The sequence below is a fragment of the Natrix helvetica genome (genome assembly GCF_964273705.1).
Source record: "Natrix helvetica genome assembly, chromosome: 2".
Classification (NCBI taxonomy): Eukaryota; Metazoa; Chordata; class Lepidosauria; order Squamata; family Natricidae; genus Natrix; species Natrix helvetica.
In genome coordinates this window covers 127,941,592-128,013,680 of record NC_138552.1, presented here as the reverse complement: position 1 = coordinate 128,013,680, position 72,089 = coordinate 127,941,592, and the positions used below count along the sequence as shown (strand labels likewise).

The 72,089-nt window shown below is 41.1% G+C and overlaps 2 protein-coding genes across 2 annotated transcripts in view; one reads left to right on the top strand and one right to left on the bottom strand.

Annotated features, from left to right (window-relative positions):
• Positions 1 to 1,250, top strand: part of LOC309385728 (motilin receptor-like) — a gene marked incomplete at both ends in the record, with an annotated part of 3,345 nt that extends 2,095 nt beyond the window's left edge. Inside the window, one exon of the mRNA XM_081940434.1 lies at positions 982 to 1,250. Coding sequence (XP_081796560.1) covers positions 982 to 1,250 — 269 coding nt within the window. The remainder of the gene's footprint in view (positions 1 to 981) is intronic.
• A 25,590-nt stretch (positions 1,251 to 26,840) lies between these two features.
• LGALSL (galectin like) lies at positions 26,841 to 37,817 on the bottom strand. Its single transcript, XM_081941165.1, has 5 exons — positions 37,323 to 37,817; positions 36,629 to 36,700; positions 36,419 to 36,507; positions 35,724 to 35,901; positions 26,841 to 27,792 (listed from the first exon to the last, which is right to left on the bottom strand). The coding sequence occupies exons 1-5, from the start codon at positions 37,353 to 37,355 to the stop codon at positions 27,649 to 27,651; spliced, it is 516 nt and encodes a 171-aa protein (XP_081797291.1). The 5' UTR covers positions 37,356 to 37,817; the 3' UTR covers positions 26,841 to 27,648.
• Positions 37,818 to 72,089: the final 34,272 nt, after the last annotated feature.

Below are 72,089 nucleotides of genomic sequence, written 5' to 3'. Positions count from 1 at the left end.
GTAGAAAGTCTAAATGTCAAGCTTCCAAGTAATATGTTCCTCGATTGAATAATCCAAGGCAACCATATTCCATCAGTCTTTTTATTCGGAACATATCAAATTGGCAAAGTCTTGGTGTAATTCCGGCTGTGACCAAACCCTGGAATTACACCCAATAAAAAGCAAAAGTTTGAAACCTCCCCCCAAAGTCACATTCACATTTTATGTATTGGAAGATCTCTAACAGTCGATGGCATGATTATCTTATTCCACCCTTAGACTGCCTGCTGTTGTTACCTGAGATCAACTTAGAAAGAGTTAGAAAGAACATGGAACCATGAGAGTGGTGTGGATTTATGGGTTCCAGATATTATTCTCCCTGTGGGTGTAATGATATGCTCATATATTCACATCACGTGGGTGTAATGAGAAATGACAAAATCTGCCTCTGGCACATGCATTTTCTCAATGTTCTCCAAGGGGACCCCTATGTACAGTTCATTACAGTGATCCAACTGGGAGGTGACTAAAGCATGAGTCACCTGAAGCAAGACCTCTTGGTCCAATAATGGGGACAATATGAGCCTCTGCACAAGCCCTCTTGAATCCAGGAGGACCTTCAAATCACACACCATCTCTGACTATATTCCCACACAGAGCTAAAGATGGAAAATCTTTGGAATCAAGGACCCCAAAATACCTTGCCAGGGTTCAGTTGAAGCCTCTTCTCCCCCATCTATTACCCAAATTAACATATTTTCTTTATATTAGCCGGGCTGAACAATAAAGAGTCAATGGTATGTTAATTTTATCAAGGCACATTGTTGAATACCTCAAATAATTTCTATTCAGATGAAAAACTGTTGCTTTCTGACTTACCTTATCTATATTTCAAAGTAAGTGTGAGTATCAATCCACTCCAAAAGCTCCTAATCATGCCTTAGGCTTAACTGCACCAAGTCAGCAGGTCATCTTATTTCCTTCTTTTCTACTCACTTGCAGTTATCCTGGTTCTGGCATTCCTCATTTGCTGGTTGCCCTTCCATGTTGGCCGGATCATGTACATCAACTCAAAGACTTTCAAGATGATGCTCTTCTCTCAGTATTTTAATGTTTTTGCATTGCAGTTTTTCTACTTGAGTGCTGCTATCAACCCAATCCTTTACAATCTTGTCTCAAAGAAATACAGGGCAGCATTGTTCAAGTTGCTGGTAACCAAAAAGCAACCAGAACGGGCTTCAACTATTACTAGAGAGACGCTGGTTACCTAGAGATTACTGGATAATTTAAAAAGCAGATGATTCCTAGGACCCTTTCTCTCACTGCTTTCACTGATTGCTTTTTGGCAGATGTGTGAAATGAAGGGCAGATCATAGTTAATGATTCCAGGCATAGCTCTTTCAAATGTAAGACTGGGCTAGTGTTGGTGAAACCAAATTATTACTAGGGCTATTTAGACAAGCAGAGAAAGATACTCTCTCCTTCCTATGTATAGTATAATTACCACCTGGTCTTTCCCGCAAACTAATGCTTGTAAACCAGTATTAGAAGCCACACACTGATTTTGATTGGCAGGCAAGGTCTTTCCTACAGTATAGATTGACAGCTCTGAAAAAATGGCAGCTTGAGTTTAGCCACCAGTGAAGAAGGCAGGCTTGAGATCATTTAAAAGCTTTGTTAGCTTAGCAACACTATGGGATAGCCCATCGTTTGACATATCCTGTTTTCCCCGAAAATAAGACCTCCCTGGATAATAAGCCCAATTGGGCTTTTGAGCGCATGTGCTAAAATAAGTCCTCCCCTGAAAATAAGACCTCCCCAAAAATATTGCAACAAGCCACCTCCTGAGTAAGACCTTCCCAAAAATAAGGCCAAGCGTTTATTTGGGGGGGGGGGTCAAAAGAAAATAAGACCCTGTCTTATTTTCGAAGAAACACAGTATGAGATACAAAAGTTCCAATTTTCAAGTCTTTACCACAGTTCTAGCAAAATAATTTTAAAAGATTCATCTCTGGAGGGTTACTGGACTGCAGGTGGGACTAGAGATCTATAAGCTGGAAAAAAAACCTGATTGTAAAAGTAGCAGCCTATATTTTTGTTTAACAGCTATAGCAGGTCATCATGGTGGCATTATGTGACGTACTCGGTCTTTTCCCCCCTTTGTTAAACTGGGCATGGCTGTGGCCAGCACATGACGCATCCAGCCCATGGAGTTTGACCTATAGTATGTTTATAAATTAGACTAGGCAGTACTGTAATGCTTTTGGTTTATCTGTTTTGCCAGTGTCAGAATTATTCAGTACTTTGTAGCTGGGTTTTCAATTTGTCACAGCTCAAAGACAAGACCTAATTATCTGGACTAGATAGACTAACAAAAATAATAAAACAAATATGGAATGGAAGATAGGGAATAAAATTAAATCAGACTATTTTGGTTTAGTTCTCCATTTGCTTCCATAACATCGACACCAACCAGCTGATATAATTTTAATTGCAATTCTGTCTGACTAGGGGAATTATAAGAAAACCTGGTGGAATTGCCTGTAGTAGTAGTAGTAGCTCTACATCAATAGGGAAAAAATTGAACATGCATGTCAAATTGTTTTTCTATTCTCTTTGTTGAGAGTTTAATTGCAGATGGGAATTCATGCATGTAATACTACAAAATGTGTTGGTGATTCTTGGTTTAAATGACATGATTAAAAGTTCTTCAGCAATCCTGATCTCGAAATAATAATAATAATAATAATAATAATAATAATAATAATAATAATAATAACAACAACAACAACAACAACAACAATAACAACAACAACAACAACAGATCAATTTGGTAATTTCAGAAAAAGTACATCACATACTGAACAAAGAACAAACATGCCATGATTCTTTCGTGTGAGGTATCATCTTTCTGAATAAAACTGGCTACTGGCATTATTAAATAAAATCATAATATAATTGCTCCTGTATTTTCCACGAGGGTCACTGCTATTATTTTAATATTATTTATAGTTTTATTATAAAAGGTAAAATAGAAAACAGACAAACAAAACAAAACAAAAACATACATTAAACACTAGCAACAACAAAAAAGAAAAAATAGTGTGTCATTAGATTATATATATGTATGTATGTATGTATGTATGTATGTATGTATGTATATGCGTTAAATGTTAAATTTATTTGATCACTTTTTCTTCTTTTTTTTAACCACTTCTATTTTTAACCATTACATAAAGAATGAAGCAACTGGTTTCATATTTAATAGAGAACTAGCATATTCAGTTCAGAAAATTTTCAATACATGCATTAGAATGGGAAATTGATAGGCAGGAATGTCTCACCCAATGCAGTATTTCTTACTAAAATGAAAGATTAGAAATTATTAAAAATGATAACAATGAATCTGTTTTCTTTTAGATACGGAAAAGAAATCAAGGAAATAAAATCAGCTTTGTACAAACCACAAAGAAAAGTGCATTAGCTATTATAAAGAGATAAGCGCTGCTGTTTCTCTTGTCAAATGATCAGGTTTTCAGTAATTGCAGTCAGAGCTCTCCAAAGTATAGAAATAGGTATTTTGCTTAAGATAAGACTGTCATCTGTACAACCATATAGAAGAATTTCCTTATATGATGTTTTCCTTTCCTATTTTTAATGCCATTGTCAAATTGAGAGAATATTTCTTAGGACAATTTTATCTATAAGCGGGGCAAAAAATCTTTGGCTGTCTTTGGTAAATATCCCAAACTGGAAGATATTGAGAGGGAGGGGGAAAATCTAAAAAAAAAAAAATCTGAGTCATTATGATGTCTGTCATCTGAAGCAAATATTGCATACTGTATTCTGTAATCCAATGGTAATTCATTGCTACATTGCCACATGTGAATTATTGTAAAAATCATATGAAATGTGTTAAATTTGCTTAATCGTTTTAATAAACACTCTTCAATGTCTTCAAGTACCTTACCATACATCAATTATTCAGCTTCTGCTTCTGTTGAATAATGAAAGTGAAGTCTTGAGAAGATTTTCTTAGCTAGCTCTTTTTTCTTAGACGCTCAATTAACATTCATAAACTTTAACTTTCATCTAGAAACTCCAGATGGTGTTATTGAAAAATAGCTTTCCTTTGATCCAGCTGATATATCTGTTCAGTTATCAATTTAGCTTCTGGCTTTGTTCATTTGTAATGGCTGATAGTGAATTTGGAAATAATACTAAGCTAAGTCTTTACAAAAGCATTTTGTTACTACACAACTCTTCAACAATCAGATTAGCACCACCAATATTTCCATTTGTGATATTGACTCTAACATAATATCTACAAGCACAAAAAATGAGTAGTATGAACAAAGTACAAAAAGGAATAGATTAAGATTCAGATTGAGTCAAAATTAAAATAGAGTCACTGAAATCAAAGGGATTTAGATTAGCCATGCATAAGACTGATTTTGAATATGGATCGGTCCCATATTTTGAAGCTACTAAAATTCTGCAAGGTAATACAATGCAAGGTAATACAAAGCTAATTCTAGTTTCAGCTAAGAAAATGTTTTAAATGTGATGACTTAAAGTAAGCTCTCCCCTGCTGAAAAGAAGCATTCAGAATTATTAACATAGGTTATCTTTGTATATTACTCCTGAATTTGTAATCAGATTAAAAACTAATTTTAGTAATGTATTGAAATGGACTATATGAAATAATAGTATAAAATGTGCCTAATTGTCTCAACATGCTACAGCCAGCAAATATTTGTGTATGATATGTTAATATGTTCATTGTTTCAAATCTCTATCTATTCTTTGCATAAACGTAAGACTGACCTACAGAAAATAAACAAGGTATTCAAAACATAATATAAAATGTAAACATCAGAGTGGGGTTTTTTTCATTGCTATTGATTATTTCCCTTTGTGGGATCTCAATAATTTCTATGCCTTAACCTGTCATAGCAAATGAATTTGGAATGGGGCATGCTATTTGCCCTAAGGAAGGCGTGCTTAATGTTTTCTTCAAATAGACTTATCTGGACAGCTAACAGCCAGTGTTATCTGGCTGCTTTGCTAAAAAAAATCATCCATTACTTCTGTGTACATTTCAACAAGTTGCTTAATACAACAAATATGTCGCTTTGTGTTTCAAGGCTTGTCTAGTTTCCTGCCAGCTGGTCTGCTATTGTAATTGGTCAAAATACTTGAAGGGATTAAAACTCATAAGCTATTTGTCATTTCCTTGACTAATTTGCTCATTACTCCTGTCCAGAGTGTACTATTTTTTTATCCATGTTTTATTATTTCCATGGTCTTATCTAAAAGAAAAATCTCCAGAAAGAAAAAAAATATGATATAGATGTTTTAAAGTGACTGTAAATAAAACATTACATCTTCTACAGTGAGAAGAATCCTATTGTCTCTGTTCTTACTTTCTATCAAATTATGGAGTCCTAATTTTCAGTGTGGAGGGCACCTTAACCAAAATGACTGGCCAATTCCCTGACTTTGTTGCTCTTCCTCCTTCTGGATGTCATTATTTGATGGGAAACCATCTGTCCATCAAGATGGTGATATGAGATGGGGCTTGGGGAGACGGTGAATTTAAATAGGTAGCTGACCCATTTAAACGGCTCTACCACATGCAGATTGTAGAAGAGAGGACCTGTCATAATCCATCACCTGAAAATGAAGTAGCTCATTTTAATAATAAAAATGTGCTTGTGGACCATATAATAAGGAAAAGTTTCAGCAACAGCATGGAAACTACCATTAGGGACATTCTGATAGCACAATACAACTGGAGTTGGCTTTTGTCCACTTTGTGGTCACTGACTAGGGTTGCCAGGTCTGCTTCCCAAAAATAGTGGACAAGCCGGGGGGGGGGAAGTTAAGTAATAAAAAAATAAAAAAATAATTTTACAATTAAATTATATATTTTCTTACAAACATTTTAACACGTATTAAAATAATCACTTCAAAACTCTACTTAAAATTCAAAACATCAAATATATAATCATGTAAAATATTAAATTACATTTTACTTTGCCGTCATGTGTATTTTTTATTGACTGCGCAGCTTTGATCAATTCTTTGTGTTTAAGGAATAATTCTTTAATTTCAGTACAACGTTGAGAAATATTAAAAAGTATACAAAGTTCACTTCGAACTGATGGTACAAGCAGTCGGTTACGTTCATCAGTCCACAAATTTCCCATGACGCTGAAAATTCGTTCAACGTTTGCATTTGATACCGGAATTGATGCACAATACTGGAACAGTTTCAGTAAACTCGGAGCTCAAGGGATGAATCGCCCTGCAGATGAACATAAACTTCTTCTAAGGCAGAAATTTCATCGAAGAGAGTGTTGGGTGGACGTTTTTCTCGCCATGGTGATAATAACCAGATGTTCGTCATTTCTTCTAAAGTTGGAGGATTATTGCGATCAATTAGATTGAAACAACTTAGCGTCTCAAATACTGAATCGGTGAAATTATACCACTTTTCTAGGTACGCAATGGCTCTTTGATACACATTGATGGCTTCTTTCTTGAACTTTTGCACGGCATTCTCAGGCAAATGTTTTTTACGTAAGGCAAATAAAACTTTCATTCCAAAAAACTGCTCATCGTATTTTTTTTTGCAAAGAATCACGCAGCTTACACATGATAATGTGAAGATCACATGCAAGAAAAAACTTCAGCAGGGTGTCTTGCATTATTGACATGAAGAAGTGCGTGAAATATAAATACAATTCTGAAATTGTTGGTTCATCGTCCTTTGCGAGTTCATTTTCCTGATCCGAAATAAGGTTCCAGATAACCTTATGGCACTCATCAGATCCAAGAGAAATGAAATACGATTTTAGAGGTATCCAGTTTAAAAGAAGTCTTTCAACTGCTTTAAACAAACTTAACCAACATGTTGGAACATGGCGCAAAACTTCATGGAATTCTGACTTGCAAAACTCAAAAAATGATTTCAACTCTTCTCGTTTCTTCGCAGAATTCAAAAATTCGGCAAAAACCTTCAGCACTACATTTTCGATATCAAAAGATAACTGCTTTACTGCATTTTTTGCGCTGTTGTGTAAAATGTGATTATTGCAATGAGCAGCTACAATATTGTCATTTTCCAGCAAATATTATTTATATGGTGATTTAAAATAGTATTTACATAAAAACAATGATTAACTTTTATGTTTATAATGCTTCAACAAAATCTTTGGTTTGACAAATTCGCGCTCTACATATTGAGGCTAGTACTCATTGAACCTCAAATGATGATACATTATTGAGTGTTCCAAAACATACCTATCCAACTAAGAAAAAACTATAATATAAAAATAATAGGTAAATGCGAGTTAAGAAAAATAGTATGCAAATAATTTTATATACTTTAATTAAATGTCTTGTGAAACAATTGAGTATGATTAATAATTCTTTGGGAGAATCGAGTTCAATGGATATTCGATCTTTGTCTCGTTCTAACTTATGAAAAAAAAGACAAAATGTGATTCTCCTATCCTTATTCTCTTAGACTGTACAGCTTTAGATTACATACCATTTCATCATAAAGCTTTTGAATAAAAAAATGGCAACTATTTTGGGAAAAAAAATAGTGAGCATAATGTGAAAAAAGCGGACTGTCCGCTCAAATAGTGAACACCTGGCAACCTTATCACTGACACCTGATCTCTTTGTAAGTATGATTTAATTGCCATTTCTACAATCCCATCCTGACTGGAGAACTGGGCTTCTGAAGGAACTAACTCTGCGTCTTTAAGTGCTATCTCTCCTGGTCTGTATGTGATGAGATGACTGTATGTGCTAGGAGAGATGGTGGATAATTGATGGTGGGAAAGTTTCCAAACTTTCTTCCTCTAGATTTGCTTATTTCTGAGCTAGAAAAGATCAGGGGGAAGGAGAAGAGAAAGAATAAAAGAGGGAGAAGAGAAAATGTATCAATAAGTGGCCAAGAAGTGCTGCTGGGCTGATCCTGAGTGCAAGAGTCATCTGACTTCACCATTATTAGAATGCTAGGTAACGGGCATGGGATTATTCCCACCTAAAAATGTGAGCTGCTTAAGAAGCAACACTACTGTTATACCAATATAACTAAAAGCAGAGACAGAGCAGGAAAAAAGAGGATGCTGAGAAGAAGAGCCTTTTCCGTGTTTTCTCTGAAATATATATTTCTCCACCACACACATATTCTTGGGTTTTCGATGGCATTACTTGGATGTTATTCTCTAATCTAGATGTAACTCCCTAGGAACAGCTGAAAGAGTTTCTCAAATTGATGCACTCCAGATTTCTTGGATTACAGCTCTTGATCAAAAAAACTGACTTTGGCATCCACATATAAAACTAAACCATAATGTGGTTTGTTTTCACTTTACATGGACATTAAGATCTGGAGAATACCATGTTAAACCAGCTGACTGGAGAAGGAAAGAATACAATATTGTATGGTTAATTCGTAGGGCCTGCCTAGATGATTCCAGCAAAGTAATTGCCATTTCCCATTGGATCAGACTTTAATCTCTACTTTCTGATTTAATGGGAAAATGACACTAGCCTTTGGCCTTTCAACTACTCCTCGGGACAACTTTGCTTAATTTTGAGGAGTAAATTGCACCCCTGCCCTGCAAAATCTCAGCTATTTGTTACACTGACTGTTCATCAAAGCATGTAAACATTTGATTTTGAAGACAGATGAATATTTGGCATTGTTACTTAGTCAGTTGTCTTCAACCAAACAACCAAGCTCAGAGAGCACCAAGGACTCCACGGTTCAATCTTGAGCTACCAATATTCTCTTTTATTGGAGATTAACATCCTTCAGATTCTCCCATTAAAACACACTCAGTTTGCCTGAGTATCAGTCTAAAATGCCTTAGCTCCATTTCTTTCTATCTTTTTCCCACTCTCCCTATATGATAAGGGGGAAGGGGAGGGAGAGGTTCTAAAGAAGTCCTGTTCCACATAGTCTCTGTATGTTTATTCCGTGCTGAAACCAGGAAGGGGAGGTTATCCCTGCAGTAAAAAATTACAATGAGGAATTTGTTTAATGTTGTGCAAACAAAATATATGTCATGCCTATACGAGTTGTCTTTTATGTTTTCCCCAAATACAAATTTTCCTCCAATAATTACATTTTCTCTGCTCATATTACATGATATATAATTGCATAGCATATTGCACTCAAATAGACAATTTCCATGCCTATAAAACAATTTCTGAACAGGCCCATGTATAAGGGGATGTAGACATTTACATGTCTATCGCCTTTCAAAGATATCCATCTTCTCTATATTTCAAGAAATAATCAGTTGTACTCAGACTCTTAAATTCTGTGAAAAGGTCCTCAGCAGAATTCCCAGCATAGACTGGGCAGTTTTCAGGCCTATACATAAAGATACACACAGACACACATTTTGCCAAGAGCTACTTTGCGTAAACAAGCTGTCAAGAAATATGCTGTAGATTAATACTAGGTTATGTATTTAACACTAGGTTATGAGGTAAAAAACCTGAAGGTCACGGAGAAGAGAAGAGAGCCAGTTTGGTCTAATGGTAAAATCTCCATGCTAGAAATCAGGAAGCTATGAGTTCTAGTTCTGCCTTAGCCATGAATACTAGCTGGGTGACCTTGGCCCAGACACTCTCTTATCCCAACACACATCACAAGGATGTTGTTGCGAGGAAAATAGGAGGAGGAAGAAGCATATATGTTTTCTGCCTTGAGTTGCTTCTAAAGTAATAAAGATGGGATAAAAAAAACTAATTAATAAAATAAAATATAAAACAAAATAAAGATTCTCAAATGCTGAAATGTGTTTGCAGTTACAAAGATCAGAATGACACAAGTCATGGTATTTCCTGTGATACTCTGGGGAAGCAATAATTGGACTTTGAAGAAACAGGAAAATATCGATGCCTTTGAACTTGGTGTTGGAGAAGACACCTGAGAATATGGTGGACAATCAAGCAAACAATCTAATGCGTCATCAAACAAATCAACCCAGAATTCTCATTTGAGGCATAAATGACCAGATGGCCAAACAAATTATCCTACTTGGACACATTATGCAAAGATCCAGTTCTCTGGAAAAGGCTTTAATGTTGGGAAAGGTAGAAGGAAAGAGAAGAAGAGGTCAGTTACAGAGGCGATGAGTGTACCATTGGGAGATTTGAGGACAGATTATCATGGAGACTATGTGGTTTCTAAGAATTGAAAATGAATTGATGGCACATAATCATAATCACTCTGTGTAGATAATGAGCAGGATCTGCATAGTATTTCATTTCTCTCTCAACTTGGTATTTCCTATCCTTTGCCCCAGATAGGCACCTATCTAAATCAGAGGTGGGTTGCTGCCGATTCAGCCCAGATCGGGCAAACCGGTAGTAGCGGGGAGGGAGGCTCCGCCCACCTGCCCAGATGCTTCTGTGCATGTTCAGAAACATCACGCGTGCACGCAAGCGTGTGCGTGTCTATGAACGAACTAGTAGTAAAAATAATAGAAACCCACCACTGATCTAAATGATGTCAAAGAAGATATTATTTGGGAATATGAAGGGGTGTGAATACAGCACCACTTAAAACCACCATGCCTTTTTAAAAGTCTTCTGTGAAAAGACTGAGAAAAGTTGCGGCTCAGCTGACTTGTTAATGCAGCCCTATATTTAATGTGACTAATTGTAACATCTTTGCCCTATCTGACAACTAGACTCTAGTCCACAAAAGATTTGGCCATAGTGATTTTTTGTGTGTGTGTGTGATACCAGGATTCCCTGGTACTTCTGATAATACAACTAAAACTACAGAAATGTTCTTTTGGTTTCATTAAATGATGTGGGGAGAGCATTATCATGCCGCCTGATCACATTCACTCCCCTGCAAGGTCTGCTATTATTATTAATGTGCAATACATACGTTGATGCTAATATAAGTGAGAATTTCAGCCAATTGTCACAGTGGCTCAATGAATGGCTAACATGCAAGAATCCGTTGCATTCTAGACAATATGAAAATATGTTCATAATTTCTGACATAGGATTCAAGAGCTGTAAATCAACTCAGGGAGCCTTGCAAGTGACCTATTTCAGAAAACAATCAATTCACACAACAGGAAAACCCAGTAACCTGAAACTACATAAATAGGTAGTGAGATTGCCATATATTATACTGTAACTGCTGAGACACGTCTTTAAATTTCAGAACTATATTCACTTACTAAAAAAACTTTTAAGGACAAGACGATATTTTCAAAGTACAATCAGAACCCCTCAAAGTCCAAGATAGTCTAACTTAGTTATCAACTCTCAAATACATTAATATTATATGACGTCTAAATTGTCACAGGGCATGTTTTTTTCTTTTAGTACATTAATTTTGCATACTGGTATTTACTTTGGTCAATTTAAAAATGTTACTTATGTCCTTGTCTGACTTTCCTTGATGAAAATGGATAATATTTCTATGGAAACTGGCCCCAAACATCTTGTAAATCCCAAATTACTTTCACAAATCTATTTGAATATAATATTGTCACTTTCAGAAGGTTGAAATAACTGTTCATTATCATGGTAAGGTTCTTATCTTTACATTAATGAGAGCAGTGGGGGATTGATAGCATTCTATCCAGCAGTGTTTATTCTTGGCTGGCTACAATAGATTCAGTTACTGGCCTGTGTAAGGCAGTTTATTCTTTGAGTATCTGGGGAAACACTCAAATGCTTATACCCCTTATCTGATTGATCAATAAGCTCCATGGACATCACGAGAACCCAAGAATAGGAGGGGAAATTGTGGCTTGATGTATCCTTTGGTACCTCCTTCTCCTCACTAATCACGTCAGGCTCATGACAAAATTTAGGTCATAAGGATACTCCAATACTATAGCTTAAAAGCATATGTACCATGCTATTCCCTTTCTGATAAGCAATATTAAACAAAGCACAGAAAGAAAATAATAATAAGCTAAAGAAATTAACAGCTTATTTACATGAAATGATAAGCATATCTAGCAAATTGAGTTATCATCATTATTACATTTTTATCTCACCTTCCAAATACTTCGATCAACTCAAGGCAGTGAACAGACCTAATATTCCTGACACCTATTTTCCCCTGAACAACAACCCTGTGAGGTGCCTTGAACTGAGGAAAAGTGATAGGCCCAAATTCACACAACTGGTTTTCATGCTTAAGGGAGACCTAGAACTTGCCATCTCCTGGTTTCTGGGCCACCACCTTCATCACTACACCAAACAGGTTCTCATAATTTAGCGAAGTATCGTTGTTTTCATCATGTTTGTATCCAACTTCATTCATTGCCTTTTCTTATTTAAATTTCTTACCTTTTTTTCTTTTTGAGGATCTCACCAACTCCATTCTATTTGACCTTCTTCATCTTCACATTCCTTATAAATCCATCCACATTTCTTTCATATATTTTTTCTATGAATCAGACCAGTAAGTAAATGGCATGATGGATTGGATTCTATACTGGTTGTTTGTTTTTTAAAAAGAAAATGCACCTAGTTTTAGGGGCCAATAAAATATGGAAAACTGCACAGCTATACATCCTTTAGCTGATAACTTTTCAAAATTGATAGCTTGCAGACCAGTTTATGAGTGTGGGGTAGGGGAGAAGGAGGAGAAGCAAACAAGCTGCAACGCCTTTGGTGAGAACTGAGACAAAGGGATAATTGGATTCAGTATGTGAATAAGAAGGGCATAGGATTCAGGAAAGAGGGCAAAAATGTATGAGACATCACAAAAATTTTAAAGAGAGATATGTGTAGATATAGCTGCTTTAATGCAGCAGAGACAGGAAAAGGTGACTTTAAAAGTTATGTCTAGAAATCCAATAATATGAAGTACTTCCTAGCTTGACCAAAAGAAATATATTTCTCTTTCCATGTTCATTTATTATACAGGATTGGCGGGAAGCCATAGGATTCTTTGCATTCCATTTTAAAAAAATATTTTACCATGCAAACATTTAATAATTGAATTTACATAGTTTTTATAAAGCCCTACGTAATTTAGGCTGGGTTGCTAAGTCATGTACTTACGGCCAAATGAATTTCCCAGACGAAGATGCCAATAACAAAAGGAAAAAACAAGGCTAGGGACTGAAAACAGAAACAGATTTAATCCAGTTGAAACAGGTTACCTTATAACCAGGTACAGTGGTACCTCGGTACTTGTTAATTGGTTCTGGGAGGTGCAACAAGTGCCAAAATGACAAATACCAGAAAACATTTTCCCCATAAGGAATAATGTAAATAAATTTAATGCGTTCCCAAACCAAAGACCCATGATGAGATTTAAAAAGGCACAAAAATACACAAAATGACCATAGAAGTTAAGATAGAGACCGCAAGGGGATATGCACAGGACAAGAGCTACCACGTGACTAATGCATGATCCTTTGTTTTGGCTGGAAAGGGTAGCGAATCACGAGGCAATTGACACTGATAGCTTGTGTGTTGAGTACCAAATAAACAATCACTACCGGGATAAAATGTTCATGTCAAAATGAGTCAAGTACCAAATTTGATGAGTTTCAGAATAACAAGATAAGACTGTACTATAAATTTCCTACAAGGGGATAATGTTTCCATTGGGTCTTAAACTCCAAGGTAAGCTTTACTTGAAAAACAAGGATCTACGTTCCCTAGGTTTAGATCCTCTTAAACAGGACCTCTCTTGCCAACCAGACAAGAACCAATAACAGAACATCTCCAAAAAGAAGAAGAGCATTTTCCTCACTACAAGTAGGTTGTAGCTCCCTTACTGTCCCATTATGCTAAATGCACAGGATGACTCTGGGACCGCTACTCTCAGCCCGACCTACATCACTGGGTTGTTCTTCCTGAGAAAAATTGGATGGCTTCAATCAGCAATTTGTTGCATGCTGCATAAGATCATAAGCATGTGATTATGTGCTGGGTTTTTTTTTGTACATCATAGATGTACAGAACAAATACGTAGTATTGCTGAAATGAAGCTCGAAGATGAATCTTTGTCTATGTACATTTAAAACGACAGCAATTTACCTCTTGATCTTCTTGCCACTATTCTATCAATAGAGGACATAGTGCTGCATGTTGGAACATGGTGACAATGAGATTATACATGTGCTTTTACCTTTTTGAATTGCCCATTGAGGGATTACCCAAGCAAACCCATATACATCCATCCATACCCTCTTTTTGCATAGGATTAGATGTTCGAGGTGCCTTTAGGGGGCTCAAGTGTTTTAGGGATTGTCTTCAGAACTTAGGGACATGGACAGTTTTTGAGAGTATTTCCTAAACTGACAGATCTCCTCTAATGTGTATTTTATAAGAGATGGAGAAAAGCACTGTCTTCCTGACAGTAAGCTGGCCAATCCTCACCAATGTGGGATTCAGAAACTGTTTTTCACCTTTCATCATGTTAAGGCAGTTATCTGCACTGGGAAATCATTGAAGAACAAAGCTTTCTTACCTCCTGTCTATATTTACCCGTGATATATTGATATCTCTTAGTTGGACTTATCAGTAAAGGTCCCATCAATCAAAACCCTATCAATGCTTTGAGAATATTTACCTTTCCATCAACCTAAATTTAAACTGGTCTGGGTATAAAACTACACAATGGTCATACAAGACCTGACTACCTCTATCATCAAAATTCACCATAAATCATAAACTCTGCTGCTTACAGCTACAATTCACTTCCCTCTTTTTTCCCAGGCTCAAAATACCCAGCCAGGGGCTTGAAATCAGACATTTCTCAAATTCCAATATCTATCAAATGAATATATATAAGCTCTTTATTTATTTATTTATCAGCACAAATACAACACAAATATAAAAAGGCAACATTAAAAATAAAAATATGGTTTTCTGCCTGCATGGTCTTCTGTAATGAGCCGAAGGACAGAAAGGGGGAGTAGTGAGCTCCCTCCCATATTTGGGCATACCAGGGGTTGTAACATAAATACATATATATATATATCTCCAAAACAGAACACCTCAACAAGAGAATAATTATGGAAGCCATCGAAATAGAGAAACACCCCCACAACATGAATAAACGTGATGATACCTCCCGCCTACCAAACATCTGGAAACCAGCCCTAGTCAACAAACACCACCCACCACTCAGGCCATTACAATACAAAACAACAATGCACACACAGCCAGCACCAATCAGCACCAATCTACCAATCATGATACAACCACACAACCAATCATTCCAGTTACTGAAACAAAGCCAGCACCCCATCCCCTCCCACCAAGATTTACAGAAAGATGGCAGCTCCAATCACATTTTAAGCCAAAGACAGCAGCCTGAAGATGGCAAGTGAGATCTTGCCGAAACGTTGCCAAGACAATCTCAATCTTACACGGGAAAAGGCCTGAATACAACAAAACCAGCATACCTACACCTGTGAAAATCTATGAATATAGATAGATAGATAGATAGATAGATAGATAGATAGATAGATAGATAGATGATAGATAGATGATAGATAGATAGATAGATAGATAGATAGATAGATAGATAGATAGATAGATAGATGATAGATAGATAGATAGATAGATAGATAGATAGATAGATAGATAGATAGATAGATAGATAGATAGATAGACCATCCTGTCCTGGGTGTACTCCTCTGTCCCGGCTAAAACCACTGATACCTATCAGCGACAATCTTAGCTTAGTGACCTTTTCTTTCAGGTAGTATGTAATAGCTACATGTTTATTTTCAAAAAGCCACCAGACTATAACAGCAGCTAAAAATATAAACAATAGTGTTGCAATAATGCAAATGTAAGAACTAATCTGCAGCTGATCTTAATGACAACTGTGTTGGCTCTGAAAACCACTCTGACCTATTAAACAACAGGGATTGTACACCTGTACATTTTCTATTTCTAATGAGAAATATGGCATAATCCATCAGTAATGGCATAATCCATTGGTAATCCATCTACCACACTTTATGCCGCATAACCTGGTCAATCTCTGCAAAAGAATAAATGGATACAAGTCTGATATTAATAATGGCAAACAGAAACATCTCATCTTCCCAGGGCATTCTGACAGTAATTTTAGAATATTTGTCCTAGTGCAAAGCACATATAAAGACTGCTTACTAAATCAGTTAAGTTAAAATACTGTATATCAGGAGATTTAATACCATGGGTGCTTCTTCTATCTGTTTGTATCTTTGTCCATTATGGATGAAGTATGTGTTGGTTAGGCAGTGGTTGGTCAGGTCCAGGATGTGTTTAGTTTCGATGTCATATCCCTCTTCACCCAAGTGCCTATAAAAGAAGCCTTGACAGCTATCCAGAACAAACACAACCCCCCTAAACACAGATTTAATACCATTTTTTATAGTTTAAAGACAAATCAACTCAGGCATGCTAAGCACATAATCTACGCAAGAATATTTTCCCCTGTCCCACTAAACTGAACACTATATTTTGTGTAAAAAGTTAGCTGACTATGTGGCATATACAATAGATTGCTTGATACCGTATAATTCTGAAAGTTTTGCCCAACACGAACCTTCCATTTAGGTATGTTGATTGTAGATTGTAGTCCAGTGCATCTGGGAGATCTCATAGAAACTGGCACAACTATTCCATCTTAAGTCAGTGCTTCTTACCATGTTCTCACAAGAAATGTAAAGGTAAACTGTACATGACATTTCAGCAATACAGTATTTCAGTGTACTCCTTGCTTATTTTAATTAGTTTTTCCCAACTATCCCATTTCAAAATTAATAGACAAGTTCTATGGTATTTTTTTTTCAAGTGGTCAAAAAAATACATATGCTCTGAATCTGACGAAGCCGGATTTCCTCAGTTGACCCACAGAATTTGCTCTGACTTATAAAACCCTGAAGCCTTTTCTGTACACCAGATAAATCAGCCTTTGTCATGTGGCCTTTCCTACCAGCATCAATAGATGACCAGTGAAGAGAGAAGATTATGAATGAATGAATTTTCCTCGCTGTGTATTTAATATAAGCATTTATAGCGTGCCAGTTACACTCAAAGTCTCAATTTCTAAGACTGTTTCTGTTTGCTATCTTTTAACAATTTAACAAGCAGAAAGGGTTCCATTTCTTAGTTACCACCGGTACATTGGATAAAAGAAAACAATAAAGCTGATAACACAATGATTAAAAAAAATACAGTAAACATAGACTTGCACTGTTCCTTTCTTCAGAATTTTGTACAAAGTACTGATAATCAAATACCTGATTTGCTGAACAGGTACATATTTCAGTTCACGGAAATGACAGACAGTCATACTACTGGGTGATTTAATTCAAGGTAAGGAGAAAAAACAATTTATGGAGTAATTGTTGATATACCTATGAAGAGAGATTCAATACATTTTTAGACAGCCTAAGGTGGGAAGATCAATTCAATCACCACCATAGTAGTTTTGAGGGGAAAATTCAAAGATGTTAAATGTTTATCTTTTTATACATCTGTTGTTATGTGAGCACAGTTACTACCAAATTTTGTATGTAGGGAAGAGTTCATCAAGACATGAAGGGAATTGTTGTCATCTAATGTCTTTGTACTTACAGCTATAGAAGTACACACAAATCTGGAAGAAGCCCTGGGGTTGTGTTACAGATCAAGACAAGTCCTATTTATGGTTGCATATGGTATTTCTTGGCTACCACAATTGCCCAGGGATGAAAGGGTATAGGAGAGATCCAGGTGAAAAGTCTGAATTTTGTACAATCACTCCAAAAGAAGTGTGTGTGAGAGAGAGAGAGGGGGGGGGGAAACAATGTTCAGCTGTCCTTCACTTTATGGATTTAGTTTTTGTCTTTTAAGACAATTTATTAGTCAGGAAAGGTGCAACCAGATTTCTTTTAGCGCAGGTTGTCATTCTAAACCTTTACATAGATATAACATTGTGAACACAGCAAGTTCATCAAACAAACGTCCCCGCTTGTTTTCCTCTGGAGAGCAGCAGAAATAAAGTGTAGGAGGTAACCAGGTTGCTCAGCACCCTAAAGGCCTGATATAAAGTTTAAACCAGTAGTTACTTTTAGATTAATGAAACAGTTAAAGAGTTGGTCTTTGAAACTTACTTCATATTCATTCCTTAATTTAGCATCTCATGGTACAGGGTCTTCTTCTCGAGCAAGAATTGGATTAGAAGACCTTCAAGCTCCCTTCCAACCCTGTTATTCTATGTTCTGTGTTCATCTGTGACTGTTCTTTGACATCATTCCTGTAATGAAGTTCAGTGTCCTGTAACAGCTCTGAATATGAACCCAGGGGTGGGCTTCAAAAATTGCAGCAAGGGGTTGGCTGCCCTGTTGCTGGTTGGGCATGGCCATGGTGGGCGTGGTGTAGATGGCCTCCTGCACCATGGTGGTGGTGGGGGACATTTTTCACCCTGGCCAGGCTCTGGAGGCTTTTCTCGAGCCTCCCGGAAGGCGAAAACTGCTTCTCCTGGGCTCCAGATGCCATCCGGTGGCTGGAAACAGGGCTGTTTCCAGAATTCTGGAACCCCTGATAGGTCCGTTTCCCCCCCTCCCCGAGCCTTCATGTGGGCCCTGCACTTACCTGGCATGATGAACGGCCCACGTGGAGACTTCTGGGATGGAAGGGGCGGGGCTCAGGGGTGGGCGGGGCCAGTCAGGGGTGGCATTTGGGGGTTCACTGAACTGGGCAGAATCCTAGCTAGATTCACTGCTTATTATCTTTAAAGGCAATTCTGAATTGCCTTTTTGTGTGCGCGCGCGTGTGTGTGTGTGGTGAAAATTGCCATACTCACCAGGAACACAACTGAAGTTATGGAGATAGAAAGTACATAAAGTACCACAGATAGGAAAGTGATTTTGGCAAGTTTACGCTTAGGAGTATGGTCCCTGATGTCATGAGCCTTCAACTTTCATTCAAGGATCTCCTAAGATGACACTATTTAACTATCAGTTCAGATTTTTGCAACAGCAAAATCTTGCCATTCTGCTGATCTTTAAATGAGACAAATTTTGTCTGGGCTGCATAATTATTGTTTTCAGCGCAAGTTTTAATTTATTAACTATTGAATTACATCCATTTCAATTTATTGCAGTAAAACAGCTTTCTCCCAACCTGTGCCCTCGTGATGACTAAAAAACCTATCACTAACAGCTAGCAAGCCTGTAGCGATGGGAACTGTAATCCAACACATTTAAAGGCATTTGGGGAAGGTTGCAATAAGCACGTAATACAAAAACCCCATTTTTTCTACCTTGAAAAGGTAGCTGTTAATAAGATTTTTGTGCAACTTTCAAAATCTGTAATGAGTGATGTAGCAATAGAAACTTCAGAAGACATGCAGCCGAATGAGAGTTCATGATATTGTTTTGCACATATTGCTAACTTTGACATGAGATATACTTTATTACTTTAATTGTATGCTTCATCAAGAGCTATAAGACAATAAAGCATGTAAGGCACCTTGCTTTTACTTTTTTGCTTTTGGTTCAATTAATTTTAACTAAAACCTCTGAGGCATTTTCTTAACAGATGAAAGTTCATTAACAATCCAATCTATCTTCAGCTACATTCATCTAAATGTGACATCATAAAAATGAGGTAAAGCTAAATATGATGAATATATATTTTCCAATAACCAAAAAATGCCTTCAATTTCTTTAGTCTAAAGCAGTGATGGCGGATCTATGGCATGCATGCCAGAGGTGGCACACAGAGCCCTCTCTGGGGGCACGTGCACCATCACCAGCTGCACTTCTGGGTTCTGTTACGTGCATGCGTGCCAACCAGCTAGTCCAGCACACATAAATGCACGGCCAGCCGCTCTCTTCTGGGTTCCATTGCGCACATGCACGAAGACTACGCATGACAGAACCCGGAAGAGAGCCATTGGCTGCTGCACATATGTGAACTGGCCAGCCACAGGTTTCGGTGCTCCGGCGCGTGCACTAACACACAGGCTCCTTTTTCGGCACTCTACACCAAAAAGGTTAACCACCACTGGTCTAAAGGAATCCAATTTATACTATGTAAGAAGCAAAGATCTCCAGTCAAAGTCCCACAGAAGAAGACAAGGCCAAAACTGAATGAAACTCTTTGGACAAACACACACATATGCAAACCAAACACTTTTCAGTTTCATAACTCAAAACTTCCAGGAATTTTTAAATTAAGAAATCTTCTGAAGAATCCTTATACATTATGGCACATTCTACAGCAGACTTTTGATTCATGTAAAACTATCTTTCCCAGCCAATGACCAAGCTGGTGAGAGTGATATAATCCAAAACACCTGGAGATCATCAGATTCAAGAAAGGCTCTCCAAACCATCCTATTCAGCCTATATATTTCAGGGAAAGACCAACAAAACTTTTTCTCCGGGAATTCCTTGATTGGATCCTGGGAAGTCCCATAAATATCAGGAAAAGCAATCTGAAAATCACAGCAAAAGGTGGACACTACAATTCAAAATGACTATTCCAGAAGTACCTGGTTTAAATTATATCAAAATGACTAAAATTATATTAATAAAAACCTTTGCTAATATATATTGGTTAAATCACAGAACCAAATCTTAGGCAGTTATATAGTTTTTTAATGTAGAGAATGGGAGGGGGGGGAATCAATGATTATGAAGTATTATGAAAATAACCCTAGCTGCCTTGAGCAAAAAGAATATTGGTCACAAAGGTGAAAAAAAATCACCTATATGAAGTGAGCACCATGATTTTGATAGCACAACTGTATTGTTATTTTTGTTATTTTTATTTGTTTTTATCTCTCCTTTATTATTATTTTTACAGATAACTTAATACTCTCTCCTCCTCCTCCTTCCCCCCCCCCACAACACTAACACTGTGAGATGGTTGGGCAGAGAGGGAGTAACTGATTTGGCTTTCATGCCTAAGGCAGGAATAGAACTCACATATCATTAATTATAGTAAGGCACAAAAGGTATTCCAAATATCTGAGGTTTATTAGCAAGAAATGCTAAAGTTGAACTTTTCTAATATCCCATGCAGGTTAATGAATGAAAAGGACAGTAATTTAGAAGTATGTCTTTTTACAGGTAATGTTGAGTTATGATAACAATTGGAAGCAGTTATGATAACAATTGGAGCCATTATGTCTCCCCCCCCATTAGGTGCCAATTGGAAGACTACTGCTCGTACAGGCAACTGCTCTTAAGTTTGCATCTTCCAGCACTCAGCATTATACAAATAGGGAACCAGCATCCTTATTACTGAACTAAAGGGTAAAATGCCTCTCTCTACAAGTGCTGGCCAAGAACTCTCATAATTCATGGGGTGATGTACTGTAATTCCCTTGGTGGAGACACTGTCCTAAAGGAAAGAAAATCACTCACAACTGAAATTGCATTATGCAAGCTTATACTTATGTCCTTTTGCATCCTGAGAACGCTGATTTCCATATACATGCCTTTTCCTTGAAAGAGAGCAATCATAGTGTCTCTCCGTGGGTTATTAAAAGCTTAGAATTAATATTCCGTGGTTTCTAGATCCATTAATTTTGAAATTAAGTTAGCCTCACATACACCTTCAGTTACAATAGGTTACGAATGATTATAAATTACTATTGATTGCTGCTAGAAAATTATTCAGTACTTTTAGACATACCCAAGTGTTGGTTTTGTTCTTGATTCAACAGCAAGATTAACTAAGTGAAAGAGGGTTACCTAAGCTAATGCTAATAGATTTTGTGACTGAACAAATCCAATAATCCTCCTTTTCTTATTCTCGGCCTCTACTTTTTATATCCCAGACAGGTTTCTTGATGATGTACTTTCGTAAAATATGAAAATTACATAACTACTACAAGCCAAGATAGAAACTCATTAACAAGCTGAAACAAATATTTAAAATCAGGGAGGATAGACAATTAGCAAAGAGTTGTGGGAAAATGTTTTTTATATATAATTGTTAGGAGATTATTATATGCACAAAAATGGAAACATTCTGAAATACCCACAAAGGAGGAATGGCTGGTGAAGGTGACAGAATTGGAAGTGACAGATGGTAAAATTGACTTGATTAGCAAAAAGATAATAACTATACTTATTAGTGACTGGGAAAACTTTATGGGCCTTTTCTGAAAAAACGAAACAAAGAATGAACTTGTGATTTGTGGATTTTATTATTAGAAAGGATAGACTATGGAAAGAAGGACATTATATTTCAACCTGGGGGGGTGGTGGTGTAACTGCTGTTAAGACTGGAAGTTGCCTTTATTTTCCTTTTTAAAAAAAATCAATTTCCTATTACTTTCTTGCACTTTTTTTCAATTATTACTCATGTATATGCATATGCACTGTATATGTATATACTTAAGAAGAGTACTTGGCCAGACCTTGCAAGTGAGAATGGAATCATTCTACTGCAATGCATCCCTCTGTGAGCCCAGCTTCAGAAAAAAAAATCATCAGGAAAAATTCATAGTATTTACCCTAGCGCACAGTCAAGCTGGATTGGAGCTTCTATTGTACAGTACATATATATAGCAGCTGTGCTCTCTCCACAATTCAGTGTTGTATATGGGACTGCAATTCCTTGGAGAACCAGTAGATGTCAACAGAGATACAGAAAGTCCCAGTCTGCCACCAGGTTGGGGCTGATGTACGCAGCCCAGGTATTATACTGTATAGCAGTCATATATTTACTGTACATGGATGTTACAGCCGTAGCAGCAGGAACTGAATAGTATAATTTTGTTTACTTTTTCAATCTATGTATATTATGCAAACCAAACCCATTTGACTAGTCTATGGGGCAAACTCAGAAGACAGGTTAACATAGTGCCTGATAGAGTATATTGTGAAAACTCAACCACCATGATACAAAGTGTTAAGCCCCAACCTCTTTCAACTGCATCTATGTTGAAAGGAAATAGTCAATCTTACCTGAGAAATACTTCAGTATCCGTGTACCATTAGATACTGAAGCTTTATTTTGTTCCCTGTGCTGCATGGAAAACTAACTGAAAAACTGACCTCTTACATATAATCGGAGGTGGTATTCAGCAGGTTCTCTCCAGTTCAGGCGGACCGGTAGCGGTGGCTGCGGGAGGCTCCACCCACACACCCCAGCATAATGAACAAGCACTGCGCATGGAAAGAAGGCAGCGCACGCTCTCACATTTGTGATATAAGGAAGATACGTTAACTTGGTTAAACAAATATTGTGATTATCATTATTATTAATATAATTGATATTAACACAAGGAATATTGTTGTGAACACTTTAATTATTATTTCCTAAAATGACTTGTACCCAGACAACACACTGTTCAATTGAAATTGGAATTTTTGTATGCTGTAAAATGAAATAAAAGCTTAGTACAAAAAAAGAAAGAAAACCACCAACTTTAGAGAGCACCAAGGACCCCTCAAATGAATACCGCAGTCCTCTTTCAGAGGGATCAGCATGTCTTCTAAAACGAAAAGCAGCATGCTACAGAAAGGGGTGTTTGGTGTATTCTCTTTGGCTCAGTCAGGGATATCATGACCAATCACCATATAGCATAACCAGATACAAAAGAATCTCATGCACATTGGAAAAGATACTTAAGGATTTAAATTGATTAGTTAAGCCAGGCCAAATTCATAAGTAGCCAAGAGCTGCCAAAATAAAAACCCGGATAGAACAACCAACCCCTCAGGTTGTAAGATACATAGATCTTTCTGTTATCACCAAAACTCAAATTTCCCGTGTTTTAAGTCAACTTGATACTTCGTCAGTATCCTCTTCAGAAGGATTCACCACTAGTGAATTGAGAAATCTATTGTATCATGGAACTGAGCAAATAATCATATGCATATCCAATCAGACAATGCTCTCAGTTGATTCTATAGGGCTTGGTCCAGGTATGTACAGAATTGCAGCTCTACTTATGGAGTAGTTTTATGTATCTTAATTCAGTATTAAACTCCATGATGTACAACAAAGCTCAATCCCTAGAAAATATGTTCAAGACTGATGCTTAAAGCAGAAAATTACATCATTATAGTATACGTTCTTAGTTTTTAACATTCTAATTGTAGATAGAAATTATGCAGAAATGATTATAGCTAAATTATAAGTTACAGATAGCACAGCTAAGATGCTGAAAATTAGTTCAGCAACATCTAGAAAGCTAGAGATCCCCAATTCTTTGCTGTAAAGTGATAAAATTAAAAGTTTCCATATATTTCACATGCAAAAAATTATGGCATTTTATCGCCATAATCTAAGGATTTAGTTGAAATCAGAAAAAGTAAATCCAATCTTAAAACCTTAGAGAGCAATCAGTCAAGAGTTCATTAGCCTGTCTGCATATTGATATATGGTAGAAAAAAAATAATCCAAACATATAAATAAAATAATTTCCTCTGTTGGCTTTTATTTTCAAGAATATCTTTCTTGTTTGTTCTCTTTTGTATTATATAGAAATATTATTGGATTTCTTAAGACATTAAGAATGGCATATTTTATAGATAGATAGATGATAGATAGATAGATAGATAGATAGATAGATAGATAGATAGATAGATAGATAGATAGATAGATAGATAGATAGATAGATAGATAGATAGATAGATAGATAGATGGCATAAATTCTGGTAAAAATCCCACACAGAATCTAATAGAAATACAAAGAGAACATGACACATAAATTGACTCAAAAGAAGTTATTGGGAAGCAGTAGTGGAAACTGTAACCTGAAAAGTAATCAGTCTTTCCCAACTTAGACCCCCAATGTGTCAGACTACACCTCCCCAAATAACTCATCAAAGAAAATTTGGAAATGTCAATTGAGGGCATATTACTTTGGAATAAGGGTAAATCAAGGTATTCAAAGTTAAACTTCTTCCAGTAGTACATATCAGTGTAGCTGTATTTAATGAATCTTCAAAGGCCTAACTATGGTGGCAAAACAATCTTTCAAAAACTCGGGATGTCAATTATTTTCATAGATGGATTTTTGAGGGACAAATAACCAAGAATAACTAGCAGAGACCAGAAATAAAAGCATACCTAGCATAGGAAAGTAGAATGTGAAAATTTCTGGAAAATCTACACAGAGAAGTGGGATTCTAGTGTATGATCCGATCATTTATTTCAAAGTGAAAATTTGCATACTTAAAACTGTGATTAGTTTCACGCAGCTTCAGGAATTCTGACTTGTAAACCAGTTTGCAGACTGGGCTGTTCATCATGTTCCTGGACCCGATAGTAGCTTGAGTCAGCACAAAAGATCTATGTATGAATATGACTGAAACTTGTCATATTCTGCTTTTATTTAAGATTATTTGGGAATTACTTTCACGTCTAATTGACCTGCCCAAATAAATGTGCCTAAGGTAGTCTTATGGCATGACTGCTAAGTATATTTTTTGTAGAAATAAATCCTACATCCATCAGTGAATGAATTTTAGTGTGTTTCACAACAAATTTTAACAACAATAATTTCATTGATATTAAGCAAAATTAACTCCCCAGTAAATTGGTGAAGACCCCGTGGCTTTAGTTACTTTGTAGTACTTCCTTTGGCTGCAGTGAATCCTGAAGGAATCTTTTGGAATCCTTTTCCACCTCTTAAAGACAAGGCAGCAACTGTTCCCCACTTTCTCAAGCAATTTTTCATCAGCTATAGCTATTTTGTGCCAGAGTGCCAAAAAGTTCTGTTACTCCTTTTAGAGGACCATGCAGATAGACTGGGGGGTGGGGGTGATGCAGTTCCAGTTTTTCCTAAACTTCAAACCATGTTTATTCTACAGACTTCTAGATAAAGAGACAAATTAATGCCTCCACTTCATTAACTGTGTTATAGACGTGAACTCAAAGATCAGATAGGATGAATTGATGCACAATAAAGCTATTGTAGATAATCTTAAATAAGAAGATTCTCGCTCTGATTGATGGAAACAGACCTTCTTTATGATTCAAGCATAAATTATTTTGTTCCTTTTTTTTGCCTTTAAAAAAAGTTATACTACAAAAGTCTCCATAATAAATGTCTTTAAAAGTCCCTATAATACAAATTCTAAAAATAATGCAAATACACCTTTTTCTTCACACTGTAATACTCAAATAAACCCTTTGTTGTTCACTGTGTTTATGGTCCCATGTGTGTAAATTGCACTGATTACTAAAGTACCAAAGGGAGGAGGGGGGAGAATCACTGTGTTCCACTCATTCTGTAGTATAATTATAATAACACAGTTATTCTCTTCGAAGACTATTTGTGAACATCCAATATTCCTGTATTAGGAAAATTAGATTAAATTATAAATTGGGCCATTTATAAGGGCTAAATTTTTGTCCTTAGATGAGCGGAGAATTTCATCCTCTTCCTCAACCAGGACAGCAGCCACCAAGGGCATTGGTTTGCAAAAAATGCATGGTATTCTCAAACTCAAACAGTGCTTTCTTATAATGTTTACTTAGAAATCAATTTCATTGCCCAGAAGGGTGCTTACTCCTGGATAATGAGTGTAATAGGACTGCAGTGTATGCATATCCCAATCAAATTAGAAATCCTTATTAGCTGAGGGAAGGAGTGAATTCTGAGTACCATTTACAGCAAAAATACAACATACTGAAAGCAATTTCTGGTGAAAACATGACAATAATCTTTTGTGACATTGTGAGGGCACCACAAAAATATCCCCGACCACCTTAAGATAAAACAGCAAGTATTTCCAAAATGATATGTTACTATAACATTGTATATTGAGAATGCTTATACTTTACCCCTCTAAAGCTTCAATAATATTGTTTGATTTTTTTTTCTGTTAATACATTAACACAATGAGCACCAATAAATAAACTAGAGGAAAGCTCTTAAAAGATTGTATTAATATTACATTGTGCAAAACATGTAATGACCTACATTCTATACACATACCCTGACTAAAATATGCAGGCTAAATTCAGAAGCCATTACTCAGTTTCTACTTTTTCCTTGGCAATTCAAGTGGTCACAATCCTGTAATTAGGTGTACCATCTTCCCTTGATTCTGTGGGATGAAGGAGATAAGCATGTGCTAGACCACTGCCACAGTGTCCAGCCAAGACTGCACTGTTAACATCTGTGGATCCTCTTGGTTTGAATAAAATCAACTATAGGCGTTGAATAATGGCTTCCATATTTGGCCTGATTTTGTGATTGGTGTTACACTTACATTAATCCCCTTAAGTGCAGGAGAACTTTTTTATGATGATGAGGATGATGATTTGCAAAAAGAAAAGTCACCGTTGTAATCGATTTAGCAGTTGACTTCCAAACCTGCCCTCTTATTGTGAAGATGGATAACTTATATAGTTTAGACAATGAAGTAACTCTTTCAAGATCCATTATGTGATTATCCAGCAGGGGTAGGCTTTTTGTTCCATAAAAGAAGGAGGGCTCAGTATCTATTTATCATTAAGTGCTTTCTTCATTCAAATAAACAATAGCTCAATTCATCAACAAGTCTTTTGCTGCTGAGAAGACAATAATGATCTCTGTCTGGTAGCTGGGTGTCCCAAATGAAATTCTCATTGCTTCTTCAGACAGAGGCTAACAGAACCCGAGCCAATTTGGAATCTAAAATTTTGGTTATCTTTTTTTTTCTTTTTTAATAATAACTTGAAAAACCTAGGTCAACCAAGTTTAGTAATCTGGAGGTCTCCATTTATCTTTATTGTATCAATAGCTGATAACTTGTCAACGCGATGGTAAAAATCAAAAAGCTGATGTCCGTCCACGAATATTCTAAAACGAGGGTGTTCACACAATATTTCAACCTGTAAGAAATAAAGTATGGATGAGGACTACAAGTTTAATTGGAAGGAACATTTTAAGAACTCACAAGTAGTGTTGATATAATAAATTCTACCTATCTTACATAGCTTTGACCACCTTTGTGGTTTGGACTAGATCACTCACAGAGTGATCTCTTTTGCAATCCAAGTAAACAGATACAATGATCTATGCAGAACTGAAAGGTTATTTGCAGCTGAGGAAAGAAAACCTTCTCACAGAATCTTTGATGGACGTCACTAAAGCCCCCAAGTCAAATTCAGTTTCATATTTGTAGTCAGAGAATAAGTATAGTTTCCCAGTTATTAACTCAAGTAGTAATTAACCAAAGCGAATGGAAAAGTAAAATGAACATAATCAAAGTACTGATGGGTTAAAATTGCATCATTGGGTGCATGGTGTAGATGAAGATGAAAAGGCAGTATGGTACAATAACAATGCAGATCATGCAATATAAATACAACAGAATAGCTGAGGTATCTTCTTTAGCATGTTAATTATGAATCTCATAGATAATATTCTGGCCTTTTTTTTCTAATGCAAGGATAAGTGTGCACAGGTCTAATACTTAAATGCCTCCCATAACAAGATGGAAAAAGCATATCCACAACTTAGATTTTGCAGAATTATTCCATCAGCAACACTATATATATTTTCAGAATACTTAAAGGAAATCTGTGGTGTGAATATAAATCTTTCTCTGATTTAGTATTTAAGAGACAGGATCTAATAGCTAATTGATGCAAATAAAGGATTGCATCCAACCTCATGCAAGTCATCTTCTACAGGTGTGGTTGGACTTTCCCATGGTCTCCTTAAACGGAGTTAATTTGTGTAGATCTTGTAATTTGTGCTGAAAGGCACAGAGGAAAAAAGGATAGCTTTATTTGCCAATTGTATCATTTTGCTACTAGTTGAACACAGTTGAAGATTTGTTAAATTAATATCCTGCATTCTTCCAGGGACTGAAAGCAGTATATCTAACTTAGGATTTTTACCCGGTTTCACTCCACAATATCACCACTGCTACACTGAGAGAGAAAATACCCAGCACCTGATCCTCCCTCAAGCTTTCGTGTCTAAAGGTAGATTTGTTCTCCACAAGCCTAGTGCAAAACCTTAAGTGCTCTGTTGTACTAACTTTCTTTTACTTGTACAACCCAATGAAGCAATAACTACAATTTTAAAGTTTCATGCCAACTATTTCAAATTCAAACCTATGTATATGAGAACTTAGTAACTATAGAAGCAATTATTAATGTCCTTTGTGAGATCTTAGGGTGTGTAAACATGATTTTTTTTAAAAAAAATGGACCCAAATCTTGAATGATAACGTGGGGATTTTATACCTTCCAAAAATACTGGCTGCTACCAGGACAGAAATAAAACTTTTTATTTTGCCTCTATTTAATAAAAATTAAGCATATTGATATATCTATAGTTACTATATGTGGTTAATAATCTCGCTTTATTGTAACATTAACTATTACAATTTGTAATACGTTTTTGCTGTCTATTTCTTGGGACTTTGCACCGCCCTGAAGGTTTAGGACATTCACTTCTGGTATCAGTGAATAAAAAGAAAGAGAGCACTCAGTGATGATGGGCGTAATCAATCAAAACCAAGCCCTTTTAAACCATGATAATTTTGAATGGAAGACGATAGCAAAATTTCATTTAGAGTCTTTAAAAAAAAATTAAAGCTCTCCAAATACCCATAAATAATGTTCTGGTCTCATCTTCATTATTCATATATAGTTACTTAAAAGCAAATATTTGCCATACAAAAGAAAAAAAAATCCTGAATTGCACCTAACTCGTAAATTTCTTCTCAACCCCTACAAAATTTAGAAGCTGGAACAGTGTTCAAGATGATTCCCCAAATTTTCTTACTGACAAATGAGTTTTCCTCGTCTGGTTGTCAATGAATATCTCTAGGATTCCAAATGAAGTACAATTGAGCAGACCACCAATGATTTAACATGCTGGAGTAGTTTACCAATGATCACACTGTTGGGGATTACAGCAACTATCATCCAGTAGATCTGGAAGATGCCTATATTAGTGATGGCAAACCTTTTCGGCACTGAGAGCAGAAAAGATTGCGCGGAAACATTGCACGTGCCACAGTCATCGGGGCTGCGCTCCAGAAAAGTTGAACTTCTGGGTTCTACCTCGCATGCATGCCCAACGATCAGCTGATTGGTGTGCAGACCAGTTTTCAGTACTGCTGCGTGTGCGAAGAGATCACGCTCCGGAAAAGCCGAACTTCCAGGTTTTAGCGTGCATGCCCACCAAACTATCAGCTGGCTGGCGCGCATGCACACACTGGTTTTCAGCACTGCCTCATGTCCGAAGGACAGCTGATTATCGCAGGTGCACGCATGCCAGAAACCCAGAAGACAAACAAGCAAGGCCGTGTGCCACAGGTTCGCCATCAAGGCCCTATATTATACCCTATAATTGGGGAAGCCCATTGAAAAGAATAAATCACTTGCTGAAAACATCATCACTGATCATTGCCGGGAGCGTTATGATTCACAGAATACTATGCCAAACACATACAAGGAATTATATTCATTTCTACCATTATAAGACAACAAAATCCAGTTCTCAAACCCAAATGATATTTTGCCTACATTAGTGGTTCTTAAGGTGTGGCCCGGGCTCCCTAAGATCCCTTCAGGGGGTTCACAAAGTTAAATAGTATTTTTAAATTACTCAGTTTTCCAATATAGTAAACATCAAGATATCATAGGTGTAAACCAAAGTTCTCTGTGATTCTCAATCATTTTTAAGAATTAAAGGAGTCCTGAGACCAACATGTTTGAGAACCACTGGCTTAGATTATAAAAAGTGTGCTCTTTATAGGGCTACCCTTGAAGGTTGTTTAACAGCTTATTATAACAAGATTATTCAATGGCCCATGTAATAGGGTTCACTGGGCTACTTTTCAAATAGCTACAATGTTTACTCCCAGCAAATCAAATTGAATACGCTACCGTAGTTTTAAGCTACAAATCTTTATGACCAGGGAACCAAAGGAACTGCCTTCTTAGATGGTGATCTAATCCAGTGTTTCTCAAACTTGGCAACTTGAAGTCCTGTGGACTTCAACTCCCAGAATCCCCCAGCTAGCATAGCTGGCTGGGGAATTCTGGGAGTTGAAGTCCACAGGACTTAAAGTCGCCAAGTTTGAGAAACACTGATCTAATCCATGGATGGCCACTGGGATCAGCATCAAAGGCTTTGTGGCAGGGTCTGATGACAACTGATAAAATGATTGATAAAATGAACAAATGGACATATTTTTAAAAATAATAACACACTAATTCCACTTTAGGGACCTTTTCCCAACGGTCTTGCTTGTCCACTTGAGCTAATTCTTTGCCTTTTTAATGTTGGATTTGGTAGCTTTTGGCAATGTTTCAGATTTACGCTTGCTGGCTGTGATTGGATTTCTTGATTCTATTTGTTTGGGCTCCTTGTCATTCCAGCTCCTTTGACTGACCAATGCCAAATGATTCCCTCCTTTGCTCTTGACTCCTTAAACAATATATTGTGTTCATGTCCTAAAACCAGTGTTGCAAAGCAAATGTAATGTGGCTCTTAGGATAACGGTGACATTATTGGAGAAGTCCATACAACCATTGGAAACTAATGCAGGACTTGTTTGGTTCTGATAGCTATTCCGAGCTAATTTCAAATCTGTGCATACCACTTTCCCTATACTTTTTCTTCCTCACATTTTTTAAAAAGTATAAAACAGCAATAAACAATACTGAAATCTATCATTAAATTGTTGGTTTCTGAAGTTTCCACTGAGTACTTATTAAGAACAAAGCAATGCATTTTATATATAAATTGATCTAAATGACCTCCACCAACAGACAAGGAATCACATAATCCCAAAATGCACTATTCACAAAGGAATTAAAGTCCAGTTTGCAAAGTATAAACTTTTAATAGCACGGGTTTCTGTTTTTCAGTGCTGTTCCTTATATGGCACTGTTTCTCATCATTGTCCTACAGAGCAGAGTCCCCCAGGGGAAGACTGTAAAATAAATATATGAGATACATAAGAAAACTTTAAAAAGTTTTTAAAAAACACCATTATTTTTTCTCTTCTCATTCCAGCCCAGTAAGTCATCTAGGAATGAATGTCCTTCCAGTCAGCGGAGGGGAGAGATCAGTATGCGATCACCATTGAGATATAAGATCAATGCTGTTGAATAACTATGTGAAGTTTTTGAAGAGATGAGCACAGAGTGAGGCATCATCAATACGCAGATGATATCCAGTTAAATATTCCATCACAACAAGCCCAGTACTTAGAGGCTGTCAGCATCTGGATGAGAAAACCAGGCTAACATTGAACCCTCAGTAAGACAAAGTGACTATGGATCAAAAATCTGATTGAGATTGGATGTAGTCTATCTTTGGCTCTGTGTGGGATTGTGTTTACACCCTGGAGTTCCTTTTATACTAGCAGTCCATGTTTGAACAGCAGGTAGATAACACGACAAAGTTGGGCTTTGTTATGTGAGTCCTCTTTTGCAACCTTCTGACAAGTAAAGTCAATGAGGAAGCCAGATTCACTTAACAACTATGTTCTTAACTTAACAACTGCAGTAATTCACTTAACAATTATGGCAAGAAAGGTTGTAAAATGGGGGGAAATTCACTTAACTGTCTCATTTAGAAACAGAAATTTTGGGCTCAGTGGTGGTCGTAAGGCGAGGCCTACCTAAGAGCCTCGGTGGCGCAGTGGTTAGAGTGCAGTACTGCAGTCTACTTCTGCTGATTGCCAGCTGCCTGCAATTTGTCAGTTCAAATCCCACCAGGCTCAAGGTTGACTCAGCCTTCCATCCTTTCAAGGTGGGTAAAATGAGGACCCAGATTGTTGGAGGCAATATGCTCACTCTGTAAAACCACTTAGAGAGGGATATAAAGCACTGTAAAGTGGTATATAAGTCTAAGTGCTATTGCTATTGCTACCTGTATAGGAATGTTACTGGTCCAACCACATATAAGGAAACATATAGTCAAATTTTCTCAGTGATAACCTTGTGTGGCATATGGTTCTTAGTGGTCGGCTATGGCTGCTGTTGTATTGGTGAGAGTCAACAAATGAAGAAAGAAAAAGGGAGAAGCTCAATTCTTAAGAGGTAGCTGTGATGTCACAAGGGCTGATGAGCTGACCTGTGGGGAGATGCAGAGACTGCAGTTCCATTGGCCCAGCCTGGTATATACTTTTGGGGACTAGAGTCCTAGAGGGACATCTGCCTCCTCAGTTGCTGGGGGACATTCCATTTTGTTCTGACCCAAAATTGGAGAAAGAGAGGAGAGAAAAAAAAGATGCAAAATATGGGAGTTGCTGGAGAGAAAAGGTGAAGTGTGAAGTTATATAAGCACACAGAACACTTCTCCATCCAGTAAGAGAGAAGAGAAATCCATGGTGGAGGAAGGGAAGAGAAGTCCCGGGGAGATGACATCTTCAACCAAGAAGCAGGGAACCAACTACTGTTGGAAAAGTTCTGATCTACGGGGAAGGCCTGGGCAGAAAATCCTGAAGGTGGTTCTTCCCCCAAGAGGGGAGAAGGTGACCAGCCAGATGGATCCAGAAGGATTTGAGCCCATTCTTTTCTTTTCACTTTCTGTAATAAGCCCAGAAATGAGAGGGAGATAGAATGAAGAGGAAAGAAGTGAAGCAGTTAGCAGGAGAATTAGAGAATAGTCTCTGGGAGACAGATTAGGATTTGATAACCAGCAAAAGCCAGGATTGTGTTGTACGTACCTGTTATATGTTTACTATGTAAATAGTTTCACTATACATAGTAAAAGAAAGCATAGACCTTGCCACTGTCTTTTTCTCTGTCAATTGCCATCCTTCCAAACCTAAATACGCCTCGAGTTTAAAAGAATCCAGTCCCACTATGACACCTTCCTTTGGAAAACTCTACCTCCTGATATCTGAACCACACTGTCCTTATTTTGGAATAGCTGTGAAAATATGAGGGCTTTGGGGGACAAATAAGACCTTTAAATCACAGGTGTCAAACTTGCAGTGTCACATTGCCATCATGTGACATTTCGTGATGTTTTTCCCATTTGCAGAACTGAGTGGGCGTGGCCTTTGCGTGACGCATCTGACCCGTGGGCCGCCAGTTTAACACCCCTGTTTTAAATGATGGCTCATCAGATTGTTTGCAAATTGTAATAAATTGAATTTATTACAAGTTTTTAACCCTCCCCAACAATATCTTTATAAGTCATTCAGGATCTTCAGAAATAAACTAGGGTAAGTAAATAAATTAAGTAAATAAGTAAAGTAAGTAAGTAATCAAATTGCATGTTTCATTAAATGAAGTTTTAATTTATGATCCCTATAAGGGGGCAGTTTATTTTATGAAAATTAAATGCAAACATTTTCAGAGACAAAAAAACAGAGGAACCACTGCAGATGGTCTTGATTATTTCCCAACCTTCTCATGTACCACCTGAATGTAATATTTTGAAGTGTCATCTGAGGAATCCAATGCTCTTCCTCCTAGTCTTGCATGGGTATCTTCAATGAATGTATATGGAGTCAAAAGAGGAGACGAATCTAGTAATCCATGACCTCACACAATCATGAATATGGGATTTTTTTCCTGCTATTTATTAAAGGTATTTATTATTTCCATTTTTCAGGCTTCTGTGTGAGCCTGAAAAAAAGTAGCTGATTTAATGAGTCAAATTATTTTCACAATGCATCTTTAATGCTGCTCTTACATCAAAAGCATTTTTTTTCCTAAGGCCTGAATGAATAATGGAGAATGTTTTTTAAAGTACAGGCAGCTCTAAAATCTATCTTTCCATTTGAATGTAATGCTATGACAGCATAGTTTGTTTTGTTGATTATCTCTACGTCAAGAGTCTAAGAGTGCTTTTCATTTGAATGTGCATCCAATTATATAGGTAGTCTTCAACTTACAATAATTCAGCTAGTGACCATTCAAAGTTACAACAGCACTGAAAAAAGTGACTTATAACCATTTTTCACACTTACAATCTTTGTAACAGCCCCAGGATCATGTGACTCAAATTCAGATGCTTTTGCAACTGGTTCATACTTATGACTTTTTGCTGTGTCCCAAAGTCATGTGATCCCCTTTTGCAACCTTTTGAAACGCAAAATCAATGTGGAAGCCAGATTCACTCAACAACATGGTACTAACTTATCAACTGCAGTGATTCACTTAACAACTGTAGGCAAGAAATGTCGTAAAATGGGGCAAAACTCACTTAACAAATGTCTCACTTAACAACAGAGATTTTGGGCTCAATTGTAGTCTTAAGTCGAGGACTACCTGTATTACATCCCTTTTCTCTTATTATAATGAGATGATGTAAAAGAACAGAATAAGACCCAAATACATTAAGCGTGCTTTAAAAAAAACACTATTGCTATAACTGTTATAGATATAAGAAGCTAAACTCACTCCAGGAGAGTGAGTAGCAATATATGAAAAGCACTTCAACCTAGAATAGGGAGACCTACCCAATAAAACAAAAAGCCATGGAGACAATACCAATGAGTATAGAAATCATATGGCAACCACTTCAAATAATGGCATGACATAGAGTGTTTTTAATTTATGTTTATAATAACCATGCCAAGAAAGTTTCCTGTGCTTCTAAATATTGCCATCTTTTATTTGTTGTCATGTTCCTCTATCTGGATTGAATAAATTGCCATTAGAATGAATGTATTCTTGGTCTTTGCCTAATATTACATTCCTACAGATAAAGTATATATACAGTGTTATTTAGAGGGCAAAAATTAGCACTGAAACACACCCAGAACAAAACCATCAAAGTTACATCAGTGTCAACAGTGTCAGTGGTTAGTCAATAAACTCTCAGTACTCACCCTGAAGGGCTGGTCAGGGATAAATGGGAAATATGGAAGGGATGACTGTTCTTCTCCCCATTCTCCAGATATGCAGGAATTCCTGAGGAACTGTTTATCTGAAAATATGGCTTTCAGTTCGATTGCTATATCCGCAGGAGGGTCTTCTGAATCTCCACATGTAAGACTGATGTCAAAACTGTGAAAAGCAAGAATATCTCCTCACTCAACCAAAAGAAGCAATGAAATCCAAGATGCAGCTTATGGCTAAACAAATGTCTTTCTAGCTAGCATTGCCAACAATAATTATAGTTGGTGTTGTTTAGGTTTCAAGTACACCACTTGTATCTTCTGTACTGCCATTTCTCAACATACTTAGTTCCTTCACCCCTACCAAGGAGACACTCTCTACCCAGAGACCACGTGTGAAGCATCCCTCCTTGTGCCCATTTATAAGAAGTCTTCCCTTAAAAATAAATATTACATCTATATCTGCCTCCTCCCTATAGGTCAAATAAGAAACCAACATTCTATATTTACAACTACAGATAAAAATAACTGTCCTCGGGAATGATGGATGTTGGGCAGATACATTCTTCTTGTGGGAACACAGTTTTTTCTCTCTCTCGTGGTTCTTGGAGAGAGAAGGAATGCATGGACAGGGATGGAAAAGCCCTGCCGGGAGAAGAAAGCAGGGTGGGCCTGTGTCTTGTTACCTCTCTGGGTTGAGATCCACGATGCCCATTACCACGACTTTCTTGCCCGGCCTCATTCCTCCTTTGATGTGCCCACAGAAAGGGACAATCTGGAAAAGGATTGCAGGGAGTCAAAATGAGTAGCCTCTGATTACCGAGTGGAAGGAGAAGGGGGCCAGATCAGGCCAGATTATAATAAAGAGAGGGAGAGAGGGAAAGCAAATCCTTTACCAGTCGTGGAAAATACACTTCGGCTTGAACTGGGGATCCCAAGGAGTTGTTTAAAAGTCTGTCATCTATTTTCTAAAAGCAAAAACAAAACAACACATTCAGACACAGAAGGCGCCCTTTGTGTTCAGCCCAGGGACATGGAAAGAGGAAGAAAGGGGTGGAGGTGGGGGGGAGGCTGAGCAACAGAGCGCCAATTTCATTTTAAGTCTTGAAGAGAGAATCCATCTTTTTCCTCCAGCCCTTTCGCAAAACAAAGGGTGTTGCCTCCCAATTCCCCAGCAAAGTCTTCCAGGTACAATTCATGTCTGACTGCTCAGATCCACGTACCCCTCCCCCGCTCCCCATCTGGGCATCTCACACACCTGATCAGCCAGGTACAAAAACGCAAAATAGGTTTATCTCCACCATCACCCCTCAACACACAAACACACACCGGCAGGGAGAAGGAATAAGAAATCCAGCCCTCCCCACCGCCTTTCAGTCCCCGAGGCGTTTTTCTTGACGCCGCTGCAAACAGGTCCCCCTCCTTCTCTCCAGATCCCAATCCGCAGCTCCCCTCTCCCAGCTCGAATCCGTCGCTAGGCGGGATCGCGGCGAGAGGCCACAAGAACCAGGAGCCACCGACCCACCTGAAACGCCCGGCTCTCACCTTGCCGCCCGGGAGCCGAGAAGAAATTAGGAAAGGGCCACTTACCACCGCGTCCCTCTCTGCCACCGACCCCGCCATCTTGTTCAGACGGTGCAGCGAGCTAAGCCTCGATCGGCTGGAGGAGGAAGAGGGGGAGCTGCAGGAGGGCAAAACCCGGCTTAGACGTGCCTGCCGAGCGCTGGCCAAGGCGCATCCGGAGCTGAAGTGGCAGGGAAGCGGAGAGAGGGAGGGAACCAGAGGGGGAGGGACGGGGGCGGGAGCTAATCTCGGCTGTCCCGAGCCCGGGATCCGGGAGGCATTCTCCGTAACTCCCCCCCCCCTCCCCAAGCCGGCCACGCCGCGCGGAGTTGGGGATGCAGCAGGAGCAAGCAACGGCGCAGTGGAAGATGGAAGGCGCAGAGCCGGCCGGCTGCTCGACCACCCTGGCACTTTAGAGAGCCCTGGCCCGGATTTCAGGGCATAAGGCTGAAAGGAGCCGGGCGGGGTCGGCAGTAGCTCAGGCTGTTGCAGCTTCTTCCGTTCGTACTTTGCCTCTGAACTGTTTTGCTGCGGGAAAGCAGGAAGAGAAGGGAAAGCCGCCGGCTCTGGAAGGGGGCACAATGCAGCCCGGCCGGCCTCGGGAGGTGGCAGCGGTGGCGGCGGTTGTAAATAGACCTGGTTAAAAAAGGGAGCCGGCTTGGCTGGGAGGTGGAGCGGGCGGGGCACAGTTTGGGCTCCGCCGTTGGTAGAACGGGATGGGCCTGCCTGCAAGACGCACTGGGATGATCGCTGTGAAATGCCTAGTCAATCTACACCACCCCCCTTACAGCTTCTACATACACTATAATAAAGAATACTAATTAGAACAATGACTGGATCAATACATTTTTTACAGTGTTGACAATAACAATACAATAACATACACATAGATTTTATCTTCCAACTTCTAAATTTAATATGCTTATTATAATTATAACATATTCTTTTATATATCAATATATATATAATACTATTTTCCCAATTTGTACTTATCCCCCCCTTGCTGGAATTTAATTTTTCTTTGTTGATAACGCAGTCATTAGCCATTTAATTATCTCAGCTCATTAAAAAAAGTATGTGTACTCCTTGATAGCATTATTCACAGTAGCTTCATATGGGAAATTCTTTGTCTTTTTTCTAAAATCATATCCTTTTCTCTTCAAATATTAAAAACCTTTACAAATCCTTTTGGTTAACTTTCATTCAAGAAGACAGACTGGAACAAACTTTCTGCCTGCTGCCTTTGGCAAACATTTGGAAACTACCGTAAAAATAATGATACTGCCACCCGGTGCTGACTGGGGCCTGTACTCAAAGCAGGTTATTCTTGCATTAGTGTGTGCCTTGACTGTGCAATTTAAAGGGCTCCATCATTTTGTATAGCTCAGCAACAGGATATGTAAAGGGCTTCAACCTCACTGTCTAGTGAGACCTTTGGGAAAAACTACATGGGGAGGCAACTCAGTGACCACAGATACCTGCCAACCTCCCTGCCCACCTGAATTTAAAAAAAAACCAAAATGAGACACTGGAATGTTCCAGTGTGCCAGGCTGTGGTATTGACTTTATTTACTGAGGCCCACACAGACTGAATAGGCAAAATTAAAGGTAGTAGTGGTTGTAGCCCAGTGCTTTGGAAGTGTGCCTGTTTGTCTAGCAGAAAGTCACAAATAAATTGGGGTAAATAGACAACCTTCTGAAACGCTAGAAGTGATGATAGATCAATTGATATAGCAAGATATAGATGATTTAAAATGTTTTAAATCATTAATGAACCTCATAACATTGGCTCATAAAAAACTGATAGTTGGCCATGCTTATGGTGCTAGATATTTTGGGGAGAACATTTGGGATTTGTTTCCAATATTTCAGGTGTGGCCATTGGCCTCAAAAGATTGCTAATCCCTCCACAACTCCATGTCTGAGAAGTTCGCCTATGGCAACGGGCCTGTTCTGTGTCTTATTGAGAACTTTAAAATATTTTAATCTGAGACGTTTTTACAGCTACTATTTATTAATTTCTAAAAGATCTACATTATAAGGATCAACAAAAAAGTTCCACTTGGGTATCTTCATTACTGTAGTTTTGGAGGTCTTTTGAGTTGGAACTTCTAACATTGTTCCAGTACAATTTGCAACAACTGTTCAACTATTACTATGAACATAATTAAGAAAGAAAAAGAAAACATCTATTCTAAGATCAATGGATGAAGATTTGAATCAATAAACCTTGATTTAGACTTTAAATAAATAATGCAACTTTGTTTTGCATCTGTTCTCACTTTTTTTAAATTAAGATAGCCCATATGAAGAGTTACCAGTATATAGTCCTCTAAGAAATATTCCTGTTAATGTTGGGAAGAGCATCCAATGAAGTGGAGTATAAAATTCATCCATCCATCAAATGTATATGCTGCTCATTTCATTGTCAAAGTGACTGAGCAGCTTACAACAGAATAAAAGCAAATAAGTGCAGAGAAGAAATGCAAAGTGCAGAGAAGAGCAACGAAAATAATTAGGGGACTGGGGACTAAAATATATGATGAACAGTTGCAGGAACTGGGTATATGTAGTCTAATGAAGAGAAGGACCAGGGTGATACAATAGCAGTGTTCCAATATCTCAGGGGCTGCCATACAGAAGGAGTCAGACATCCTATTCTACAAAGCACCTAAGGAAGACAAGAATTAACAGATGGAAACTTACCAAGTAGAGATCCAACCTAGAACTAAGAAGAAATTTTCTGATAGTGAGAATAATTAGTGGAATTGCTTGCCCTCAGAAGTTGCCATTTGTCTGGAATGGTATACGGCCGTGATGGTGAACTTGTGGCACATGTGCCACAGGTGGCACATGGAGCCATATTTACTGGCACGGCAGCCTTCAGCTGATTTTCGGCCTTCTGGAGGGCCGGAGGAAGTCATTTTTGCCTTCTCCAGGCTTCAGGAAAGCCTCTGTAGCCTGGGGAGAGCAAAAAACAGGTTCACTTCCGGTTGGGCCATTTTTCGCCATCCCCAGGTTCAGGAAACCCCATGGGGGTTGTGCGTGCATGCATGGTGGGGTCGTGTGTGGATGCACAGGTGGGGGTAGTTATGCACATATGCGCAGGTGGGTGGGCACTTGTGTGCACGCAATAGCGCATGCATGTGCAATTTTGGCACACCTTTAGAAAAAGGTTAGCCATCACTGGTATAAGGTCTCCTGCTTGAGCAGCGGGTTGGACTAAATTTCCAAGGTTCCTTTCAATTTCTTTTCTATTCAAAATTAAAAGCGTTATAAGCATTCATTTGATTCATAAAAAATACATAATAATATTTTTTAAAAAATCATGTTGCCTTTGCTTTAAGAAATAGCACCAAATCTACGTATTCCTCTGGATCCCATTATTGAGTCATTATTGGCATTGTGAATGTTCTTTCATGAAAGCTGAGATTTGGCCAAATAGGTCATAAACATCCATCCTATCTGGTCCCTCAAGATTCATAGTGGGCTGTCTCCTGGCCTGTCTGGTTTTACTATTTAAAAGAGAAATGTTCTCTCTAGTCAGTCATGATCCTGCATCAGGATGAGCCATGAATTTGTATATTGTGAAAGAATAGGAATCTGGGGGAGTGTGGCTTGGAGTTTGTGTTGATTGCCCCTATACACACAGAGACACACGTGCCACAATGAAAATCTAAAGGATATTTCCAAATTGTAAAGAAGGAAAATTCAGTCACATCCATAAATATCTATACTTAGTCACAGATAAATTTGTCTACTGACAAGACATTTGTTTTATTTTTTAACTTGTCCACAATCTCAGACAAAAACAGCTAAAAAGGATCTATAGGACTGCTGAACAGGAGTTGACAAGAGCAGGCAACTAATTATAACGATGCTGTTTGGTGATGCTCTGAACTTCATATATTCTCTAAAAAAGTATATTTCTACTAATTTCAAAGATCTACCTATGATTATTGAAAGGCCTACAAAGATAGGTTTTTACAAAATCTTCATATAAAAGTGTTATCTAGTCAGTTTGGTCTAGTAGTTGGTAAAAAAAGCAACAGGTTTTTAAAAATATTTTTTACATATTAAGAGCTAAATGAAAATGTTACATTTTTCTTGCTCTGACCATTCCAGGATATTCAGGCATAGAGGGAAAGTAAGCCTGGAATGGATTTGACAGGATTGGGTTTTCATGCACAGGTAAACTAAGTATGATCTTTTCTCCAGGTTTTCCAGTATCCTGGATTTCCTAGATTTTGGCTTAGCATTAATTATTTTGAAAATACTGGGACCACAGCATCTACGAAAACATTTTATTATTGATTTTTCCATGCAAATCTGTCTTTATTTTTATTTTGTATTTTTATATGTACATACAGATAGTCCTCAACGTATGACCACAATTGAGCAGGGAAAAAAATTATGTTGCCCAGTGGGACATTTGTTAAGTGAGTTTTACCCCATTTTACGCACTTTCTCTCCACAGATTGGATTAGATTGGATTTATTGGATTTATATGCCGCCTTTCTCCCAAGGACTCCCAAGGACTCGCTCAGATTAAGTGAATCACTGCAGTTGTTAAGTGGGCAACACAGTTGTTAAATGAATCTGGCTTCTCCATTGACTTTGCTTGTCAGAAGATTGCAAAAGGAGGTCTAGTGGTTAGGGCATCAGGCTAGAAAGCGGGAGACCATGAGTTCAAGTCCCACCTTAGCCATGAAATCCAGCTGGATGACCATTAGACTAATCACTCTGTTAGGTCAGCTCACCTCACAGGACTGCTGTGGGGAAAATAGGAAGGGGATGTTGTGTGGGATATGTTTGTTACCTTGAGTTATTTGTAAAAATAATAAAGGCGGGATATAAGTAAGTAAATAAATAAATAAATAATACATACATACATACATACATACATACATACATACATACATACATATCCTTATTCCATATCGGTGGTGTTCAAACATAAAGTGCTTCCTTTCCTTCTCTCCATCTGGTAATATAGAATGGCAGCTTGTTCATACCCATGGCTTCCAATGGGCTTTTAAGCACTATAGAATGACAGCCTGCACAGAAGTAGCATCCCCTCCAAGCACTCTTCCAGCCACGTTCACGCATGTACAGAAAATGTGAGTGGGGGAAAGGACTTTAGACATGCTTGTTATTTTAAAATAATTAAATATTAATATTTAATGCTAGAACATTGTTTCTAGTGAGATTATTATGATTTGGAGAAGGAGCTGTAGAAGCTCCACAGTTAGGAGCAAATAATTTAATTGCTGTCTTATTGATCAACACTAGTTGTAGGACAAGCAGAGGCAGAATCAAGAGAGGATTGGATCTAGAATTGTTATGTTCCTGCAAGTGCTTCAAGTCCAACCCCTCTTGAGTCCTGTTAACTCTTATCCAGCACCAATTTAGTGTTGAGTCTTAGTTGATTCTTGTGTATAGGCATGAGCAATGCATCGGCTTAATTGGAACTTCATGTGCAGTCCTGATTCTTTGTGCTTGACATTGATCTTCAAAAAGCTGAATGGGGTTGAATCTCATTATTACTTGGATAGAATATTCCCAGGAAATATAAGGAATATGAACTGGACTGGGCAGTTGGAAAAACATCCTGTAAGATAGTGGCAAGTCACTTCTGTAGTGCTATGAAGAAAGTAACATGGATGTTTTCATGAAGCCCCAGGAGCCACGCTCCCTGTGAATATCCACTAGAACCAAGCTATCTCTTTAGACAACACTTCTTCTCTCTTATCCTATGCTTGAAAATAAGAGAGCTTTTTCTAAGTACTCCAGATAAGATGGCCCCAAAAGGGAAGCAAAACAGATTTGAAGTACTCCCAAAGGGTTGCTATGTGGTAGCACTAAATAAGTCTTGCCAGATCGCAAACAGATAGGAACAAATTTTCTACCATCCATTAGTAGAGTCGAAGTTGTATGTAGACTGTATAAGCAGCCTACTACCACTTCCACATCCAAACTACCAAAGTGCTTGCATGGTGAAAGGATCAGTTGGTTACATCACCATTGGCCAGGGGATGCCCAGTTGGAGGCTCCTTTCATGTCCGTTAATGAGACCACCAAAGTGCTACTCAATTATCTACTCATGTTTGTATGCTTTCAAACTGTTAAGTCAGCAGGAGCTGGAGCAAATGATGGGAGTTCACCCCAACATGCAGCAGCATTCGGGCTTCAAATGCAGGATTGCCAATTGTCAATCCAGCATCCTAACCATGTGAGCCACTGTACTCTCTTATAAGCAGGTTTATTAGTGAGAAACTTGGGAGACTGAGTTCTTGTTGTGCATTAGGCACAAAGCCAGCTAGGTGATTGCAGGCTCTAGGGGCCCTCAGCCCCAAGGAAGATGCAATGGCAAAACACTTCTGAAATCATACTAGGAAAACTGCAAAGACTTGTTGAGTAGTTGCCAGGAGTCAACCCTGAGTCAAAGGCTCCAAGCCCTCCCCTCCACCCGACTCACATTGCCCTGAAGAAAGGGCTTTATAGCAAGGTCGGGTAAAATCAACTGGAGACCAGCCAAAATAAAATGTTCTGAGAAAGGCCACATGGAAGGAACTTCTATTTATAGGCTCCCTTCCAAGTGAATATCACTGAAAACATAATAGAGCAACCAATGGGCTGATAGATGATTTTAAGCCCATAATTAAACATTACTAACCAAACTTGTCTCTACTCTGACCAGTTCTGATTGAAGCCTAAGTGCAGACATGCTGGATTCCTGGTACAGAACCAATGAATTTATACTGAATAGATTATACCAGATTTAAGATAGACTATAAATCACTAGGTGCTCCAAATAATTGTACTTAAGTCCTTACTTGATAAAAATCCTAATGGCTACAGGTAAGTTCCTCTAGCCTTAGAAAAATAGGGATGGAAGATACCTTGAAGGTCTTCTAGTCTAGAGCAGTGTTTTTCAACTACTATTCCGCGGCACACTAGTGTGCCGCGAGATGTTGCCTGGTGTGCCGTGGGAAAATCTTGAATCTTGAAGGGAAGAGGGAAGAGGGAAGCCACCGGGGAAACTACAAATCCCAGCATGCCGCGGCCTCCCCCCCCCAGCCTGCCTGGCCGTCTTGGCACAGGGGAGCGATCCAGCAGCAGCGGGGAGAGGGGGGCGTCAGGGCAGCGGGAGGGGCAGGGAGGGACCGCGGCCAAGCGCCTCCGCCTTCTCGTCCGGGCAAGAGGCTTGCGGGGCTGACGACGGGAGGCGGGATCTGGAGGCTGGGCTGCCACCACCCCGGGGGCTGCTGTGGACGGAGCTCTGGTAAGCCGAGGCAGGCCCGCGACCGCGCCTGAGGACGCCTTCGCTGTGGGCTGGAGCGCCCCACGGGGGCTGGGGGCGGCGCTGCTCCGTGGCGGTGGAGGGAGCCAGCGGCGGTCGAGCGGCCCGGAGCCCCCGCCGGAGCTGGGCGACCGATAAGCAGGTGAGCCCAGCACCAGGCAAACCGCACCCCCCCACGCGCCCAGGTAACTGTCCCTGGCCGCCCCCCCCCCGTTTTGTATATATAGACTTTATATATAGTCAATATAGGCACAGAGTTAATTTTTTTAACATTTTCTAATGGTGGTGTGCCTCGTGATTTTTTTCATGAAACAAGTGTGCCTTTGCCCAAAAAAGGTTGAAAAACACTGGTCTAGAGATCCACAACTTTTGTGTCTTGGTGGCCTGGCTGGGGGGGAGTGGGAGGGGAGTGGGGGGAAGGGGAACCAGGTGGAGTGAGTGGTTCATGCCCAGGTCCACTCTCACGAGAGAAGAGAAGCCTTTGGGGCATGATTTCTCACTCCTTCAGGCTTCTCTACGGCAAAAACTTTTGCAAAGGGATGGAAGGCCTGAAGCAGCCCAAAATTGCTCCCTCGAAGCCTTTTGTCATGGAAAAGAGAAACCTTTGGGGCAGGGGTGGGTTCCTGCTAGTTCTAACCTCTTGTATAGAAGAGGTTCCACAAATCTACAGTGCCGTTTAGAACTGGTTCCAGCTCCCTCCCCCCACCTGTCCGCACACCATCAAGATGAAGAGTGAAAGGAGGAATTCTGGGAGTTGAAGTCCACAAGTCTTAAAGCTGTCAAGTTTGAACACCCCTAGGGTTTTTTTTCTAAAGGGTTAGGGATGCAAGGGTCTTGTAACTTGATAGCTTTAAGACTTGCGTGCTTCAAATGCCAGAGTTTCTGAGCCAACATTTTGGTTGCTAAGCAAGAACGTTATTAAGTGAGTTTCACCACATTTTACAAGTTGGCCATACCCATCTAGTCACATGACTGCCAAGCCACTCCCATTCAGTCACATGGCCGGCAAGCCACTCCCACAAAGCAGGCCACACCTACAGAAGAGGTTCTAAAAAAATTTGAAACACACCACTGCTTTGGGGGCACAGTTATGTGCTTCTTCAGACTCATGGAGGGTGCCTGACGTTCCAAAAGCTGATCAGGTATCCTGTGCAGGCAGCCTCAGTGAGTCAGCAAAGCTGAGTGGGGCGTGCTCGTCCCACTCAGCCTCTGCTCTCACCACTCTGGTTTTGAAGCATCCGGAACAGGCGGCTTGGCTCGGGGTGGGGGGAAGAGGGGAACCAGACCATGCAAGTGGCGGGCCATCACACACATGCAGTTCCATTCACACAAAAGAAGCCTTTGGGGCACCACTCGCACAAGTGGAACTGTGCGTGTGCACCGGCCCGCTTCTCGCACAGCCCGGTTCTGAATAGTTCACAGCCCAGTAGTGGGCCACAGTCTGGGGGCTAGGGAACCCTGTTCTAGTCCAATCCCCTGTTCAAAGCAGAAACCTTACACCACCCATCAAATGGTTGTCCAGTCTGTTTTTGAAAACCACCAGTGATGGAGGACCCACAACCTCAGGAGGAAAGCTATTCTATTGAATATTCTGTCAGCAAAATTCTCCTTATTTCTAAGTTGGATCTCTCTTTAATAAGCTACCACCTATTACTTCTTGTCCAGCCCTCTGGTGCCTTAATAAGTCAATCTCCTCTTCTTTGTGACAGCCCCTCAAGTATTAGGAGGACTGTTGTCATGTCCCCCCACGTCTTCTCTTCAATAGGCTAGAGCTAGACATACAAGTACCTAGCTCCCTCCATTATTTATCACAATTTAGTCTCCAGACACTTTATTATCTGTTGCTCTTCTCTCCACACTTTCCAGGAATTCAACATCTTTTTTTATGTCATGGTGACCAGAACTCAACACAGTATTCCAAGTGTGCCCTCATCAATGCGGTACTATCACTTATTGTTGTCTTGACGCTATCCCTGTTGAAGCTATCCCTGTGGTTAGGCCTGCATTGGTTTTGGTAGCTGCTCATTCATACTTAAGTGGTGGTATAGGACACCAAATTGTCGTTACTATGTTGAGATAGCTAATGCCCATTATATACCTATGCATTTGGTTTTTCTAAAGTGCAAAACCTTATTTTCTCATCACTGAATTACATCTTGTATAGGGCCCAGTGCTCAAATCTGTCAAGACTCTTTTGAATCTTGGGTCTATTTTCCAAAGTGTTAGCAATTCCCCCAGCTTTGTGTCATCTGCAAATTTGCTGACTTCCCCTTCTATCCCCTCACCTAAATCACTTACGATGTGATGACATCCCACTTTCCTCCATGTAGATATAGTTTGATTGAGGATTTCCTCTTAGTGCTGCAAATCATCTGGTGTTGTTACTGACTAGCCCACTTTGTTTTATTTTACAAGTAGGTTATTTGTACAGGAACACAGTGGCTCATATGGTTAGGATGCCAGGTTGATACTTTGTCAAATGCCTTACTGAAGTCCAGGTACATCATATCCATAGCATTTCACTGATTCACTAATTTAGTTACCCTAGCTAAAATCAATACGGTTTGTCTGGCATGATTTTTTTAAACAAACATATACTGACTTCTAGTATTCACCTTGTTTCTAGGTGCTCACAAATCCTGATTATGTTTTCCAGGATTTTCCCAGGTACTGATGTCAAACTGATTGGCCTATAACTTCCTGGATCCATACCCCCCCTCTTTTGGTAGATTGGAACATCAGCTCTTTTCCGGTCCTCCGATATTCCCCCCGTGCTACATGAGCTTTGGAAGATTACATTCAATGGCTTCAAAATTACATCTGCCAGCTCCTTCAAAACCCTGGGATGTAAACCAACTGCAATTTGTACTCATCCAGAGTAGATAGGTATTCTCTTATTGATTCCTTGTCTATTTGACCTTTATACCAGCTATTTTGTATATTTTATATGTATACAATATATATTTATTCTCCATCAATGTATAATGCCTTGTATATAATGATGTTGGATTGGTGTGGTACTTCTTTGAATTAGTCTGACAATGTAATCAGTATGACACCATTTCTGCTGTTGACTTGAAATATAACCTCAAAAGGTTTACTTAGTCTATTTTGCTCTATCTCAGCTCAGGGTTTGCAGAGGGGATCAGTTCTTCCCTTGGCCTTAGTTTGGATATCAGGGAAATAAGTAAAACCACCAGACCAGCAGCAAAGGACAAATGCGGGACGGAATGTCATCACATTTGCCCCTCTCCAACCTGAAAGTAAATGTGGCAACATTAATAATCCCCAACCAGCAGAGAATCATGGGAATCAAACTGGGCAGATCTTGAAGGAGTCTGATGGGCATCAAATAATGGGGTAAAGAGGAAGGAAAGGATAACCAATTCAAGAACAATTTATATAAACATTTTCATTTTAAATATTTAAAACTCTGAAGCACAAAACACAAAACAGGCTTCAAGAACAGAAAACAATTTTTTTTCAGTCCTGAAGCAGAAAAACACAAAACAGGCATCACAAACAGTAAACAATTTTTCAGTCCCCAACATCAGCATGAGAGAAGTTCAAAGGGAGGATTGCAGAAGGTCCCCTGCTGAAAAGCTACTGGCTTTAAAAATGGCTGGAAGGCCAAAAAAAGTCACTCTCGTTCTTGGCTTGGGCCATTCTTTTTTCTCACTTCTGGGTAGATGGATCCCTGTTCCCCTTCTGAGCAGGGCAGTGGGAAGAGGGAAGATGTCAACCAGGGAGATCCTGTGGAAGTTCCAGTGAGAGGAAGGGCCAAGGTCAGGTCTCTCAATCCCTGGAATTTTGGAGGCGGGTGGAATTGGCTCTTCTCTGTCTCCAAAGCAGTCCTCCCAGGATGCATCTTCGCAGTTCTGTAGCCCCAGAACGTACCTCCTCCTCAGCCCAGGAAAACCAGGGAAGAGAACTAACCCAAACCATCCTGGAGGCCACGGTGCCGCCGAGTTAACTGGATGTCCCTGGGAAGGAGGGTGACCCGCTTGGCAAGGCAGGCATCTGCCGGGAGCTCTATGAAGAAGGCTTCAGCTGCGGTCTGCACGGCAAGCAGTGCAGTCGACTGCCAGGTCACGTTAACTCCTCGGGTGTATTCCAGGCAGACATCGCAAACTGCACGAGCGAAAGGCAGCTTCGGAATGAGGAGCCCCGTGCTCTCTTCATACTTTTGTATCTCTTGCAAAGGCATACTGGCCGGGACGGCACCTTCCTCGTCTCCCACGGCCGGCCGCTTCTTCTGGGGATCGCCTGGTGCAGGACAGCGGCGAGGGGGTTGCGGAGGGAGACATCTGGCGCCGAGACCCTCCAGCTCGACCCCGGCGGGAAGGTGGGGCCGCAGGGGCTTATCTGTACCCGGAGCCTGATGTTCGGGAAAGCCTCATAGCGCCTAGCAGGGAGAGGCAGCGGCCGCGGGTCCAGCAAACAATCCTGCCCGAGTCCCCAGCCGGGCTTTTGTACTGCGCGCCAAGGCTCCCAACTCCGTCCCTCGGTTGAGACCGCGGCCAATCCTTCCAAGCCTTTCGAAAAAGCGCGAAGCCCAGGAGCGAAGCGTGCAGCTCGGAGAAAAGTTATTCTTAAAGTAAAAGCACAAGACTAAGCAATTAAGACATAAAGGATTTTTTTCCACAAATTTATTTACGCTTTTTCTGCTGCCCTCCCCTCCCTCGATTTACCCTTCATAAAGTGTTTGCTGGGGAAACGGGATCTCTCGTGATATCCGGATTCGGAGTTTTGCAAACTTGCAAAATGGACCCACTGATTTTAACATGGTCCGCGGTTTTTCTTTTTTCTTTTAAAAAATGCAAGTTTTATTTTGCTTTAATCGGAACCCGAATTGTCTCAAAGTAGCATCTCGCTTCATTCAATCCAAGTCAGATTAATATCCAGCACGTTAACAGTTTCTTGGGAATAACCACTTGCTGTATGAGGGCAACTTTGTTATAACAAATCCTTAGCTTCAGAATTCTTTTCCAAAGGAGGCCACAAATGAAAATTTTGGAAAGTTAATGCAAGACACTTTTATCCAAGCCAGGAAGGATGTAAGGCTCTCCTAACCAAAGGGTTTCCACAAGGTATCAACAGTTGATGGAATCAGATAAAAGTCCTGTTAATATTTGCTCTGGTTTGTTTGAAAACGTTGTCGATCCTGGGACAATTGATTACTACCATTTAAATTTGAGACTGCAATTTGGGAATGAAATTTCCTTTTCATTCTGTAGGAAGTTATCACCCAGCCCTCTCCCAGAAAAATGAAATATCCTAGGAAATATTGAAAAGGCAGAATATTTCCCTGGATGTGAAAAAGGAAGAAACATGTTTTAAAGACAGAGTAGCTCCCTTCAGCTTCCTGCCCATCCCCCTTTGTCAATTCACCATTAAGATGCCCAAGCAAGTCCCTTTACATAATAAAGAGTTCTCCCTTTCAGCTCCAAGGTGATGGGATTAAGACATGATCAGCCTTTACTCAGTACAGGGCATCTGAGAACTCAACCAAACCTGGATTCAAAACACACCCTAAAGAGTTGCCCCTGCATGGCCCCATGGGAGTCTAACAACCAATCAGAATACAAGATCAAAGGCCAGAGAAGACATAAAACCAGGGACTTTCAGCATCTCATCCCTTTTCTTCTGTTCTTCTCCACCCAACATTGAAGCATGTGATCACCTTTTCTGTTCAGGACTCAGGCCATGTGGTCCTGTCCACCATTAAAACCATCTTTCCAAGCAGCCTCCATGTCTCCAGTGTCTTTCTCCCCACTTGGAGCCGAACCCAGAAGGACATTTCTTTCAACAATTCTTTGAAACAATTTTTACTCAGACTTTTACTTCATAATAATTGCTTTGACTTTCTATGGCAAAACGAATTACCCATGCACAGATATATGCAGTCACATACACACCACATACACATGCAAGTACATATATCACAGCTAAGATGCTACTCAAGATACAATGCAGAGGACCAGCCAGCAACCTCCATTTAAAAACTTATCCTTCTAGGAGAAATTTCAATATTTAAGGCAGGAAAGACGAAGAACAACCCACAGATCCATTTTTATAGCCTCCATTTGAAGGTATATGATGTTCAGATAATTGCTTTCAGCAGCTCAATTTGCTCCCCCACATTTAACGAATTAAATCCTAAAAGAGGTGTTGAAAGAAATGTCCTCCTGGATTCGGCTCCAAGTGGTGAAAAAGACACTGGAGTCATGGAGGCTACTTGGAAAGATGGTTTATTGGTAGACAGGACCACATGGCTTGAGTCCTGAACAGAAAAGGTGATCACATGCTTCAATGTTGGTGGAGAAGAGAAGGAAGGGTTGAGATGCTGAAAGTCCCTGGTTTTATGCCCTCTCTGGCCTTTGATCTTGAGTTTGTCTTCTGATTCGTTATCAGACTCCCATGGGGCCATGCAGGGGCAACTCTTTAGGCTGTGTTTTGAATCCAAGTTTGGTTGAGTTCTCAGATGCCATGTGATGAGTGGGTGAAGGCTAATCAAGACTGAAGGGGAGCTGAGCTGAAGGGGAGAACTCTTTGTTATGTAAAGGGACTGGTTTGGGCATCTTAATGACCCATTGACAAAGGGGGTGGGGGCAGGGAGCTGTTCTGTCTTTAAAATATGTTTATCCATTTTCACATCCAGAGAAATATTCTGCCTTTTCCATATTTCCTAGGATATTTCATTTTTCTGGGAGAGGGCTCGGTGATAGCTTTCTACAATCCTACAGAGGTTAACTGTTAAACTTCGGATACGACTTAATTTAGTTTGAGAATGGACCTCAAAACCTCTCAATCTGTCAGAAACTGTACAGAACATTTCACAATGTTCATGCAATTAGGCTGAACAGCAAATGCAATCCTGTTCAAAAAGACATTTTTCAAGTTGTTGACATCACATCCAGGCATGTTCCAGATGACAGCAATAAGATTTTCTAAATGCATAGCTGCCATAAGTAGAAATTCATATATGTGGCATGGCTTATGATGAAACATCACTTATATCATCACAAATCTATCTTCCACCCTTAAGTTCAGAAAGCACTGAATTTATAAGTGATGTTTAAAGTATTGATATAGTTAATATGCTTTTGAATTAATTTATGGAGATCAAATTACAACTGAGTAGTTTACGCTTTAAGTGCTGAGTATTTTCTCCTATGGAAGAATGCATATGGTTTCTATGTACCAAGTAATTTGCCAGTATTTTGTGTCTATTTTGTCTCCATTGTAAATGGAGCCCTCGTATAGTCCCATATTAAAGTCCAATTAATATGGTTACTTCTCTATTTTTCAGAGGTGGGTTGTTCCTGGTTCGGCCTGGATCAGGCAAACTGTTAGTAAGGTGGCAGGAGGCTCCGCCCGGACACTTCTGCGCATGCGTAGAGGTGTTGTGCCTGAACTGGTAGTAAAAAAATTGGCAATCCACCACTGCTATATTTGTATACTTTTCTGTTTGTTTATGTGTAAAAGATTTAAAAAAAGAATTTGCTGTATTTCAAAGGTTGAAAAACTTGAGAAAACTGTGGATTCAGATATTATCAGAGTCTTTCAGCCTACTCTATGTCCACGCAAACATGTCCAATTCAGGGAAACAGAGAACTAGAAGTGGTATTCAGCAGGTTCTGACCAGTTCTGGAGAACCTGTAGCGGAAACTTTGAGTAGCTTGGAGAACCAGTAAATACCAACTCTGGCTGGCCCTGCCCCCATATATTCTCTGCCTCCTGAGTCCCAGCTGATCAGGAGGAAATGGGGATTTTGCAGTATTCTTCCCCCTGCCACCTCCACCAAGCCACGCCCACAGAACCGGTAGTAAAACTTTTTGAATCCTACCACTGCAGAGAATCTTAGTATATAGATAAAGTCATAAACTATATACTGCAGAAACGGTTACTGCAGGTCTGCAAAAACTTTTTACTTCAAATGTCTGGAGAACTGATGAAACCGCACAAGGTTTTTCATTTTTGTTTTAGTGGAAAAGTAGATTATGCAGTGGGGAGGAAGAAAGGTGTTTCTTTTTTAAATAACAGTGGCTGTGCTTTGAACCAACACTTCGCATTTTAAGCAAGTATTATAATCAGTAGTATCAATATTACTAATAATCAGTAATACTGATCATCAATATTACAATAATCAATACTGCAGGACCAGGACTGTCTTAACAGCATTATCGGCCCCCTGGTCAAGCAGTGTACTGAAGCCCCTATGACAACTACTCACAGGAATAAAAATGTAAATGGTCGATAAAATTAAACACTTCCAACAAAATTGGTGTTGGTATGGGGCCTCTATGCTCGCGGGGCCCACGGGCAAGTGTCCATCAGGCCCATGTATTAAGACAGCCCTGTGCAGGACTACTTTTAAAGGTAGATCTAAAAGGCACTAGAAATCCTGGCAATTATTCTTCGAAGTGAGGTGGTTCTTTCTGTAACAGTCAACAAACATGCATTAAACCTCTTGGGCTTTAGATACCCTTGACAGTTATCATCTCAGCAGCTGTCCTAGAGCATCCGCTGTCTCTGAATGTTTCATTTCCGCTATTTCAGTAATAAAAAGGGTGCTGAGCTCAGGTTTTCCGTCGCCCTGCAGTAGATACTGTGGGGACCTCCGTGGGTTAAGATTTATGAGATGGGAAGCTTTTCAGCAGTTCCAGAAAACTTTGACTTGAGGAATACTGCCCATTACAACCATATGGAATACAGTATGGTTATAATTGGCAGTCACAGAGGAGAAATAGCTACTGCTAGGCATGTTCTGTGATCTAAAAGCTTTTGAGGCTGTCCAATCTCATGTTCTCACACAACGTTTTAATTGGACTTTAGCTTTATTTTGGCACTGCACTCCAAAGTTAACTATTGTCATTGTGTGAATTGCCAATTGCCATTAAATCAGAATTACCGAACAATTGCTTTCTTGATGGCAGGAGAATAATGTAGATGCTTTAATAATGTTTATTCTGCCAGATTGTTGCATATTCAAAACACTTTGGCTCAGCTCTTGTTTGTGCAAGTGCTTTAGATTTGTGCCAGACTTTCTTGTTATTCACTGCTCTTCTTTCTAGATACTTATTACAACTTTCCACCCTGAACCAGAGAGAGCTGTTGTAAACACAGAATACATTCAAGTGATCGTTCAAGTGTAGTATAAGCCTAAAACACAATATCAGACAGTTCAGGGCAAAATGGTGCTAGATAAGGTCAAAGGAATTCACAAAGAGCTGGACTTGGGTCTCTTGTGGGAGAGTAGTGATTCCAAACTGATGGCACATTTTTGGTTCAACCTGCTCATCTCTTATATAGTGAGATAGTCCAGATAAGAAGCACACCATGCTTACAATAATTCTCTCTTTATTGTAAGATTGCTTTAACAGAATCTTGCAAGTATTCCCCCCTGCCACTTTCCTTTTACCCTCTAAAAACTAGGGAGGGTCCATTTTGAAACACTCCCCATGCCTCCTTTCCTTTTATGGGATGAGATAGCAATAGCACTTAGACTTATATACCGCGTTATTGTGCTTTTATTGCCTTCTTTAAGCGGTTTTCAGAGTCAGCATATTATCCCCAACAATCTGGGTCCTCATTTTACCCACTTCGGAAGGATGGAAGGCTGAGTCAACCTTGAGCCAGTGAGATTTGAACTGCTGAACTGCAGCCAGCAGTCAGCTGAAGTAGCTTGCAGTACTGCACTCTAAACACTGTGCCACCTCGGCTCTTTTACACAGAAGATTTCTTTTACACACTGATTGTCCACTCTGCGGCTCTCCTTCCTGTTTCCCAAGGTCATTCCCTCATACCATTACAGTAAATGAATTATTTCATATGGATTACAGTTCTCTAATCCCTTAAATGTAGATTTATTAGCTAAACTGGCACTGTTTCTTCTATTGTTAATATCTTTTTTTTTTTACTCCTACTCCTTTCTTTTTTCCAATAGTGTCCTTGAACTTAATGTAACTGGAGATTTGAAAAAGCTCAGGCAAAGTCCATATGTATTTTTCTTAGGGAGAATTGGCTTTGTGCCCTTGGCAAATAAATCATGTTCTCAAGTCAGCAAAATCTTGAAGGCAATTACAACTAACTAAGAAAAAAAAACCACACGGGGACATTTATTGCAGGTCTGCCATGGCAATAAGGTTCACAGCAATGCCTCATTGGCAAGGCTGGTGAGGATGCCTGCAGGATTTTAATCAAAGACTCTGAGAATCAAGTGGGTTGGGCTCCTAATGTTCTGCAACACATACCATTTGCTATATTCATAGAAACACACCCACCACACATCTGACTATATACACCCAACAAAAGTACCCATGATTGTCCTATCAGTGCAATTACAGCAAGAAAGCAATTGACATGTCTGGGCAACAAGATTGTTGTCAAGGGGAAAGTAAATTATCTCAAACAGTAGCACTCAATGATAAATATTGCTCTCCTCTTACCTGGCTTACAGGAGAGCCAAGGAGGCTTGGAACTTGGTTGATTCTTCCTTTGTTAAAGGAAAGCTTAGTTCACTTTCTTTTTCTCATGCTAATGCACACCAACTCAACAAAACACCACTAACAAATAACCACAGTCCAAACTCCACAATGCCGTATCGTTTAGAAGCCATAAGTCTATGGATATTATCCATCAATCAATGAAGAAGCACTATGATAGAAAGCACTTTAACCCCAGGAGCAGACATAATGCACTGATCTTGTTAATATTGCATCAGTTGCAGAAGGGCATATATTTCAGTGATGGGACACCATTAGTACAAGCACAAGCCACATTCTATGAAATCGCCTTAAGCAAAAGAAGAAGAAGCATTAATGTGTTAGGAAAATGTTTTGTATGTCAAATGTGGGGCTATCTATTACATGATGAATGTCTAAAGCCTAGAATTACAAATGTATTCAGTTGGAGCTGAGCTGCAGATGACCTGTTATTTAATACAGAGAGTTACTTCACATTTCAAAATTTCTAATGCCATATATTGCGTTACCACTATAATTCTTTCTTTAGTGGACGTTATAATGGATCTAAAACTGTATTAACCTAAGATGTTCCCTCTGATTTGGGGTGATTCCTGGTTTGGGAAGTGTGGTGCTCATGTTCAAGAGAGGCCTTGGATGAGAGGTTCAGGGCAGGGGTGAAATTCAGGTTCTGGAGAACCGGTAGCGGAAAGTTTGAGTAGTTCGGAGAACCGGCAAATACCACTTCTGGCTGGCCTCAGAGTGGGGTGGGAGAGAATGGAGATTTTGCAGTCTCCTTCCCCTGCTATGCCTACCAAGCTACGCCCACAGAACCGGTAGTAAAAAAAATGAATTTCACCACTGGTTCAGAGTGTAACTTGACTGCACAAATTGTGACCTGTCCCTTTGCATCCAATTCATTGAGAATTTAACATGGGATTTCATCAGGAGTGGTTTTCACTTACCTTCCCGACTGGTTCACAATGTGTGTACACACATACGCACATTCGCTTCGCTCACCTGCGCCCCGTCCACATATGCGCCTGGCCTTCCATGCATGCGATTTGCTCAAAAAATGTCCCTAAATAGAATGAAATAGAGCCATGGCAGATGAGCAGGTGGGTAGTACACCCGTGATTTCCGCTACCTGTTTGGGCGAACTGGTCCAATCCAGTAGAAAACCACTTCTGGATTTCATGCCATCAAGGTATATGGTACACCACTGTTGAAGAGTCTACTCACAATACTAGAGCCTAAATAAAGTTAAACAGAAATCCTACAGATAATTTGCCATAATCCCTTTAGGACAGGGGTGTTAAACTCACGGCCTATGGGCCGGATGCATCATGTGCTTGCCACACCCACCTCTGGTTTAATGAAGGGGGGAAAGTCATGATATGTCACTTGACAACAATGTGATGCCACGAGTTTGACACCCCTGCTTTAGGAAGATAATGTCAGGGTTCCAAGTAACAACCCCCAGTGAAAAAAGACTCAGAGGCTTCAATTTCCTCAAAGCTCCATTTCATTAGATATGTCATATTGGCACATCTGGAAAAACCGGAATATGAAAGCTTCCAGGTTTTCCCCACCCAAATGAAAGTTCAAGTCCCTGCCCAGGACCTACATGTCCATCACATGGTCCAATCAGGCACCGTCCCAATCATACCACTCCAGGTACAGGGCAAGATGTCCTTGACTCTGAGAAAGGAATGTGATTTAGACTATAAGGTAAAGATTCCCCTCGCACATATGTGCTAGTCGTTCCCAACTAGAGGGGCCAGTGCTCATCTCTGTTTCAAAGCTGAAGAGCCAGCGCTGTCCAAAGACATCTTTGTGGTCATGTGGCTGGCATGACTAAATGTCGAAGGCACACGGAACACTGTTATCTTCCTACTAACGGTGGTTTCTATTTTTCTACTTCCATTTTTCCGTGCTTTTGAACTGCTAGGTTGGCAGAAGCTGGGGCAAGTAATGGGAGCTCTGTTACGCTGTGCTAGGGATTCGAACCGCCAAACTGCCAACCTTTCTGATCGACAAGCTCAGCGTCTTAGCCACTGAGCCACCGCATCCATGCTTGGGGACTTATTTAGATTTAGACAATATACTCCCATACTCCATATAATTCCCCCCTCCCATTTTCCCACAGCAGAAAAATGTGGCAGGCCTGAAGGCCCAGTGTAAAAGATGGCTTCCAGGCCTGACAGGTAATGTTACAAATCTTTGGCCTCTTAATATATTATTAGTTCATAATCTCTTTCATTTACCAATCTCAATTTGCTACTAACTGAGGTTGGTGTCTTGTTTGCCTGTCTCCTCTATAAATTATAGCAAATTAGACTTGGTACCACTGAGGCTCAATGATAATTTTGACATGTCTAGCATGTCTTCCTGTTCTTGGAGACCTCTCCAGTTTGAGCGAATTCAGAAGCAGCAGCACCTGTAATTGCATGCATACACAGTTTTTCTTGCACATCCACTTTCCTTCTTCTTCGCATATAGTATTTTGTTTACTATAGTATAATTCACCAAAAGGCAAAGTAATAATAAAATCCAGCCTTTGCTGCATAAATAATCTGTTCTTGTTCCTAAAAGGGTGATGTGTTCTGCAGCACAGCTCCCTACTCCCCACTGGGAAAGGGCTTCTTTCCTTTTCTATTGTGTCATTGAAACACAATTTCTCCAATTCTGTTCCTTAACGATAACTTTTTGTGAAGGAAGAAGGGGAGGAATCAATTCAATTGGCCTAGAAATTAGCTAGGCACTGCTGGCAGGGTTGGTGCTACTAATGGCTTTTGCCCAAATCACTAATATAACTCTCCTTTGAGTTTGATTGGGAAAGAGGAGGACTCCTCCACCTTCTTCACAGAAGACAAGTATTGAGAGAAAACATTTGGAGAAATATCTGAGCAAATCTTTGTCAGTTTCAAAGTGTAGGTAACTTCTCTTTGCTTCCACTCCTAGTTAACCAGTCAACCTACCTACCAAGAACAGAAAAAAAGTAGTTTTGGAAGCTGGAATTCCAGCCTTCTCTACAACCAAAACAGAAATGAACAAATGGATGAAAATGAACAAACAAGGGGACCTGCCATCAAATGGGAGCATCAGTTCTGAAGCAAACCTTCTCAGGGTAAATCAATGACCCAGATACATCTTTTGTAGGATCCTTCTTCAGGGACCTTTGTCTGCATAGGAGGTGTTCTCTCAGCAGAAGAAGGAAAATTCTTCTCTGTGATCTGTGCTCATGGCAGAATACTTCAGCTTAACTTCAGCCTCAGAAACAGTCTGATGTTGGGAGAGGATATTTTTTAACAATGTTAAATGGAGTGTCTTCATATTGTGTGAAGGATGCTGTGTAGATCAGGCAAGAGACTGAAGTTTTAGATTGCCTTCTGACTTCTTGGCTTATCGTGGTATATAGTTTTTTAGAATGCTTGCTTTAAAAAGTTTGCATCATTTATTAGGATATTTTTTCACCCAATTCATTTAATGACATAAAGAATATTTCCCCCTGAAATACAAATATAAAGAAACACAACTTTATTATCTATGGGATTTTGTTTTAGGGATATTCATTTGGGTTTCTTACATATGATTTTTAAAGAATTGGGAAATTTTAATTATACTAAATAGAAATTCTGGCAATTCTAAGTTGAGCAATAACTAAAGAACAATGAAATAATGAACTGTACACTGAGAACTATTAATAGTAGTTTTGTGTGACTATAATATTTGCTATAAATTCAACGGAGGCAGAAAAAGTCACATTCCTCTCACTAGAACAGTGACGAAAGAAGTGGACAGTAGGCCTAAACTCAATCTAATTTAGGAAGAGGTTTACTTGTGGGAGAACATTTAGATTTTTTTAGGTACAACGAACCACAAAATACTATAGTACTAACTCATTGTCTTGCTATTATATGGCTATATTATATGTATAGATTTATCCCATTTTCTCCCCTGGAGAAGATATCAAGAATGAAGTATGTATACTCATCAGATATCTCTAATAGCATAAATTTTGATGGAAAGAAAAAGAAAGCTACTGTCACCCAATAAGATCAATAGACAAATCAATTAAGTCAGATCAGTTTCTAGAGGTAATCTATTAAAAACCAGACCACAGAAACAGAAAAACAGAAGACTGCTGGTTGTCACCTACAACTCACAACTCAAACTTCACAAACATATTATTAATAAGCTACAGTTCATGTTACCCAATAATACTGGACTTTCTTAGACACCAGCTGGCAGACCCATATTTCCATGCAGATCCATATTTCGAGGTAGTTCTCGATATAACCACAATTGAGCCCAACATTTCTGTTATTAAGCGAGACAGTTGTTAAATGAATTTCCCCCCATTTTACGACATTTCTTGCCATAGCTGGTAAATAAATCACTGCAATTTTTATATTAGTAACCCAGTTCTGGCTTCCCCGTTGACTTTGCTTTTCAAAAGATCACAAAAGGGGATCACATGACCTTGGGACACCGCAGCCATCATAAATACATACCCATTGCCAAATATCTGAATTTTGATCGTATGACCATGGGGATGCTGCAGCAATCATAAGTGTGAAAAGCTTTGACTGAAGTGGTAATCAAGCAGCTCTGCTATCCAAAGAGGAAGGTACTTTCCTGACTGGAGCTCTATGAAGTGCCATAAGCTCCTTACCTGCCTGGGTCTACTGTTCATCTTAAAGAGATTTGCCTTGTGTTTACAAACAAGGGCTAGCATTCTATGCATGGAATTTATTTCCCGTATTAAATAGGAAAAGAGAGCCAGCTGCTACCCACAAGTTGCTGCTACTATTCTCAAATTAGTCCGTTAGGTGGGTTTTTTTCTTGCTCCTGCTGACAAGAGATTTTGTAGGCCAACCGTTTCTGTTGTTTTAATTAGTATCATTTTGCCTACATCAATCAAATCTTGCAAACTCTGTGGGATACTTTTGAATGTTACCATGGTGGCCACACTGACATTTCACTGACGCTTTTATTAATTTTGGGAATTCTGGTGAAATTAACAAGAGTTCTGCCAGTTCCCCCTTCTGATGTGAGTGACAGGCCAGAGGTAGAGGTGAGGTACACAGGGGGAGGCAGAAAGAAGTACTACTAGTCTCTTCAGAACCATTTCACTATGTCTGGGACCACACATTTGGACTATATGCTGGGAGAGCTGTCTTCAGCTTCACCCCATGCCTCACTCCTTGCATGTAATCTGTCGGTTGGGCGTCAAAAAGAGAAAAATGAAAGATATTCCTTCCAAATCATCACCCAGTTACTCAGTAGTGGGTTCCTAACCAGTTTACTACCAGTTCTCTGAGAGACTGTGTTTTGCGCATGTGCTGCTTGCTTTCTGTGTGTGCGCCGCACATTGCTGCGCATGCGCAGTTGACTGAAAACTGTTATGCGCATGCACAGAAACATGCCAGCGATGGGAGAAGAGACCGGGCAACCGGTTCGGGGGTGTAGCAAGGCTGAACCGCTGCCAGTTCTAGCAACCCAGGCTGCTAAACCACTACTGGTTCAGCCAAACTGGTTCGAACTGGTAGGAACCCACCACTGTAGTTACTTACTTATTTATTTATTTATTTTATCAGACTTATTAGTCGCCCCCTCTCCCCACAGGGACTCGGGGCGACGTACACAAGCAACGGTCTACGGACTACAAAGGAGGAGGTAAAAATAAATAAATACAATAATCAGGGAAGTTAAAACCCCAATAAGAATAAAAGTTTAAAAGCTAACATTGACAATTAAAATTAACCAAGGGGTGGAACAGTTGTCGAGATTATGCCAGGCCGGCTAGCTGAAACAGGTGGGTCTTCAGTTTACTGCGGAAGGAGCGGAGATCAGTTGTTGTCCTGATGTCTGGGGGGAGGTCGTTCCAAAGGGTGGGACCCGCCACAGAGAAGGACCTACTCCTGGGCACCGCCCTCTGACGGTCTCTAGAGGACGGCACCCGGAGAAGGCCCTCTCTGTGTGAGCGAATGGGCCGCAGGGATGTATGGGGCAGGACACGATCCCGCAGATAACTAGGCCCTATGCCATGGAGCGCTTTAAAGATGGTGACTAACACCTTGAAGCGCACCCGGTAGGCCACAGGAAGCCAGTGCAGCTCGCGCAGGAGAGGTGTTATATGGGAGAACCTCGATCTCCCCATGATTACCCACGCGGCTGCATTCTGGACCAACTGCAGTCTCTGGGTGCACCTCAAGGGGAGCCCCATGTAGAGAGCATTACAGTAGTCCAGACGAGACGTCACAAGCGCATGAGTGACTGTGCGCAGGGCCCCCCGGTCCAAAAGGGGACGCAATTGGCGCACCAGGCGAACCTGGTGGAACGTCCCCCTCGCCACGGCTGCCACATGATCTTCTATAGTCAGCCGGGCATCAAGGAGGACGCCCAAATTGCGTGCCCGTTCCACCGGGGCTAATTGTTCATCCCCGATGGCCAGCGATGGAATGTGCTGGTTGTATCGGGGAGCCGGGAGCCACAGCCACTCTGTCTTGGAGGGGTTGAGCCTGAGCCTGTTGTCACCCATCCAGACCCGCACGGCTTCCAGACAACGGGACATCCCTTCGACGGCCTCGTTGGGGTGGTTTGGGGTGGAAATGTACAGCTGGGTATCATCAGCGTACAGGTGGTATCCCACCCCAAAACCACGGATGATCTCGCCCAGCGGTTTCATATATGTGTTGAACAGGAGAGGTGAGAGGATCGACCCCTGAGGGACCCCACAAGTAAGGGGCCTCGGGGTCGACCTCTGCTCCCCTGCCAACACACATTGCATCCGGCCAGAGAGGTAGGAGCGGAACCACCACAATACGGTGCCTCCGATCCCCAACCCCTCCAGACGGCGCAATAGGATACCATGGTCGATGGTATCGAAAGCCGCCGAGAGATCTAATAGGACAAGGATGGAGGAACAACCCCCATCCTTTGCCCTCCAGAGATCATCCACCAACGCGACCAAGGCCGTCTCAGTACTGTGACCGGGCTGGAAGCCGGACTGGCGCGGGTCTAGATAATCATCTTCCTCCAGGTGACGCGGGAACTGTTGAGCCACCACACTCTCAACAACCTTCACTAGAAAAGGAAGGTTGGAGACAGGACGATAATTTGCTAGCTCCTCTGGGTCCAGGGAAGGCTTCTTGAGCAGGGGTCTCACCACCGCCTCTTTCAAGGCGGTTGGTAAAAGGCCCTCACCCAACGAAGCGTTCACCAGCCCCAGTAGCCAGCCTCGTGTACCCTCCCAGGAAGCCAGTACCAACCAGGAGGGACACGGGTCCAATAAACATGTGGTGGCTCGCAGTCGCCCGCGCAACCTGTCCAAATCTTCGGTGACAACAGGGTCAAACTCCTCCCAGCGTGGAATCTCAAGACTAGCCTTGGACGCCCCCTCTGGAACACTGGGGTGGGTCCACTCCCTCCAATTTTATCCTGCAGGTATGCCCCAAACTCCTCTGCCCTGCCCTGCAACGGGGGATCCCGCTGTCCCTGCGACAGCATGGAGCGGGTCACCCGAAACAGGGCGGCAGGGCGGTTCTCTGCGGACGCTATAAGGGTGGCACAATACTGACGCTTGGCCACCCTTATTGCCACAAGGTAGGTCCTTAAGTAGGCTCTTACCTGTGTTCGATCGGATTCGGAGCGGGAGGATCTCCACTTGCTCTCTAGGCGTCTCCTGTGGCGTTTCATCGCCCTTAGCTCCCCATTAAACCAGGGGGCCCGGGTCGATCGTTGCCATCGGAGAGGCCGCAAAGGCGCAACCCGGTCCAAGGCTCCGGCGGCCGCACTATTCCACGCGGCCACCAGGTCCTCTGCCCGGGAGCGGGACAGGTGTGCAAGAGGTGGCCCAAGCTCCGCCTGGAACCTATCTGGTTCCATCAGACGCCTGGGGCGGAACCATCTGGGACAATCTGGTTCCGCCTCCCCGCGGCGGGGAGTAGCGCCAGGGAAGTCCAGTTGGAGAAGTGAGTGATCTGACCATGACAGGGGCGTGATGACTAAATTCCCTATACCCAGATCACTCGTCCACTGGTCGGAGACAAACACAAGATCCAGTATGTGGCCTCTTTCGTGTGTGGGGTCCCGAACTACTTGAGTCAGATCCATGGCTGTCATGGAAGCCATGAATTCCCGGGCTACCTCGGATGCCTCTCCCATCGACGGCAGGTTGAAGTCCCCCATCACTAGTAGCTTGGGGGTCTCAACCGCCATCTCCGCGATCAGCTCGAGGAGTCCGGGCAGGGCCGTTGATGTATGGTGGGGAGCCAGGTATACTATCAACAGACCCAACTGTCTCCCTGGGCCCCATTTCACGCCCAGAGACTCACAACCGGATGTCTGCGACACAGTGAATTCTCTCGGAGTCAAATCTTCCCGGATGATTATCGCTACCCCACCGCCCCTACCGTGGGCCCGCGGCTGATGGAACACCCGGTAACCTGGAGGGCACATTTCACCGAGGGGCAACCCCCCCTCCGGGCCCAACCAGGTTTCCGTTATTCCTGCGAGGTCCGGCTCCCCCTCTGAGATCAAGTCCCTGATGAGTGGGGCCTTATTAACCACGGACCTCGCATTACATAACATCAGCCTAAGGCCCAGGCTCTGCCGATCCTGTCCACCTAGACTGCGGGGGTTGGTACAAGCGACCGGGCGTGTCCAACAGCCCCGGTCTCCCAACCGACTATGTGTTCTTCTGGTGTCCTCGCGCCCGCCCCTCCCTACGACCGTCGTTATCGGATTCCCCCCCATAGGAATGCTGTAACCTTTCACCTCCCCCACTCCGCTCCCCTCCATCCTGATCCCACCTGTTGACCTGGCTATATCCATACCCCCAGGTTGAGTAACCCTCCCCCCCTCCCTGGAACCCCTTAAAAATTTTAAAAAACATTTTACTAAAAAACCCCTGATCCCCCGCTTCCTCCACCTCTCTGGGTCAATAAACCCTTCATCGAGGTGTGCTCTCACCAGGGCAGGGGGGCATACCTGTGACAGGGGGGCGCCTCGCAGTTGTAAAATATCAGCCCTTGAGTAGATTATGATGATGATAACTATGGCTATGGCAGGTCCAGGATGTAAATACATGTGAAAAGGCCAAGATGTAAATGGATAAATAAAAGGAGAGAGGAAGCCTACAACGCCGAACTTGTTCAGAAACAGCACAACTCATAATGCTGGCTGAAGCGGGAGGGAGTTTTCCAGATCTAGTAGGAGAGCTCTCTCTGGTTTAACCCTGCAATACCCTAGAACATGTGAAACCTGCCAGTCAAGCTTTTTTTTTTTTAATTTTAATAACAGATGACGTGTCATCGAGGCAGCTTGAACAGTGGCTATGTAGATTCCCAGTCTCAGGCACATGCCAACAGTCATCCAACCAGGCCCCATCCCATTTTAAGTGGAATATTGGTGGTTGTTTTTCCTGTTAGCAAACATTTGGTGGGAGGAGAAACAAAGCAAGGGAATCCATCAATTACTGCCCTTAAATTCTTCAGTATTAAAGATGAAAGGACAGCATCAGTCATCAGCCTTGTTTCTCAGGCATATTAAAGCTCAGCCATCAAGGAAGTGGAATTTATACTGACATACTTTTCTGCCAACTCAATGTGAGAAATGCATGCAGGAGAATGCATGTTATTACAGCCATGAGGAAAAGCTGATAAGGCTTTAATCCTAGGGCAATTTTAGTTAAAACAAAAGCTACAAAAATATCTAATAGAAAAACAAAATATTCACTAGAACACAATAAAAGCAAAATTTGAAAAATTTGCATTCTTCCAGTATTGAACATAAAAATTTAAAAAATCAGAGTTCATAGATGTCTCTAATGAACGCCTAAAGCAGATGGATTTGAATAATAGTTGGGGAAGATGTTATTTGTGAATAGCTGAAAATGTGAATTTAAACTTCTGTAATTTTCATAAGGCACAGAGCAATCAAAAACCGGATGAGAACAGCTAATGATTGCAGGACATCCACCATAGATTTACAGTTTTTCAGGGTATTAAAAAAATGATTTATCAGAAGTTGATAGACATACTATTATATTCTTAATTCTTATAATCTTATTTATATATTGGTCCATTATGAGAGGAGGAGGAGCTTCTGGAGGAATGGAGGTCTGCCTCTGAGCTCCGCTTACTGCGATGGGCTTTCTGACGGGCAGTGATGCTGCCGACCCTCATTTCCAGCTCGAGGGTCGGGATTTTTGTTGCTGACCACACTGGGTTTCGCCCGGGACCCAGGCTGGCCCGTTAGGTCGGTCTGGCAGCCGGGTAGAAGGTGGATAATGCGTTGGCTGGCTGGCGTGGTGACTGGCGTTTTTTGAACGGAGCGGTATGGAGCAGCGAGGCGGTGAAGGCCCTGAACGGAGGGGGGCTGGATGACGGAGTTGGTCTGGACTGGAAGGACGGGAAGATTCATGGCAGGATGGCGGCGACTCATGAGAGCCGAGCGGCCTGAACAGCGATCAGCTGTGAGCCCAGACCAGCGGGAGGGCCATGGGAAGGAGAGAGAGGCCCGAGCGAGGCCCGAGGTGCCGGAAGGAGGAAGGGAAGGAGAGCGAGGCCCGAGGCGCCGGAGGGAATTGAAAGATCAGCAGGAGGGCCGCAGTGAGGCCGCAGGCCACAGGAACATCAGCGGCCGCAGGAACATCAGCGACCTAGGCAGAAGGTTTGACTTTATACCCCTGCCATGCCTATCACAACCCCCCCCCCATGCATTTACCACTCATTTACCTGGGTTACCTGCCCCTACCGCCCATTACCTCCCAGTCCTCTCTATTTACCAGTTGGCTATCTTATCCTATCTTATTATTCCATCAGCCCATCATTTCCATCAAGATGCGGACTATATCCATCTGCCTATCCCCTCAGCCAGGACTATTCCATCCGTTCCATCTAGGATGTGTATTTATCCCCTAGTGGGAAACTGTGGTTCACTAACCCATACTAACATCGACAGCTCCCACTTGACGTGTTTTAGCCCTGTTTTAACATGTTATACTCGAGGCTAGACCTACTGCGGCTGCGAGAGTCCCCCCTCTCGCAGTTATGGCCTCCAGCCCTCTCAAGGGCTCACCTCGAGGACGGGTTGATTAACCCAGAGAGGTGGAGGAAGCGTTCTTTGAGGGGTTTTTTAATTAATTGTTTTTTTAAAATTGTCAGGGGTTCCAGGGATGGGGGGGGGATGGACCAGGTCAGGAGTGATGGTAGAGCCAGGCGATTAGGTGTGGAGGAGGGAGGCGAAAGAGGAGGGAGCGGAGTGGGGGAGGAGACGGAAGACAGCATTCCATTACAGGGCTCTCTGATATCAACAGTCGTGGGGAGGGGCAGGTGTGAGGACAGATTAAGAACTCGTAGTCGGTTGGGAGACCGGGGGTGCTGGTTATACCCGGTCACTTGTACCAACCCCCGCATACTAGGTGGTCAGGATCTACAGACCCAGGGCCTGAGACTGTTGTTATGCAATGCGAGGTCCGTTGTTAACAAGGCCCCCCTCATCAGCGATCTAATTCTGGAGGGGGAGCCGGACCTCGCAGGAATAACTGAGACCTGGTTGGGTCACGAGGGAGGTCTCCCCCTCGTGGAAATGTGCCCACCAGGTTATCGAGCATTTCACCAGCCTTGGGCCCAGGGAAGGGGCGGTGGGGTAGCAGTGATTATCCGGGAAGACTTAGAGCCGAGAGAGTTCACTGTGCCGCAGACATCCGGGTGTGAGTCCCTTGTCGTGAGATGGGGCCCAGGGAGGCAGTTGGGCCTGCTGATAGTGTACCTGGCTCCTCGCTATACATCAGCGGCCCTGCCTGAACTCCTCGAGCTGATCACATCGGTGGCGGTTGAGACCCCCAAACTTTTAGTGATGGGGGATTTCAACCTGCCGTCGATGGGAGAAGCGTCTGAGGGGGTTCGGGAGTTCATGGCTTCCATGACAGCCATGGACCTGACCCAACTAATTCAGGGCCCTACCCACGAAGGGGGCCACACGTTGGACCTTGTTTTTGTCTCTGGCCAGTGGACGAGTGATCTGGGAATAGGGGATTTAACTATCACTCCCCTGTCATGGTCGGATCACTCACTTCTCCGACTTGACTTCCCTGGTGCTACCCCCCGTTGCGGGGAGGCGGAGCCGGAAGGCATTAGATGGTTCTGCCCCAAGCGCCTGATGAAACCAGATAAGTTCCAGACGGAGCTTGGGCCACCTCCTGTAGACCCACCCCGCCCCCGGGTGGAGGACCTGGTAGCTGCATGGAATAGTGCGACTGCCGGGGCCCTTGACCGGGTGGCGCCTTTGCGGCCTCTCCTGCGGCAACCAACCACCCTGGCTCCTTGGTTTACCAAGGAGCTAAGGGTGATGAAACGCCACAAGAGATGCCTAGAGAGTCGTTGGAGATCCTCCTGCTCCGAATTTGACCGAGCACAGGCACGAACCTATTTAAGGACGTACCTTGTGGCATTAAGAGCGGCCAAACGTCAACATTGTGCTGCTCTTATTGCATCTGCAGATAACCACCCTGCTGCCCTGTTCCAGGTGACCTGCTCCCTCTTGTTTCAGAGGCCGCGGGAAGCCCCTTTACAGGTCAGAGCAGAGGAGTTTGGGAAATATCTACAGGACAAAGTTGCTCAAATCCGGAGGGGATGGGTCCCTTTCAGTGGTCCAGTGGAGACGCCCGTGGCGAGTCTTGAGAGACCATTCTGGGAGGAGTTTGACTCGGTTTCCATCGAGGATTTGGACAAGTTACGTGGACGTCTGCGACCTACCACATGTTTATTGGACCCGTGCCCCTCCTGGCTTGTACTGGCATCCTGGGAGGTTACACGCGACTGGCTCCTGGGCCTAGTGAACGCTTCGTTGGGCGAGGGGTCTCTGCCGGCTGCCTTGAAAGAGGCGGTTGTGAGACCCCTACTCAAGAACCCTTCCCTGAACCCAACGGAGCTAGCTAATTATCGTCCAGTCTCCAACCTTCCCTTTTTAGCGAAGGTTATAGAGAGTGTGGTGGCCCAACAGTTTCCACGTCACTTGGAGGAGAATGATTATCTAGACCCGCGCCAGTCCGGCTTCCGACCCGGGCACAGCACGGAGACGGCCTTGGTCGCGTTGGTTGATGATCTCTGGAGGGCCAGAGATAGGGGTTGTTCCTCTATCCTGGTCCTATTAGATCTCTCGGCGGCTTTCGATACCATCGACCATGGTATCCTGTTGCACCGGCTATGGGGGTTGGGAGTCAGGGGCACCGTTTTACAGTGGTTCGGCTCCTACCTCTCCGGCCGGATGGAACGTGTGTTGACAGGGGGCAGAGATTGACCCTGAGCCCCCTCACTTGCGGGGTGCCACAGGGGTCGGTTCTCTCGCCACTCCTGTTCAACACATACATGAAACCGCTGGGCGAGATCATCCGTGGCTTTGGGGTGGGATACCATCTGTATGCTGATGACACTCAGCTGTACATCTCCACCCCGAACCACCCCAACGAGGCCGTTGAAATGATGTCCCGGTGCTTGGAAGCCGTACGGGTCTGGATGGATGACAACCGACTTAAACTCAACCCCTCCAAAACGGAGTGGCTGTGGCTTCCGGCCCCCGGTTCAACCAGTTGCTTCCATCTCTGGCCATCGGGGGCGAGCAACTGGCCCCCATGGAACGGGCGCGCAATTTGGGCGTCCTCCTAGATGCCCGGCTGTCCATGGATGACCATGTAACAGCCGTGGCAAGGGGGGCGTTCCACCAGGTCCGCCTGGTGCGCCAATTGCGCCCCTTATTGGACCGGGATGCCTTGCGCACAGTCACCCATGCGCTAGTGACGTCTCGTCTGGACCACTGCAATGCTCTCTACATGGGGCTTCCCTTGAGATGCACTCAGAGACTACAGTTGGTCCAGAATGCGGCCGCGCAGGTGATTATGGGGAGGACTAGGTTCTCCCATGTAACACCTCTCCTGCGCGAGCTGCACTGGCTTCCTGTGGTCTATCGGGTGCGTTTCAAGGTTTTGATTACGATCTTTAAAGCGCTCCATGTCATAGAACCTAGTTACTTGCGGGATCGCATCCTGCCCCATACATCCCTACGACCAATCCGCTCACACAGAGAGGGACTTCTCAGGATGCCGTCCGCTAAACAGTGTCGGGGGGCGACACCCAGGAGCAGGGCCTTCTCTGTGATGGGCCCAGCCCTGTGGAATGACCTCCCCCTTGACATCAGGATTACTTCCGATCTCCGCTCCTTCCGTGTAAAACTTAAGACCCACCTCTTTCAATTATCTGGCCTGGCTCAACCGTAGTTTATTCTCCTCCTGACAGTCCTTTTTAAATTGTATTTTATCATGGGATATTTTAATGGCTAATTTTAATTTTCTATTATTATTATTAATGTGATATATATTTGATTACTACCTCCTCCATGTATGTATGTATTTGTATGTATATGTGTGTACCTGTATGTCTATATGTATGTATGTATATTTTTTATTGTACGCCGCCCCGAGTCCCTTGCGGAGAGGGAGCGGCTAACAAATTAAAAATTTGATTTGATTTGATGTTATTAAATTGTAAAAGATTAACCTGGATAATAAAATTAAAAGACTATACTATATCTCATCAGCATTTTACGTTGCATTGGAAGATGACATAGTTTATTCTTTTGTATGTTTAATTTAGTTCCCTATCCCATAATGATTTATTTTAATTTGGAATTTATAAAAGAAAAGTTGCAACTGTAATGACTGTAAAACTGCTTTTGTGTTACTTTTTCCAATATTCATGTGAGTCCCAAAAACTAATGACAAAAAGAGGGGGGGGATTGAAAACACCACCAAAAGGGACTTTAACCATATCAATTTCAAAAGGGAACTTGGGTGAATAAATTTCTAGATCATGCGGTGATCTGAGGCACTGTGAAAATTTTAAATAACAGCTCTTCTCAGGAGACTGCTCTCTATACATGTTGAAATCCTTCAGTGTCCCTGACAGTGATTTCATTGGGCTCTTGATGAGGTCACCTTGCTGCTTAAGCCAAAAGAAGAGAGGTGGAACTAGGGGTAATGCACAATGGGAGTACATTGAGGGTAATAGCATGGGGAAACCAATCCTCCCTGAAAAAAGAAACTCCAAAATCAAATTCTGAAGAAGTCAGTGGTAAACCACTTGGGTATTATTACCAAGATGACTGCGACATTTAGATTATTTTTTAACTGGAGAAACCTAGTTAACAGATATTCCTCTAGTCTAGTTAGTTATTGGGGAAGCATGTAGAACTTGCTCATGCAGATCTAGTATGATGATGTGGCCACTCCCAAGTGACAAGGAATTCTGGCCACTATCAGTGGCATTAGTAAAAGAGAAACTCCTTATTTTAGAAGCTAACATTTGTATTAGAACGTGGAATGTAAACACTATGAACTAAGGAAAACTTGAAATTGTCAAGGTGACATGAACTAAGCTGTATATTTTATAAATACGTATTCTGGAACACGTTGATTGAAATCAGATGATTACCCAATATACTATTCAGGGCCCAAGACCATGATTCTTACAAAGGACACTCCTAAGTATGTGTTTAGCTAAAACTAAATAAATGACAGGATTATAGCTATTAGTGTAGCTATCCAGTAAACATTGTATTATGCAAATAAATGCAGCAACTACAAATGCAGCATTGAAAGACATTGGGGAACTCCATATACATTATAAGATGTTCAAAGGGTCGTTTCAATAAATTATATAAGACTACCAATGGGTGCTTGGATGAGACTAGATTACCCATAGAACTATCTTCTCCCAGGAATATGGTGACCAAATAAGTTTGAATGAAGCAGCCCTAGAAATCCATGAAATAAATTCATGATTAGAGATAGAAAGGAACTTTGTCCTAGTGGGAGATTGAGGCTAAATAAATGCAACAATTGAAAATAAGTTCTGAAGAGGCTCTTTGTTATTGCCAATATCTGCTTCTAGTAATGTCACATATGGATATCACTGTATGTATAATATTACAATCAAATCAGCTACACAAAAAGTAACAGAACTACAGCACATTGTAAATGACTTATTCAATTTGCTTAACTCATATGAAAGAGAATTTGAGAACCTTTGAGAAGATAGAAGATATTATTAAAATTGACGTTGGGGGGTAAAATCCAAAAATTTCAAAGAGAAACTGTTACAGGCTATCACAATAATCCCCAAAAGATATAAAATGAGAGCTTTAGGCAACAAGGCTATATGATAAACAAGTGCAAACTTCCAATGATCTTTTAAGCAAGGCTGTTAACAATAAAAGAAAATAACAAGGAAAGTAAGATTAGAGAAAACTCAAGAGAATTTAAGACTAGGAATAGTAGAGATATAATAGGGATAAAGGAATTTAAAGGACTATGAAAGATATGCTGAAGCACTTTACAAATAGGATTATAGAATGACAGAAACATTTACTGAGAAAAAATATAGTCAGAATCCTATTCCACTAGAAAGTGGGGTGCAACATGCAAGAGATCAGCTGTCAAATATGAAAGTGCCCATTGAACTCTTTAAAACTGCAGGAAAAACGACTAATATGGACCAAGGTTTTGTGGCACAAATGGATGCTAAAGAACAAAGGTTTATTTTTGCTCTTTTGAATGTAGGAAGGCTTTTGACTATGTAGATCAGGGTGTCCAATCTGCGGCCCACAGGCCACATGCAGCCCTAGACAGCTACGCTAGTAATGCAGCCATACAAAATCATAAACTTTTGACATTATTATGTGATTTATAACCAAATTATATATTTTATATGTGGTCCAAGACAATTCCTCTTCACTTAGTGTGGCCCAGGCAAGCCAAAAACATAAACATCCATGATGTAGATCAGTGTTTCTCAAACTTGGCGACTTGAAGTCCTGTGGACTTCAACTCCCAGAATCCCCCATCCACAGGACTTCAAGTCGCCAAGTTTGAGAAACACTGATGTAGATCATTCTTAAATGTGGAATCAGGTGTGTTGCTACCAGTTTGCACCGGTTCAGGTGAACTGGTAGTGGAATTTG

Bases quoted from the DNA above. Each gene is read 5' to 3' on its own strand.
- LGALSL (XM_081941165.1), bottom strand. From the start codon at position 37,355: ATGGCGGGGTCGGTGGCAGAGAGGGACGCGGTG. The intron at 36,701-37,322 runs GTAAGTGGCCCT...TTTTGCTTTTAG, and splicing joins TGGCAGAGAGGGACGCGGTG to AAAATAGATGACAGACTTTT. The intron at 27,793-35,723 runs GTGAGTACTGAG...TATTTCTTACAG, and splicing joins TCCCTGACCAGCCCTTCAGG to GTTGAAATATTGTGTGAACA.